This window comes from Equus asinus, chromosome 15 (genome assembly GCF_041296235.1).
Source record: "Equus asinus isolate D_3611 breed Donkey chromosome 15, EquAss-T2T_v2, whole genome shotgun sequence".
In the NCBI taxonomy this organism is placed as follows: domain Eukaryota; kingdom Metazoa; phylum Chordata; class Mammalia; order Perissodactyla; family Equidae; genus Equus; species Equus asinus.
In genome coordinates this window covers 44,017,099-44,089,187 of record NC_091804.1, presented here as the reverse complement: position 1 = coordinate 44,089,187, position 72,089 = coordinate 44,017,099, and the positions used below count along the sequence as shown (strand labels likewise).

General features: G+C 43.0%; 1 protein-coding gene across 1 annotated transcript; it reads left to right on the top strand.

Moving 5' to 3' along the window:
• Window positions 1-44,837: 44,837 nt before the first annotated feature.
• On the top strand, window positions 44,838-51,966 carry CBLN4 (cerebellin 4 precursor). Its single transcript, XM_014832157.3, has 3 exons — window positions 44,838-46,438; window positions 49,429-49,545; window positions 50,628-51,966. The coding sequence occupies exons 1-3, from the start codon at window positions 46,148-46,150 to the stop codon at window positions 50,823-50,825; spliced, it is 606 nt and encodes a 201-aa protein (XP_014687643.1). The 5' UTR covers window positions 44,838-46,147; the 3' UTR covers window positions 50,826-51,966.
• Window positions 51,967-72,089: the final 20,123 nt, after the last annotated feature.

Here is a 72,089-nt window from a genome sequence, read left to right as displayed (position 1 = left end):
TTTCTATTTTATGTATTCAAGTCTGCATTGTATAAACTGTTAATTCCACCCAGTGTATATTTCATTTCAGATATTGTAATTTTTGTATATAGACATTCCATTTGTGTCTTTTTTATATCTTCCATTGCTTTTATTTCTTTTATGATCATGCTTTCCTTTACTTCCTTGAACATATGGAACATATTTATAATAGCTGCTTTAACTGCATCTTCTGCTAGTTCCATCATCTCTTTCATTTCTGATTCTATTTCTGTTGGTCGACATTTTTCATAGTTTTAGGTCTTATTTTCCTGCTTCCTTTCCTGCCTTGTAATTATTTATTGGATGCTAGACATTGTGAATTTTATATGGTTGGTTGCTGGAGTTGATTATACTCCTTTAAATAGTGTTGGATTGTTGTTCTGGAATGCTGTTAAGTCACTTGGAATCAGTGGAATCTCTTTGAGACTTGCTTTTAGGCTTTCTTAAGTCAGAACTAGAGTATCCGTTAGTCCAGGGCTAATTTAGTTTCGTTACTAAGGTGACATCCTTTAGAGGATTCCACGCAACACCCTCTGTACTGTGAAATCTTTTCTCTGTGTTTATTGGGAACACAAACTCTTCCCAGCCCTGCATAATCCCTGGAAATACTTCTTCCTTCATCTTCCCAGTGGTTCTTTCTTTGGCCTTGGATAGTGTCTTCTCATGCTCGTGCATCTCAGGATTCAGTTGAAGAGCCTTCTGTAAATCTCTGGAGCTGTCTTTCTGTGCAGCTCCCTCCATTCTGATAGGCTGCTATCCAAATTCTAGCCACCTACACATCTACAGACTTCAGTTTTCCTTTCCTCATTTCTGTGGGATCACCACGCTCTGTTTGGGTTCTTTCTCCCCGTACTGTAGCCTGGAAATTGTTTTTAGGCAGTAAGGTGATGCAATTGCAGGGCTTAACTTGTTTGTTTCTCTTCTTAGTCCTGTGCTGCCTTCTGTTGAATGTCTGTAAACCATTTTTTTCATACAGTTTGCCAGTTTTCTAGATTTTTGGTGTTGGAGGGTAAATCTGTTCCTTTTTCACTCCATCTTACCTGGAGACAGAAGTCCTTACTATTGTTTCTTTTCCTAATTAAAAAGAAGAAAATGCATGTTCTTTTGGCCTGTAGGTTTTTAAGTGATCATTTCCTTGTTTGCTAACACATAAGCGAAGACCACACCTAAAACCCAGGACTGGGAACTAACGTTTCTCAGAGGTTTCAAACTGATGGCCAAGTCCTGCCATGTTTGAAGATGGGCCTTGTTTAGAAATTAGGAAATTTTGTTTTCTGGGCTTTTTCACTTTTCCTTTTGCCAAAGTCCCCACTACTCCCTGTAGTGCTACCCAGCCTACTCTTCCCTTTTATCTTACCGTGCTGTGCCTTGTAGACATCTGAGTGCTCTTTGTATCCTGGCCCATGTCATGGCATACAATAATTTCATTACCTGCCCTACCTCTGCAGCTGCAATTGCCCCATGCCTTACCTCAAACTTGTTTTCTCTCCTAGTTACATTAAACTCATTGAAGATTTTTCATGTGCATAATGTCACAGCCCCTACATGAGCACGTGCTATGCTCTGATCCAGATGTTAAATACCTAGGATACAAATGAATAATACAAACACATTTAAAAGAAATTACACCAAATGGGATAAATGCAGTGACTGAGATGTGCTTAGGACACTTGGAGATGACACAGCAGAGATGCCTACGCCTATTCCACTCTGAGCTACAGGAAATCAAGGAGGGCTTCCCAGATGGGAGGGCCCTTGGACTTCCTTGGAAGATGAATAGGAGTTTGCCGGAATAATTAAGGGAGAACTCCTTGTATGTGACACATTACAGATCCTCAATAAATGCTTGTTGAATTGTGTCTGACTCTGGTGTAATTTTTGTTCCTTGGACTCCCTGGCTGAATAAAGGCAAACCTCAAAGCTCTTGGGACTATTTTTCAGAGGTTTTTTTATAGTCTTGAAGTTGAAAAATATATTAGCAGAAGGAACTTAAGATTTATTTTGGTGAGTTTGAGAATTCAGCCTGGTGATGTCAGAAAAGGTGATGAAGAATAGAGATGCACCTGTAGGAGCTTGCTAGGATGAAATATCATTCCTAACACTTTAATAAATGGAAAATCCTTCTACTGCCCAACATCCAGCTCTTTTCAGATCTTTGCACATTACTGGAACGCATGCCCAAGCTCACTGTCTATTAATATTATTGCTTAATTATAAGCTTACTGCTGGGTTTTTGGTCATGTAATAAACCCGTCTCAAGTCAAGATTGTGCATTTATTACAGGATCTAATTTAGAAGCGTGAAGGAGACCTTTCTCAGCTGTCAAAAAGATGGGATGAAATGAAGAAATTCTATAGTGACATTCTAGTAAATGTTGTATTTAAAAAATAGTTCCAATCAATCTTACTTTAAGAAAATCTATAAAATCTTTAAACTTTCAAACTTCTGAAATTGTTTCATATGTTAGATTCATATTAAAAATGTGAATAGCTTTGGAGGATTTTAATGTAGTTGAGGAATTCCAGATCTCATTTTTGTTTAATATATGGGGAATGAAATGCTTTCAATTAGCACTTGGCTCCTTCTCATAAAGTATTATTTAGAACAAATGGAGTTCAGAGACCTTTTAAAAGAAGAAAGACCAAATCGTTTTCCCTGATTCAGAGCATGAAAATGGCTAGCTCTGAGAACCTGTATTTTTCTATGATGCAATTGAATTGACTGAGAATTTGATGAGGTTGGGGTGACCCCAGGTGACCTCTGTCAGAATGAAACCAGAAGATTAAAGGGGTCTGCAATCAGAGAAATTTAATAATCTTGGACTAAAAATATTCATGTGATAGAGAAAGAAGTACAAAGGTCTTCTGATGTCTCTAACTGATTAAAGAACAGATTTTCAGTCTAACACAACATGAACACTAATAACAATGACAACAACTGCTGTGTTAAGAGTTTCCACCAGTGCCAGGCACTGTGCTGTGAATGTTCTATGCGCTATTCCTTTTCATCCCCAGACTCTCTGGGGGGAACGTGTGACTTTGCAGATACCGACATCGTGAGGTAGTTAAGATGCTCCCCCAACGTCACTCAGCTCAGAAGCGGTGGAGCTGGGATTCAGACTCAAATGTATGATTCCCAAGCTATGCTGGTGACCATGCTCTGCCTTGCTCACAGCTCACATTTCACAGTGCCAGGCACTATCTAGTGCTTTACGTGTGTGAACACACTTAATGCTCACTACGACTGTGAGGTAGCGGCTCTTATTATTCCTGCTTTTAGATGAGGAAACCAAGCACAGAGAGGTTAAGTAATTTTCTTAAGTCACACAGCTAATGAGTAGTGGAATTGGGATCAGAACCCAGGCAGTCTGGTTCCAGAGTTAGCCCATGTGCTTTCTTCTACCCTGTGTGGCCTCAGAATCTAGAAGAGATTCACATGACCAGCATTCTATTATGTGTAAATGAAAATGACTAGATGGTACAACCATTGAAAGAAATGGTGGGGAATTCCATTAAGTAGCTAGTAACACAGACTGGAAATAATGGTGGCTTAAACAAAATAGATGGTTGTTGGGAGGTGGTTCTGCGTAGGTCTTTCTCATTTCTGCATGTTTTGTGAGCAGAGGCCCTGACAGCTTTTGTTCCGGAGTGTCTTCTCCAGGATATTTGTTGCCAACAGCTTTGGAAGATAGAGACAGTGGCTCCCTCTGGGGCAGAGGGAAGATTTGTTTGCTGTGCAGTATTATAAAGATAATGTCTCTTTTCAAAGTAAAGATTGGACAGGTTTGCTCACAGCCAGTAATAAAAAATCAGGTTTCCTAAGTTTGGGGTTTCTCAGCTGTCATGCAAAGCTACTGCGTGCCTGGAATCCACCTGGGCTGCTGCTCGTTGCCTCCGTGGGCTTTGAGGGGCAAGAGGAACTGATGGGACCATGAAGCTCATGCTGCCCGCTGTGCTGTGAGTAATAAATTCCTTTGTCTCTGATCTAGGAGTCTCATTTCTTCTGCCAGAATCTTGGAAACTGTGGCAGGCTAACTTGTTATCTTGCGAGTGGGGTGAAATATTGGATCCTTCACGGTTCTTGACAGTCTCTTTTTTTCTCTCACGTATGAAAGAGGGCTGGAGGTAGGCGGATGAGGCTTGGGGTAGCAGCTGCAGCCAGTCAGCAGGCACCCTCACTCCTTCAGCTTTTGGCTCTGCCATCTTTAACGTTGCCTAAGGCCACCAGCTGCCTGCTGGTGACCCAGGTAGGAAGCTGGAAAAGGTGGCACAAGAGCTTTCTCATATATCCTACAAAGTGACTTCTGCTTGCATCTCAGTAGCTACTCCAGATACAAGGAGGGGTGGGACGTGTGGTTACTTGGCTGAGCACCATTTCACTCGGAATATAATTGGCATTCTGTTTCAAAGAAGAAAGGAGAGTGGATCTGGGCAAACAGTAAGCCATCTCGACGGTGGCGACGCAGACCTTGTATTGGGTATAAGCAGAACAGGGTTGTTTTGTGTGAAGATTTCCAGCATGAATAAATATTTGATTCCAATGCTAAGCCCCTCTCTCCTTGCTTTGAAAAATGCAAAGTGGAGCATATGAAGGCGAATCTTGTTGTTGCATGCACATCCCACCTGCTAATGGAGACCCTTGTGTGCGCGAAGCATTTGGTAGTTGAAACTGTGGGCTAATAACCAGTCCAAAGGAAACAGTAGCCCCTGGAAGTGCCTTTGCACCCATAATGACCCTTGTGAGCCATTAATCTGCAAGCAATGCCGTATCTCTAGGTCACTGCTTTATAAACCGAATATCAATAAAGGCTGCCAGGGGCATGTTAATTATTTCTATGGATGGAGCCATTGCAGTTGGTCTGTGCAAGAGAATGTTTGATGAGAAAAGGCATTGGTTCAGTGAGTCTGTAAGAAGCAAACTTCCTTCCTTAAACTGGAAGGGATCTGTGTCTCCGATTCCAATAAGGGGCTCCAGACAGGTGGCCAGCACCAGTGGCCCTGGAGGTGTTGGACGGCTCTTCTCCATGGGTCTGGCTGGAGAGTTTTATCATTCTTTTCTCTGCTATATGTTAGTGGCTCAGGAGACTTTTTCTTATGATGATAAAATGATGCTAATGGTAATATTTTAAAGCACTTACCATTTTTGAGTGTCTAATTGATATGTGTCATTTTCAGTGCTTTGCATAAATTATGTTATTTAATTTTCATGATATTCCCAAAAGGTTGGTGCTGTTGTTGGCCCTATTTTATGTCTGTGTGGGATTAGATTTGAGAGAAGTTCTTACATAACTTGTCCAACTTGTCCAGGCAGGCAAATGTCAGGGGTGGGGACAGAGATTCAAATATAAGTCTAAGTGACCCTGAGGCCTCAGCTCTTAACATTAGGTTTTGGTGGCTTTCAATGTCACAAACAGGAGAGCCTTAAGCCCTTCCCTCCATCCTTCTTTCTTTCCCTCCTTCCTTCCTTCCTTTTACTCTCTTTGCTTCTTGCCTACCTTTCTTCTTTACTCCCTCCTTTTTGACTGCAGAAAAAACTCTTTAATACCATCATTACCATTTTAAATTTTTAGTACCTGACTTTCCAAGTCTGGTCCTATGTTTTTATAGTCCATTCAATACATATTCACCTAGTGCTTACTCTGTACTAGCTGCCAGCTATATAGTAGTGAATGAGACCAATATAGTCCCAATTATTGTGGAGCAGACATGTCATTTTGCATTCTGTTTCTCTTGGATAACATTGTACCGAAACCCATTTCCATGTCATATGCTGTTTTCATAATTATCATTTTTAATGTCTTTATAATATTCTATCATATTGATGTACCATAATTATCTTCAATATTACATTACTGTTGAGCAATTACGTTGTCTCCAGTTATTTGCTATTATAGATAACAAGCATCTTTAATCCTTTTCTAAAAGAATAAAATAAATGTAGATGATCCTGCAAAGGATATTTTTGTGCCTATAGTTTTGTTCTTTTAAAAATTTTTCTTAGGAAAAATTCCCTAGAGTTCAATTACTGGGCAAGAGGGAAAGTGTGTTTCTGTGACTTTGCAGAAGTGTTAATGATGAAGCATTACTATGTGCTACTTTACCCCCAGCAGCTCCTTTACACATATCATCTCATATAATCTTCACACCAAGCTTGAAAGGCAGGTGAGATCACCTTCAGTTTACACATGAAGAAACTGAGGCATGGAGAGGGAAAGAGATTATGCTACAGTCATGATCTGGTACATGGAAGAGGAATCTGAACCAAGTTCACAAGGGCTAAAGTCCACGTGCTTCATACAGTATCCAACCAGCTTCTACGTCTAAGGGCCACTCACTCATCCTTCATGAGCCAATGGTGGTGTTTCTTCAAAACTCCAAAGTTGAGAAGCAAGGTAGAACATCTGCCTTATAGATTTTTCTAACTATGTATTAACCAGCTCATGCCTTCAGTGGTTGAGCTAGTGCAAGGGTTATAGGAGTTAGTCCAGGAACTAACATTGTAAACATACGATAAGTCGTAATCATTTATCATCATCAGCATCATCAGCATCAGCATCAGCATCGTCATTGACATGCTGCAAAATTTAGGCTGAGGCTCTTCTACTCAGATTTCCATTTCTTACTTGGGTCTTTTCACTGAACATTGTGAACCGGATACTTTGGGAAAAGATTTGATGGAGTTATCAAGGGGTAATACATTTGCCAAGACTGATTTCCCTCCTTCCTACCCTCCTTCTCTCCCTCCTTCCTTCCTTCCTTTCCTTTTTCCCCTTCCTTCCTTTCCTCTCTCCTTCCCTCCTTTTCTTTTCTTTTCTTTCTTTCTTTCTTTCTTTCTTTCTTTCTTTCTTTCTTTCTTTCTTTCTTTCTTTCTTTCTTTCTTTTTTTTCTTTCTTTCTTTTTCTTTCTTTCTTTCCCTTTCTTTCTTTCTTTTTCTTTCTTTCTTTCCCTTTCTTTCTTTCTCTCTTTCTTTCTCTCTTTCTTTCTCCCTTTCCTTCTTTCTTTCCTTCTTTCTTTCCTTCCTTCTTTCTTTGTCTTTCTTTCTTTCTTTCTTTCTTTCTTTCTTTCTTTCTTTCTTTCTTTCTTTCTTTCCTTCCTTCCTTCCTTCCTTCTTTCTTTCCTTCTTTCCTTCCTTCTTTCCTTTCTTTCTTTTCTTATTGAATACTTTCTATAGTCAAACACTATTCTAAGACTTTTACATCTACTAAAATTAGTTATTCTTCAAAACAGCCCTGTGACGTAGGTACTATTGTTAATCCCCATTTTATAGATGAGAAAGCAAAGATACAGAGAGATTAGATCTAGGCAAAGGCAAATTTACCCAGAAGCTAATGAAGTTTAAGCGTCAAGGCCCCTCTCTTGCATGGGCCACTGTGATTCTGGGAGTTACTTTGAGTTTATAGAATGTTCTAGGGAGAAAGGGAGGTTGGGGTGAAATCAGGAAGCATTTCTATGTAGCATTTCTGATTGCTAAAGAGGTCTTAGAAGAAAGGGTCATGAATCTCTAAGTCTCCAGTAATCAGTTGTGATTTCTTTCTCAAACAAGGTAACTATTTACTTTTGTCACCAATTTTTTATTTACAATTTTGCCTTCTTTTTCATAAAAGTGTCCCCAATTGAATAAGTTTCAGGCTTCTATGAAGTTTGTATCCTCTCCTGGAGTCTGGTTATGCCTCATCAGTATAAGCGATTTCCTTTGCCTCACCTGCAAAATGGGGATAAACATAGGACCCGCCTCGCGGTCGCTGTGAACATGAAATAAGATGTATGTGGAAAGCCTTCAGAAGACAGTTGGCGTGGCCAAGTTGCTAGGAAGATCTTCTGGGGGTTTTGGACATTATCACTTTTAGCTAAAAAAAAAAAGCTTTACTTAATTAATTCGTATATTCAATCACTGATTCACTCAATGTGCTGGACACTCTGCAGTGTCTTAGGGATAAAGTCATAAGAAAAATGTCATAACAAACAGGAAGGTGCTCTGTTTTGGAGAAGTGTTATGGACGGCTTCCCTGTCCGGTCCTGTGGCTGGCTGCATGTTGTTGTTGGTGACTCCAGACAGCCCCAGGTGATTAACTTCAGGGACCACTTGGGGCCAGGAGGATGCTTTGAGTTTCCTTGGTAGTGAATGTCCAGAATATCTTGAATTGCCTCATAAGTTTTCTTTTGACCAGATTAATAAAACCTCCTTTTCCTTCAGTAAGCGTGAGTCTGATGTAATTACGGCACAAAATGTTTTCAATACTAACTCTTTGATGGTGAAAGCTGCCAGTATGCTAGGGTGGAAGAACCAAACCCATATCACCTCTGGTTCCTTGTGCCTGCCTGGCAATTCACTGTAGCTTACCATTCATTTGTATATTTATGGAATCTGGTTTTATTATAAATGAACTTTTGAACGGGTGCTAGATGATCATTCGGTAATGTTGTTCTTATCTACCTTGAATCAGGGAAGTGACCCCCCCTGGGGGTCAAGGGTCACTCTTTGGGGAGTACTTTGAGGAGTCTGGATAACACTGGATGTCAGGAAAAATAACTATACATGAGACTTTTCTAGGATCTGATTGGAAAAGTGGTTAAAAGGTCAGACTCCAGAATCCCACAGGCTAAGGCCCATGTCCTGGATCTGACATCTGCAGATGTGGCCATGTGGTATTACATATGTCCTGAGTCTTCGTTTCTCCTCTGTAAAGAGTTGTTGTAATGATCAGATCAGCTGGGAAGAACTTAAAACAGTGGGGGCACAGAGGAAGGCTTCAAAAATTTATTGTTAAGTGAATGAATGAGAAACTGAAGGAGAGAGGAATGAATGAAAACAGTCCCTGGATGCCTTTCACCAAATCCCATTGAGGAGACTGGAACCGAATTATATTGTTTGACTGGAACATTCTGTTTTGGCTGCATAATTGTGGGACCTGGTACAAAACGAAAATGTGGAGCTCCTTGTTCAAAAATTTTTAAGAATTTCAAGATGGCGACAGCTGAGCATTAAGCCCAGCATGGGGCTCTTCTGCATATGGGGCCGTGGGTGACTGCATGAGTCACATGTCAGTGAAGCCAGCCCGGCTTACATTTTAAACATTTTCATTCATTCATTGATCCACTTTACAAATGTTTCCTCAACTCCTTTGTAATCTGTATAAAGACCTCCAAAACAACAGGTGTAATTAAAATCTTTGAATTCCTGGTTTTCTGCTGTCATTGTAGGAGATCTCATGAAAAATAACTTTGCTTTTATCTACAATGATGACGTGGTTGGAGGATAAAAAAAAAATCTACAATGTTATGAATTCCTATGCTTTCTTTTCATTTTCCTATATTCTATAGTTTGGAAATGATTTCCAGTTTTCTTACTAAATAGTGTATTATCTGCCTTGAAGAGGAGATAACAGCAGCCTGTGTTTATTGAAGGTGTAGAACACTTCATATAGGTTTCATTATCCAAACCCCTGAAGTAGGAGAGCTAAGAATATCTAATGACGAGAGGTTAAATTGGGACAGACGCTAACTCTTCGTTCTCCTAATGATCGTTTTCCCAGTGTGAGTGGCTATCATTTCAAAAGAACAAGGACATTATTTTTTCCTGCTTTTCCAACAGCCTGATCTGTAGCAAGATGTTTCAGCTGGTTAAGGCTAGTGCTAATGAGGCCAAGGTCGTGAGCTTGATCCCTATCTAGGGCCATTAGTTAACCTTAAAAGAAAATCCAGACTAACCTTCCATCCTAGGCAGCCAGTTTACCATTCCTGACACAGGGGACATGTGGGGCATGTGGATAAAATAACAAACTGGTCAGCTTGCAGGAGTGGCAGACGGATAGCTTTTGTGCTGTAGCCCTTCTTTCCCAAGGCTTTGGCAGACATCACTGATTGATTTGACAATCTTTCCTACTGAGCTCAGGCAAAACCTCAGAACCCTTCTCAATACAGTGTTCGAGATCAGGGGTCAGCAAATTGTGGCCTGTGGGGCTAAATCCGGCCCACTTCCTGTTTTTATGAATAAAGTTTTATTGAAATACAGCCCATTCATTAGTTTATGTATTGTCTATGGCTGCTTTTGTACTGCAAAGGCAAAGTTGAGTAGTTGTGACAGAGACTGTGTGGCTCACAAAGACTAAAATATTTACTGTCTAGCTTTTCACAGAACAAGTTTGCTGACCCCTGCTCTAGGTGGTCACTGAATCAAGAAGAATGGGGACATATCGATTTTTTTTTTTTTTTGCTGAGGAAGATTTGCCCTGAGCTAACATCTATTGCCAATCTTTTTCTTCTTTTCTTTTCGCTTGAGGAAGGTTAGCCCTGAGTTAGCATCTGTGTTAATGTTACTCTATTTTGTATGTGGGTTGCTGCCACAGCATGGCTGATGAGTGGTGTAGGTCCATGTCTGGAATCCAAACCCATGAATCTGAGCCACTGAAACGGAGTGTGCCAAATTTAACTACTAGGCAATGGGGCTGGCTTGGCGCATATCTACTTTTTATCCCTGGACTTGGGAGTGATTATTCACATTAGAAAATGATTCTTATATTTTAAAGAAGGATGGTATCCCACAGAAGGAACCTCCCTTAGGACATTTCTTATTCATTTATAATTATGTATTCTTTGTTTTATATATTTATTTTTAGCATCAAGAGTGATGTGAAAAGTTGGGAAACTTCAGGCCAGTATTTGAAGAGCCGTGACTTGTAAAGTGCATGAAAGGTCTTTGAAGTTTCACTGTGAGTTCTATTAATAGTCCACTTGTTCACTAATAGTGAATTAAGGAAAGGGAATGTCCATTGAAAATATATGGAAGCATGTGTCCTACTGAAGAAAAATCAATTTCTCCATTTTGTATGTAAAAGGACAGCACCTCTTATTTATTTGGGTTTTCCTGTATCCTTCTCATGTTCCTTTCACATTCTCCCCATGAAACCTGAATTTCTCTGTGGCGGGAGATGCTCTGTTCATACTTTCTTCACTGTGCCTTCCAAAAGTCCTGTTTGTTCTAACACTGAGCATCCACAGAATTTCTAGTTAATTGAAATGGCCTCAAAGGAGTTGGTTTAGTTGCCCAGGACAGAGAGGAAAAATCATTTACAAAATACAGAATCATTTTTTTCTGAAGAAAAGAAGTCCATCTGCCCTGGATTGCAGAGTCTGTGGTTTGCTTTTCAGGTGAGCAGGAAGTGGGTCAGTTTGCAAGGGGGAAAATGACAAGAAAGGAGGAGAGTCAGGAAAAGTAAGAAAGCTGCTCGTTGTCCATCTATGAATAACAGTTTGCTCTTGATGGAAGCTTTAATTGCTCCCAAACCCTTTTTAATAGGTGTTATTTTCTTTGACTATGAACAAAGCCTTTTCTTACGGTAATAGCATCCTGCATTTCCTTGAAGGAACCAGCCCCTCCCACTAAAAGGAGCTCTGTTCTTTATTCCAAGTGTGGCTCTGGTGGGCCAGATCTAGCCAATCAGGGATTCAAACGCCCCTGGCCTTGGTGACTGGTCCGGGAGAGACACAGGATGCGTGTTGGCCTATTCTGAGAGAATCACAGGACTTGTGAGGGAAATACCAGCAAAAGGGTCTATTTCCTACCATCTTTACCCTAGGATGATGTAAGTCTGGAGTCACTAGGGATGACCATACAAAGCCTGAGGATGAAACCAATGCAATAGAAGGTAGAGCTGAAAGGGAGAGAGAAACAAAGCCCTGATGACATCATGTGAGTCCTTGACATAGCCATGCCTGCAGCCTCTTCTGGACTCTTCAGTTATATAACAAATTGTCTTTTCTACTTAAGCCAGTTTGAACTGAGGTTTCTGTTACTCACAATAAACAGCCATGCTGAATTCTCTAAGCAAAGAGGGCCAACTCTATAAAAGTCATGATCCTGGAAAATAATTTCAGTATCATTCACCTTAGATTTATACTTTCTGTTGAGTTTCCAGAGGACTTTTCCTAAGTTCATCAGTCCGTTGGTGTCCCTTGTGAAGAGATCAAACTGAAAAAAGTGAGGAAATTCAATACAGTAATCAACACTGTATAGTTTTTAACTTGCTGGCAATTTTCTGTGGATCATTAAATTCCCCAAATATGAAACTTCTTCATTGATATGTGGATCATGTAAAATAGCCTTGAATACAATTGCTATTTCCATGGTACCCAGGTCCCTGAGGCCCTGAACAGAATTTGTGTTGGCCATAATAAGTTTTCTGTTTCTACGATTGGCTTAACTCTTTAGCAATGTGCGTTCTACTGCATTTAACTAAATGATTTCTATAAAGCTGTGTGTGTATGCGCATGCAAACACGCAAATATTTTGTTTTCCTTTTTTCTCTTTCCAGACTGACTTGGTGGCAATCAGAAAGGTTTTGCCACAGTTGTCAGCACCTGCATTGATATGCTACTATGTTGCTCAGGAGGATACCTCATTTATACAAGTCATTGTTGTTTGGGGTCTTGAAAGAACCCTAAGAGATAAATGATAAAGATGAATTGCTTTTGTACTGACTTGGGAAATTTTATCATCTTACAACACCCAAAGAGCCACAGGGAAGATGGGTAGGACTGTGCCTTAAGTTGGCCTCAAAAATTGTACCATTTTAGACCAGGAGTTGTAGCAGTCCTAAGAAACCCTGTCCCCCAGCATAAGCCAAAATTCCTCCTCCATTTTAAGTCTCTGTTATGTTACCACAGTAGCATCTGTATTATGTGATTGGAAATGATCACAGAGAAAGATGGGATCCTCTTACCAATTCATCTCTAACTTCTTTACTCTGCGGCTCTCTCCAATCCTCTTGCAATTTCTTGGTATCTTGTGTGACCCTGTTCATAAGCACTGTGGTGGCTTTCTGATGTTTTCATCTGCCTAACATTTGTTTTCTCTTAATTTGGCAATGACGTCTTTGTAGGCCATCTCTTCTCACGCCCCTCTACCTGGTCATTGAATGACCCTGTCCTACCACTCCTTAGGGGCGATCACAGGATCAAGTCCTGGCCAATCAGCATATTTCATTCCCTTGGCCGTGGTGATTGGTTCAAGGGTAGACATGTGTCCCCAATCAGTCCATTAGAGTAAGTCCAGGACTTCTCCTGAAACCATCTGGAAGGAAATTTACATTTTGATAGGAGTGCAAGCATAGAGTTCCTGTAGGCCATCTTGCCACCCAGCAGAAGACACCTGGGAATCAAGCCAATGCAGAGGAAAGCAGACCTGAGAGAGAGACTAGGTCCTGATGACACTGTTTGAACCCCCAAGTCTAGCCATTCCCGAAGTCAGCCCATCATCCTGGATTTCTCAGGTGGGTGAGTCAATAAATAACTTTTTTTTTTTTTTTAAAAAACTAGTCTGAATTGGATTTCTGTCACTTGTGGCAAAAAGAGCCCTAAGTTATACAAACAATCAGAGAACCAAGCTTTATTTGCTAGGGTCTCTCACCTGTCTCCAGCATCAATAAGTCAGTAAATGAAATACTCGGGAATACATAGGCAGGAACTAGAGGAAATGTGAAAAGCAATTTACCACAAAAGGAGTGGAATGATTCCACAAAGGTGGCTCCGTTTAATAGGTAAGGAAGTGCAGGCAGAGTGCTGTGAATTGCTTTCTTCTAGAGCAAGTGGGATTCTACAGAATAATGGGAAAGCTCAGCATGCTCACAGGTTCTTCCCAAAGACACCCTAACACTCAGGCTTTCATTACAAATCTACATAAGAGGATGCTTCATTGATGGGGCTTCCCAGTTCTTTCGGAGTAATTGAAATGGTTTTGTCTGTTGGAGGTACAATTCAAGTTGTCCTCAACTAGCCTCCCACAGGGGGCTGGGAGCTCCTATAAGGTAGGGACCATACCTCACTCAACTTAGTCTACCAGCTGTATACTCAAGACCATTTATTAATGTTTAAGAACACAGCCTGAGAGCTATAAGAACTGAGTTCAAGTCCCTCCTTTGTTACTTGTGGGCCATAAAAGCTTGGATGAGTTACTTAACAAATCTGAGCCTCAGTTTCCTTCTCTGTGAGATGCAGGTGGTATCAGTACCTCCTTCGTGGGTCATGGTAACAATTAAATGAGACGATTTACTCTTTTAGTCATAGGGGTGATGCATATAAGTTCTCAAACATGACTGGCAGAGGAGAATGCTCAGTAAATGAACAGAAGAGCCTCATTTGATGGCTTTTAGGATTCCATTCACATCTTTGACTTTATCTCTAACATCTTTTCCCACTTTGGCTCGATCTTTTTAGATAATAACTAATATTAACATAATGATATACATTATTACTGGGATGGCTTCTATTTATTGAATTCCTACTCTTTTCCAGACACTGCATGACAGTCTTATGGATTCTGTCTTAGCTGGCAAATTTGACAAATGCAACAGAGGCTCAGGGAAGGTACAGCTTTGCTCAGGGTCATAGAACCAAGCAGTGGCAGAGATGGGGTTCACACCCAAGTCTATCTGATTTCAAAGCCTGTGACTAGTCCGTGATGTAAGCTTTATATTCAAGATGTGACCCATCACCTGGGAGACTGTTAGGAATATAAAATCGTAGACTCCAACCCAGACATCCTGGATTAGAATTTGCATTTACAGGGCCCCCCCGCCCCCCCGGGAGATTCCTGTGCACACCAATTTTGTGCAGCACTTTGCTATCAGAACTTTCAACTCTGTGTCAAAATACCTAAAAAAGGTAGACTATTTCAGAATTGCTTTTCACCATGACATGGGACTTTGTTGACGATTTCCAATTATTTTCAAATGGCAATGGGACTGTGCTTAAAAACATGTTTAAAGATGTGAGTTTGGTGGTTCATCCCCTGTGGTCAACATTTCTGGATCCCCAAAAGGCTGCTCTTCTAATTGTTTTCGCAAATAAGTTGAGTTACTCTGGGGGGCGCTTGTCAATTACCGTCTGGTTGATGAAGTGGATTGAAAAATGAGATTTTTGACCGTTCTGTGGCTGATCCAGTTCCAACATACAGACGTTGTTTATAGGTCAGAATTCTTGACAGGTTCAGAATTACTTTAATAATGTGAAATTTGAGGCTATTGATTGAATCTAAATCCCCCACAAACATAAAAACTTGTTGTTTGGAAAACTCTGCCAATTGGAAATGCTCAGACGAAGGGGGAAAAAAAAAACCACCCTTGATTTATGGGAACAGTTTCTGTTTCCTATTATTTTTTACTGTTGTGAGTTTTAAAGAGTATTCACGGCTTAAAGGCTTGCACAGGCTGTCCCTTGAGCTTTTGAGATGAAAAAAGGAAAAAAAGATAAATAAAAAGTCACCATGAAGTGTTACATCTTAACAAGAAGCTTCGGTCTATTAAGGATGAGGCAGAGAGTAAGGGGGTGCATTCTGGAGCAAGCTCCCCAGGTTTGACTCTTCATTCTGTTTCTTACTAGCTGGGCAAGCTTGGACAGATGACCTATCCTGTCCTTGCCTCAGTCTCCCTGGAAGTAGAATAAGCATAATACTAAAATGAGCCTAATAATACCACTTGCCCTTTAGGGTTGATGGGGAGATCAAAGACTGTATGAAATGTGTAGGCACCTAGAGAAAGACTAAATAAATATTAAACCTCAGGATGCATCTCATGTTGACCCACCGTGTACCCAGCTTCTAGGTTTGTCTGCTCAACTCTACCTACATTTATGGATTCCTAAAGGGTGACCATACTGAATCCAAGGGACAGAAAACTGATAGCAGCTCCCAAATGCACGAGTGATAGTTACAGAGCAGTTAAGAGCACTTATTTATTTTTTTAATTTTTATTATTCTTTAATATTTTAATTTTTATTTTTTTGGATGTACATCATATTTCGAATTCTGTATACATTACATCATGTTCACCACCCGAACACTAATTATAGTGCATCCCCTCACGTGTGTGCCTAATCACCCCTTTTGCCCTCCCCCCTTCCCCAAAGGTAACCACCAGTCCAATCTCCAATGCTATGTGTTTTTTTTTTTTTTGTCGTTTTTATCTTCTACTTATGAGTGAGATCATATGGTATTTGACTTTCTCCCTCTGACTTATTTCACTCAGCATAATACCCTCAAGGTCCATCCATGTTGTCACAAATGGCCGGATTTCGTCATTTCTTATGGCTGAGTAGTAGTCCATCGTGTATAAATACCACATCTTCTTTATCCATTCATCCCTTGATGGGCACCTAGGTTGCTTCCATGTCTTGGCTATTGTGTATAATGCCGCAATGAACATAGGGGTGCAAGTATCTTTATGCCTTTGTGTTTTCAAGTTCTTTGGATAAATAGTACCCAGCAGTGGAATTAAGAGCACTTTAGATCAGGCTGCCTGGGTTCAAATCCTGGCTCCACCACTTACTTATCAACAAGTTTTCCAACTCTTGGGCTTCAGCCTCTTCATCTGTACGTGGGAATAGCAGCACTTGTGTGACAGGGTTGCTGTAAGGGTTATATGAAAACACATGTGAAGCTCAGGTAACACTGCCTTGCATGTACTGTATACTCATTAAATGGCAGCTGTCCTGCTTATGGCTGCTTTCGTTGTTAATTACATCCCTTTATGAAATTTTGATCACAGCCAGACTCAAGCTCCTACACTCCATCAATTCTCATTGAATGCAAAGTTAAAACAAATGCCAAAAAACTTACTGGCAAGGACATAAAGATGATAAATGAAAACAAGGCTTAGGGACCACATCGCATTTTAATATTTGTGCAGATTAATTTTTAGTTAACTTTGTCTGGGGTGGAAAATGGTGCTGATAGCAATAAAAGGAGAAACAGAAAATAATAAATGTCCACCAATCAAAAAGAATGCAATAAAATGTTTCACAAGGGTGGCGATGCTGCTCACCCACCTTCAAATTGGCATCTTCTATTATCTGCTTAAACCATATCAACTGGTAAATGGAAAAATGTCACATACAAACACAAAACAAATGGGGGGAAAACCCAATAGCTACAAAATCAAGTCATCTGAAGCCAGTCAGCAAATGTCTTGAATCCTAAAATTTTAAGAAATAATTGAACTTAAGACATGTTGCATAATGTAGCATACTGACAGGTCGATGTAAATGCTAGGATGAAACATGAAACAAGGCAGAGGAATAGACAGTGCCCGGGGGGAGAGGGATTTTGGACAGAGTGGTCAGGAATAGCCTCTCTGAAGAAATGACACTGTGGATGACATGAGGAAGTGAGTATGTCACTGTTTTCCCCATCATGCTGGGGGACAGAGCCTTCTGGGCACAAAGAAGGAGTGCAAAGACCCTAAGTAGGATGATGCTTGCAGGGTCTGACGGACATTCAGGAGGCCAGGTTAGCAGCAACAGAGTAAGCGATGGAGTGAGTGTGGGATAGTGGGAAGAGCGTGAACTTGGCAGTCAGACAAGCCTTCTTGGACGCTGAGTAATCTGGGCAAGTTACTGAATTCCTCAAAGTCTCTGTTTTTTTCATCAGCAAAATGGGGACAATATCACCAGCATGATTCTCACGAGCAGTCAGTGAGACAGTTGGTGGAATATGCCTGATAAATTTCCTGCAGTGTAGCAGGCACCCCAAAAATTATAGCTGAAAAACAATGCAAACCTGAAAACCCACAGATTTAGCGAGGCCAAGCAGCCAAACCAATCTCACCATTCAGTTCCTTTGTGTTCATTTCATACTTTCTGTGTGCCGAGCGTGTGGTACAAAGATAGGTTCGTGGATGGTTTTATCCTCAAGAAGCACACTGTCTAGTGGAGGTGACAGATGGATAGGGCTTCCAAGGAAATAAGATTTGGGTTCCACATGGGGATTGTAAACTCACTGAGGCCTCTCTTTGTTTCATGGGATCCCTTCAGTTTCTGGACAGGTAAATCTTGCAGAAGTTGCTATTGTCATAGGAAATTGCATTTAGGTCTTAATAGAATTTGTGTTGATGGTTTGATGATTTGATAAATAACCTTTTCCTTTTCCTACTGGAAAAGTAGGGGAGGAGCATCCGCTGATACTTCCCATCCCCAGGTTTATCATGGAATTAGCTGGAAAATTCAGACGCATTGTAATATGACTCTGTGAATAAACAAAAGGATGTTTGAGTGACACCAGAGGAAGGAGCCAGTGAAAGACATTCTAGAGAGCAATGTTTAGTATTCATGGATTTCTCCGGTGATCTGCTGATGCTCTTAAAAAAAGCACGTGTTATTGAGACTAGGATGTCCATTCAGTTCTTTAAAATAGCACTGCCTGGGAACATGCAAAGGATGAGAAATGTGCTTTGAAAAGAGACATTCTCAGAAGGTTTAAGCATAGAAACCATATTGTTTCCAGTATTCTCAAATGTGTTGCCATTGTGGGAATAAGATGGGACTATGAAGAAATATGGCTAATGTTTAACAAACATTCCAAAATTCTTACATGAAAAAAAAGTTGTGCCTCTGAGGATAGCCTTTGGGTAGATGGAATGTCTTCCCTCTGCCTCCCTCGTGGTGTGGTGCCTGCATTTGGAGAACAGATGGGCTCAGGGATTAAATGGTTAGGTGCAAGTGCGTTTTCTGAGAGGAAAAGTCTCTAGGTTTCCTAAATTATCAAGAATAATTTAAAAATATAAGAATCACTAATTAGAAGCTGAATGCTGTCAATGGTGGAATTATTTTTTTCATTGAAAGTGGATTTGATGTTTGGAAGGATCTAGAAGCCATTTAGCATCTTGTCTGACGATCTGAATGCCTGGCAGGCATCCCAAACTCCCACATCCAAATGGAACTGTCACTGTCCTCTCCACACTTGTTCCTCATCTCCATAAAGGGGGTCTCTGTCCACCTCCTGGTTAAAGCTCAAAGCTGGGAGCAGGTAGATACAGGTTTTGAAGGATCTGAGGCTTACGTAATTTGAGGACACTCCGTTTGAAAAAGTATACACAAATACCTTACTTTTGCAAATATTAACAAGAACATGACCACAAGAACTTATTGCCAAGAACCTCCCTAAAGCCTCGGATGGGGTCTCTACAAGGAGGGACCTGAAGCTTAAGCTCCATAGCTTCCTGATGAGTCCACCTCTACTTGGCAGTTATCCTGGAGTCTCTCTTTTCTACTCCCACCTTCAACATCCAATTCTGCCTCTTCTATTTCAAAAATATCTCTCAAATGCATACACTTCTCTCTGTAGCTACTAGTAGGGTTTTGATTGTCCAAGCTGCCATCCTTTCTCGCCTGGGTATCTGTAAGAGGCTCCTTACTGGTTTCCTCATGCACTTTTGTGCTTAGTTCATTTGTCTACAGAGCAGCCTGAATGTCTGTTTGAAAATGTAAATCCAGATTTGTCACTCCCCGGCATAAAACTCTGCAGTCATTTCCTTACGCATTTAAGAGATTATTATTCACTGCAGTCTAAGTAGGAGCATCCCCTACAATTAGTCTCTATTACTGTGTCATGTTCATTTTCTTTGTAGCATTTGTCACAATGCATACTTATATATTTATCTATTTTACTTGGCTGACTCTTTGTTTATTGTTTCTCTCTCTTATGTTGTAACAGCCAAAATGTCAGGGACCATATCTATTTCATCTGAATACATACTTAGTTGGGCATAGCTCTTCACACATAGTAAGTGTTCAATTAAATATTGGTTGAATAAAGAAGGGATTTAAGAAGCTGAGTGTGGCCATATTGGTGAAAAACAAGGGGCCCCTGTAAAACAGTGAGAGGTTACCCTGGGTGGATGGTTTAACTGAACTGAAGGCAATTCCCAGAGTGAAGTTCCAAGAATGGTTTGACGAATGATCTCACCATATGGAGGAAGTGTGCAGCCTTCACATGTGAGTGCATGGAAGAAAAAATAATCCAGCACACATGCTGGTGGGTAAACAGATTTTGGTATGTGTTAAAAAGTCAGTTTCATATCTCTGCAGTCACAACATTCATCATTTGAAGGGTTTTGAAAAGGGGTGTTAAACAGGAAACCTGAGACCGGGCGTGTGTGGTGGAAGAGGAGAGTTTGTGAGGGATGACGAATTGCGTTACAATAGGAATATTACGTAGTGTTTTTGAATGCTACCTATATGGTGGGCACTGTATTAGATGCTTTATCTAATTTTTCCATCACTCCTGGGAAGTAAGTAGTAGTATTTTCTCCGTTTTATAGATGAAAATCTGAGGCTTAGGTAGCTTAAAGACGTTGTCTGAAGTCACAGAGCTGTGAAGAGATGGAGCCAGAATTTGACCTGCAGCCCTTCATAAACACTTCACTTCTTATAAAGAAATTTACATCAGTTAAGTTACAAAATCTGAACAAATGATAAGCATGGGTTATCTTGGCTCTTTTCAATTTTTTGAAATGTTCAGACAAATCTTTGTCCCCGGGGAGGTTAGGTACATGTGGCTGATGAACCTAATTCCTAAAGTCTGCAATTTCCCAGTTATCTTCTTGGCAACTTATTACTAATATCAGAATATCATGCACAGCAAAACACTGCTGCTCTCTTATTTCCAATGCTGTTAACAAGAAAAATTGCTGCTATTTTAGGAATTGTCTTATAATGTTGTCAAGAATTGCTGCCTTCCTGTTCAACATATAATTTTCTCATTTATAAACATCCTTTGATTTTTCTTCCTCTTTCAAACTTTCTCCTGTGCTTGAAATGACACTTCATTGATGCTGATGGTAATGATGACATAAGCAGACTGTGTCATTGCTTTCAAAAAAGTTCAAAAGAAGGCTAAAACTAAATCAGATATATCCAGTTATACGTTGGCTCATAAACTTTGTTAGAGAGCAGGGGTCATCTTAACTTAAGATTCTCCGAATGACCACATCTCTGTTCATGCCATTGGTCCAAGGAACCCCTGGGCTCTGAAGCATTTTGAGTTTCTTTTAAGGTTCTTTTATATGAGCGACAGCATTATGATTTGGATACAGCTTGGTTTCTCATTTGGCTATCTAAAATAAAAAACTCAAATGGTGACAAGAAAAAAGGCAACAGAACAAACGAGAGTTTCCTTCTCAAAAGAGAGAATGAATGTATCATTTTTGTTCAACTGCAGCAGCTCTCATAGTCAAGGAAGCCTCAACCCAATAGTTCGGTTTGTAGAGGAGGAATGTCAGGCCAATTAGCACCTCAAGAGGTTCTCTCAAGAGTCTTGTCTCTGTGTTTGTTTTACTAAGGGCAAGCGGCTAAAGATTGTGTTGAAGGCTATGGGTTGTGCCTAAGTACACACCATAACTTATGTAGTAAGACTGACCAGCCAACCTGTGTTTGCACTGCTACCTTAGTCACTTTAAGAATTGCCTTTGCTGCTTTATCAAACACTGATTGATTATATTTTGTGGGTCTATTTCTGGCTACTTTACTCTGTTTCATTGATCTATACATCTGTTCTTTAACCAATACCACACTGTCTTGATTACTGTAGCTTTATAGTAAGTCTTGAAATTGGGTAGCATGGTTCTTCTGAATTTGTTCTTCATCCTTGGTATTATGTTGGCTGGACTGTTGTCCTTCCATATAAACTTCACAATCGCTTTGTCCTTATCTATAAAATAGCTTGCTAAGATTTTGATTGGAATTACGTTGAGTCTGTAGATGAGGTTGCAGGGAATTAACATCTGACCAATATTGAATCTTGCAATCCATGAGCATGGAATAGGTCTTCATTTGTCTAGTTTTTCTTTGATTTCTTTCATCAGAGTTTTGTAGGTTTTTGCATTTAGATCCTGTTTATATTTAGTTATATTTATCCTTAAGTATTTCATTTATTTTGGGTGCTATTATAAATGGTATTATTTTTGTAGTTTTAAACCCAATTGTTTATTGCTGGCACATAAGAAAGAAATGGGCCTTTGTGTATTAGGCTTGTGTCCCGCAACCTTTCTGTTTCTATACTTACTTATTAGTTCCAGGAGTTTTATTTTTTTGCCACTCTTTTTAGATTTTCTACATAGATAATCATGTCCTTTATGCATAAAGAGAGTTTTGTTTATTTATTTCCAATCTATATACCTTTTATTTCCTCTTCTCATCGTATTGCATTTGCTAGGACCTGCAGTATGACATTGAATGGGAGGGGCCAGAGAGGACAGCTTGATTTGTTTTCAGTCTTAGGGAGAAAAGTCTACTTTTTGACCATTAAGTATGATGTTAGCAGTAGATTCTTTGTAGATATTCTTTAATTTGAATTGAGAAATTGAGACATTTCTTCTCTATCTAGTTTGCTGAGATTTTTTTTTATCATGAATGGGTGTTGGATTTTGTCAAGTGCTTTGTCTGTCATCATTTGACATGACTATGTGAATTTTCTTCTTTAGCCTGTTGATGTGATGGATTATACTGAATGATTTTCAAATGTGAGACCAGCTATATGTGGAGTAAATGTCACTCAGTTGTGGGATTCTTTTAGTACACTGTTGAATTTGGTTTGCTAATATTTGTTGAGGATTTTTGCATCTATGTGCACGAGTTATTGGTCTGTAGTTTTCTTTTCTTATAATCTCTGCATCTAGTTTTTGTGTTGGGGTCATTCTGCTATTATAGAATGAGTTAGGCAGTGTTCCCTCTGCTTCTATTTTCTTGAATAGATTGTGGAGACTTGATATCATTTCTTCCTTCAATGTTTGGTAGGATTCACCAGTGAAACCATCTGGGCCTGGTGCTTTCTTTCTTAGAAGGTTATTCGTTTTTGATTCAGTTAATAGATGTAGGCCTATTTAGTTTATCAGTTTCTCCTTGAGTAAGATTTGGTAGTTTCTACTTTTCAAAGATTTGGTCCATTTTATCTAAGATATCAAACTCGTGGGCAACTAGTTGTTCATCATAGGAAATCATATTTTTACTACACTTAATTTTAGGTTGATGTTCAAGTATATTTTCTAGTCTACATGCATACCTTTTGTTTTAAAATTTTTAACCATACTTCAACTATTCATCATGAAAAAGAATACAACTTGATTAATTGCTGATATAATGGTGGAGGACGAAGAAACTATTCAGCAAAGATATTCAAAGTCCAAAGGGGCATGAGTTTAACAAAGGAAATCTTTATTATGATAAAACTCTATATTTGGTAATTAGTCAATTTTTTTTAAAGATTTTATTTTTCCTTTTTCTCCCCAAAGCCCCCCAGTACATATTTGTATATTCTTCGTTGTGGGTCCTTCTAGTTGTGGCAAGTGGGATGCTGCCTCAGAGTGGTTTGATGAGCAGTGCCATGTCCGCACCCAGGATTTGAACCAACGAAACACTGGGCCACCTGCAGCGGAGTGCGCGAACTTAACCACTCGACCACGGGGCCAGCCCCAGGTAATTAGTCAATTTTTGCCCATAATCTTCTCTGACTGTGTTGTTCTCAATTAAGATAGAGGGATTTTTCTTCACTTAGAGTATTTTTGAACAGAAAGGCCATAGAAAACGTGCCCTTTTAATAACCTAGTTGTTCTACAAGCTGTAAATTAAGATTAGATTAGCTACTGTTCTGTACTAATACAGAATACCAATGAAAAATGCAAATAAAGCTAAATGCAAAAGCAGTGCATTTATTTTCAAATCCATCAGCTTTTGTTTTTGACATCTTTGTAGCTGCACTTTGAACTCTGTCTTACCCATCCTGTGTAACCATTTGTGAAGTTTTCATTTTGGCATAAAATAACTTATGAAATTATCTACTCATCAAGAAATAGCTCAGGCCAGATGGAATTTGGCTTGGTGAAATATAATGTAAAGGTATTTATTCCTCACTTCTGAGCACACTGTCATCTCTTCATCCTTGCCTACCCCCACTCATGAATCTATAAAGAGAGTTTTAACATATGCATGAGGAAGTTTATAAGTAATATCAATAAAAATAATAGCTAGTATTTGTTAATACATTCTAGGCATTATTATATGCACTTCATGTATTGCCTCATTTAACACTTACAACAACGTTGAGGTAGGTTTTATATTATTATCTATCTTATAAATTGAGAAAATGAGGGCCAGACAGGATAGTTAAGTTATTCCTGGTGACCAGCTAGCACATAGTTTAATAGAATGAATATTAGTCTCTATAGTTGTGATAGATTACAAAAGTGACTCCAAACACTCTCCTTTCTGTATCCATGGCCCTTGCATTGTGACTTTGAAGCTCCTCCCATCATGGAGAGAAGTCTGTTTTTCTGTTTTGAATCAGGGCTTGCTCTGTGACTTGCTTTGGCTAGTAGAATGTGATGTGACCATATGTCAGTTCAAGCTTAGGCTGCAAGAGGCATTGAACACTCCCAACTCAGTCTCTTGGACCCCTGCCGCTGCCATGAGAACAAGCCCAGAATAGCCTACTAGAAGATAAATGTCCATGTGGAGAAGAGTCCACTGGTCCCAGTTAAGGTCATCCTAGACTAGGCATGTTTGAGAGAGCCCAGCCAAGCAGTGCCGTCCACCTCAAGTTCAGCTGATCTCAGAAGTCTGAGTAAGCGCTGCAGAGACCACGCAAACTTCTCAGCTGACCCTTAGAGGCATGAGCAATAGTACATGCTTATTATATTAAGTCACTGACATTTAGGGTGGTTTGTTACACAGCAAAGCTAACTAATACAACAATATCAATAACAGTGTTGTTAATTAATGGGGAATAAAGGTAAAACATCTTGTTTCTCAAGATAAGTTCATAAATCTTCATAGATAGATGGTCCTATAGTGACCATATGACTGATTATGCTTTAAAAATTTTTTTTACCATCCACAACTCTTGCATTGTATGACCTTTAGGAAATAAATTGTGTGGATGCTATTAGACCCATGCTTTTGATGAAATAAAGCCCTTATTTGCTTGACTCACTTTTGAGCATTGTCTTCACGTTTAATGAGACCCTTAGGTTTCATATACCTTTTTCAGTTGCTACCTCATGTTAAACTGAAATAAAAGTAAAAGGACACTTTAAACGAGCAACGAATGCACTGTGATCTTTGAACTGCATTCCCAAGTCATGGAAGTTTGAATTCCTACTATTTCTTCCAAATTATTTATAGCCAACAGGTAGAAAGTCCTCCAGACATTCAGAGAATATTTAGTTGCAAGAAACAGAAACCTATCAGGTTAGTTTATGGAAAAATGAGTTAAAAATATAGGAGACACTTATAGAAACTGATTTTAGGGAAGAGCTGGGAAACAGGCAGTATGTCTGCCTCTCTGTTTCTCTCTCTCACTTGCCATGCCTGGGCTCCTGCCTTTGCCCTCCTCTAATTAATTCTGTCTCTGAAAACTTCTTGTAGGCCTTCTAAACAGATCCTATAGTGGATGTGGTGGTGTGTGACTCAGATCCCCCTTTCAAAAGGGCTGAAGCATTCTTCCTCCAGCAGCTGGGAGTATTGGTGGTTGATGGCTCTCAGTTGAGTTGCTCTCTGTGTTTCTTTTAGATGAAGAGAGCCTCTTTGCCCTCGGGGTAGCCTTTATACAACTGCTGTTGTCAAGGAGGTCTAAAGGCTTGGCTAGCTTCCAGCAGTGAGTAGGGCTCAGAGCGAGAAAAGGCTTTGCAGAGGTTCAGACTGCACTGCAATTGTCCTGCTGCTTGGGCCGTACAACCTGACAGCCCTTGTGGCCTTGGAAGAATCTGTTGTGAGAAAGATGCAAAGTGGAGTTTATGGCAAATCTAACAGGAAAATCACAAAGCAGAGCCCTAGGTTTCTGGAGTACAGCCATGTTATCTGCAGCAGAGAACTACACACCATTTATAAAACAGCTCCTGGCATGCTACTGACCCTGGTAGAGATGGAGTCCCTGACCATGGGATATCAAGTGACCATGTGGCCAACGTTAACTCCTCACGATCTGTGTTCTATCCAGCCCAGCAGCAATGCATTGTAAATGTCGTGGCATGTCTGGGATTGGGAAGGAGCAAGGCCAGAGGGCACAAGTAAACTCCATAAGTGGGAAGCCCAGTCCCCCATGTCATTCACCAGGGTTGTACCAATGCTTATCCATCAGTTCACACCTTTGGCCACATGAAGGTTTTCGTATGAGCAGCTGATAAAGGATGAAAGGGACGGAATCTGCTTCATGGATGAGTGGGCTCAGTTTTTGGAGCAAGCTGTTGCACGCTCATGGATGTCCCAGAAAATGGCAGTGAAGAGAAATCCTCCCAATGGCAGAGCTATGGACAGTGCACCCAGTTATCCACTGTGTGGAAAAAGATGTGCACTAAGGATATAATATGGGCTCTTGGGTGGTAGAGCTTGGCTTGGATGGTTGGTTGGGGGCCTGAAAGGAGAAAGATTGGAAGAATCGGATCAAGATGGTTTGGGGAGATGGCATGTGGATGAACTATGGGAGTAGGTGGCAAATTGTGAAAATCTTTGTATTGCATGTTGATGCTCATTGGAGAGAAGTCACAAGGAAGAAGAACTAAATGATAAGAGAGACACAAACTTGGCTAGTTGATATCAGCCAGTGTATGTCATTGGGCACAGGAAGTGCATGATGAAGTAGCTATGGTGGTAGGGATGGAAAATATGCATGGGCCCAATAGCAAGGACTCTTCAATCATCAAGGCTGACTTGGCTATTGCTACTACTGCTAGGTGTTTAATCTGCCATCAACAGAGTATGCACTGAGCCACTGATAGGGTACTATTCCGTGAGGAGTCCAACTTGCCACTTGTTGGTAAATTGGTCACATCAGTCCCCTTCCTCCATGGAAGGCACAATACTTCATCTTGACTGGCATTGACACCCACTCCAGGTATGGCTTTTCCTGTCCTGTTCACAGGGCCTCTGTCAGCACCATGTTCCAGGGTTTATAGTATTGATCCCTTAGCATGGAATCTTGCATAACATGGTGTTGGACCACTTTGCAATAAGGAAGTGTGGCTGTGCACACTTCTCTGCAGCCCCCAAAGCTAACAGTCTGATAGAGTAAGGAATAGTCCTTTGAAGAAGCAACTAAGGTATCAGCTTTGAGATGACAACCCAAGAGGATGGGGTGCTATCATCCAGGTTTCAACATACACCCTAAATCAAATCCTTCATATGATGCTGTGTCCCAGGATCTAGAACACATGGGTTTTGGAACCAAAGGGTAGAAGGATGAATGGCCCCACTTGCCACCATTCCCAGTGATCCACACAGAAAACTTCTAGTCCCATCCCAGCTACTTTCTTCCTGAGAGTGAGTGCCTCCTTGAATTTTGCACCCTAGGGACCTCATTTGCCTCATCCTAACCCCAGCCCTCACCTACATTATCACCCAGCTCATACTTTACTGTTAACTGACTTATAGTCTGTTTTCCAATTCTAAATTTCCAAGACAGTAGGACTGAAGGAGTGTATGTAGCAGCTATCAGGAGTTAGACACACCTGGGTTCCAATCAGCTTTCCTGCACGCAGGTTGTCTGATCTTGAACTTATTACTTAGTTCTCTGGATGGTAGTTAATTTTTTCCAAAATGACAGTGGTTACCGTTCTAATCTCATAGGCTTGCTCTGGGGGGTTAAAGGAGGTGATGTACTTAATGGACTTATCACAGTGCCAGGCCAAGGCGTACCCAGACATTGGTAGATGTTATTACTATTGTTAATTACCGCTACAACAGTTACAACTACTACGAGTACAACTGCTAGTTACTACTGTTACCATTACTAGTACAACTACTATTATTATTACTACTAGTACAACTACTACTTCTTCGTGGGTTACTAGGAAGATTTAATGAGTTTTTAATGATTTGATAAGTTAATGAGTATACCTGGTGCTCAGTGGGTGCTTGCCAAGTGGTAGTTATTGAATTAAACATAAATGCCACTAGAAAAGGTGGCACATTACGCTTATTGACAACATTGCCTGTTTTACAGGACCTTCACACCCAGAACTGTAGTATTTCTGCTTCTGCTCCTCTGTCATCATTGTCAGGATCGTTAACCTTCTTTGACTCAAGTAAAGTGTGTCAAGCCCTTCACACGGCTTACCTCAATTTAATCCTCATGCCAACTCTGGAGGTAGGTACTATGATTATTCTCATTTTACAGATGGGCAAACTGAGGTCAGGTTTGCAACGTGAGCCGTCTTCCTCCATTGCCTGTGCGCTTAGGCACTGTGCTTTGCTGTCTTTGTTGCACCATTATGAGCACCATGGATCATTTACTAAGCATTTCCCCCAGGCAAAGAGGAAGACAGGGGCTTAGCCTAGCTGAGGCAATATGGAAGAGGGATGGATTTTAAACCGGGTCCAGAGGATGACTATGATTTATCTAATTTCTGAATCTTAACAATAACAATTAACCTAGTATTGTATATAAGACTCTTGCCAAGTTTAAATTCATTATAAACTTTTCAATCTCAATGTAAACTCTCCATCATTTCACTTTTTCTATAATTTATTTGACACCTTGGCCAAATGAACCCTTCTGCGCTTTTGGTGTCGTCTACTTTGTTCTGAAAGAAGAGTGTGTGATGAGAAAGCCACAGAACTTATTACCAAAAGTAATAAGAAGTAAAAGATAATTATAAATTGATATTAAATCTCTCTGATCCATATTTTATTAGTTGCTAGGTTGCATAAATCAGAGGTGGAGTGATTACCAAGAGTGTCTCTCATATTTTGAGGCTCCAGATTTTAACTTTCAGTCTGAAAAGCTTTTCTATCCTGGCAAAATATAAATGGTCACCTCAGTGAGTTGTTTCAATAGTCAAATATGGATTGTATAGATTTGGTGTCTTAATGAAGTGGCAGAAATGTGCTCTGATACAATTTCATAGCATATTTGGTCTTTGAACTATAAATTACTGTCAGTTTCTGAAATGCTTTAGGGAAAGTCATTGTGGAGACAAAATGGTATCAGGTAATATCTGAAACTTTCTGCCTAGCTCCACATTTCTGTAATTTCCTGTTTAGAGGTGAAATCTACACAGTGCTTAAGCTTAAAGGGACCGAGTGACTTTGTAGATGAATAAATTGAGGCTTAGAAATGTGCCGTGATTTTCTGAAGTTGTATAGTCACGGAATCTCACTCATTCATTGATTCATTCGCTCCTTCACGAATATTATTGGCTACTCTATACCAGGCACTTGTATTAGGCCTTAGGGATAAATACGGAACAAAACAGACCGACTCTTTTCTCTTTCATAGAATTGCTGACTTGTGGGGGAAATTGAAGATCAACAAATAATCATAGTAGTGACATATGGAGTTTCTGTGATAAGTCCTATGATTAAAAAGTTTAGAGTTAACATGTATATCTTCCTAAAACTAGAGGGTGAGGAAAGCCATTTGAACTGAATTCTAGAGCTGCATTCTCCAATATGGTAGCCACTAGCCACATGTGGCTATTTAAATTTAAATTAATTAAAGTGAAATAAAATTTAAAATTCAGTTCCTCGGTTGTGTTAGCCGCATTTCAGGAGCTCAATAGCTACCTGTAGCTATTGGCTGCCATATTGGAGAACGCATATCTGGAACATTTCCATTATTGCAGAAACTTCTTTCTGTTGGACAGTGGTGCTTGGAAAAATGGATGCAATCTAATCAAGTGATGGGGGAGATGGTCATTTTAGGATTAGAGAGTGTTGCATGTGAAGTTCCTTACGTGAGAAGGGGTGTGGTCCACTTGGGGACCTTGAGGGAACGCTGTGGTGTTTCAGCATAAGGGTGGAGAGGTGGCTGAGAGTAAGAACCTGTGAAGCCTCACAGTGGTGGAGTCGAGGCTTGATCTTTCTTCTGCGAGCAATAGGAACCGTTGCATGATTCTCAGCTTGGGACGGGCATGAGAGTATTTGGTTTTTAAAATAACCACTTGTGTTTGCAGCAAGGAGAATGGATTGGAGGGAGGGAGAGTGTGGAGCACATGTGGTACCTGATAGCTGATAAATAAATATAGGGTGAATGTTGAGTAAATGTCATTGAATGAATGATGCTCTCAAATGAATTATGTGGGCCCCAAACCATTCACATCATTGTTTTAATCAGCACTATCAATCAGATTTAATTATGATCAGTATTAATTAAAGTAATTATTATCAGTATAGTTAGCATTATCAGTCAAGTTAAATTATTGAATCCCCGAACTCATCTTCTCTTTCACCACTTTGTTGAGAAACAATAGAAACAACCAACGTCATTATATTCCTTAATTTTCCAAAAATATTAGAAAGTATCGTATACAGAATCACTTAGCTCCTTGCTTCTTATATTTGGTTGATTAGGAGTATCCAGTGCAGGTATTTTGCACGTCTCTATTAACAGTTTATGCCATGGACTGTCAGTGCTCTCTTTACTACTGGAAATAGTCTTTAGATCTAATCACATTAGAGAGTCAATTCCAGAAATCCTAGAATCAATTCAGAAAACACATCTTTAAAATTCTTTTCCTCTAGAACCACTCCTGGTACCAAAATCTCTACTAGTCAGGGTTCTCCTGAGAAGCAGAACCAATAGAAATAATGTTTTACCAGCCATCTGGGCATCCCTTAGCCCAGTCAAGCTGACACATAAAATTAACCGTCACCATGTTCTAAAGTGGGAGAGATTGTGATTCCATTTTCCATGTGTCAAACACTGTGCTTCTCCTCTGATAGGGAGGAGATACAGATGCGAATAAGATGACCTCAGCACACTCCTGGGCTAGCCAGGACACCCAAGGGGCCACTCTCACCTGAGTCAGAATCTGCTGGGTGCAATGAAGGAGGTGAACACAGGTTGCTCTCTGTCTTTGGAGGAGGAGAGATGAAGGACTCAGGGAAACCACAGAGAATGAAGTCCAGCCCAACATGGCTCCTCTGAGCCAACATGTCTCTAAAGCAGGTTCTGTGAACACAGTGAGCACCGTGGCCCAGTTTGAATACTCTCCATTCCTGGATTCAATTCTGAATCACTTGCCACAATGCTCTTCTTCACTTGCTAACGGACTAAATGTGCGGCCCATTCTCCCACATTGTCCCTAACCTTGTACTGGAGTTGTGTCCTGTGACCCTTCTTCTATGACCTTGATTGCCTTTGCCAAGGTCAAATCTACTTTCTAACTCCAGGAGGATTCTTCAAGCTGTCTTGGCTAATGTCTTGCCCTTATGTGTCTTGATGCAGCATCTGGAGTCTTTCACTCTCCATTCTTAAGTTCGTCTCCAAAGATAACTTTTCCTCTTTGTCTATTCCCTGTGCTCACCCTTCCCTGCCCCCACCTTCAGGGCAGAGGTCTGGACAATATTTCAGTTGGGACTTAACAGACATTTACATTTTGGATGTAACAGACACTTACATTCTGGCTCAGGATATTTATTGTCATGCGGATTTAAACCTGTGCACCATGCTACATGATACAACAAGCTGAAGAACCAAGGTGTTATCCCTTAAGGGATCTATGGCCAGGGTGCCAATTTCCTGAAACTATCAATTAATTCACCTATTCATTCAACAAAAAATTATTGAATTCCTACTGTGTGCCAGGCCTTGTGTGGGACATAGGAATTACAATTCTGAACAAGACAGAGATGATCATAGGTCTCATGAAGTTTATAAAATGTAAGAAAATTAAATATGTGATTAATGAGAATTGTGACAATTAACAAGAAAACCAAACCTAGTGGGTGTTGGAGGTGAGGGCATTCTGGGACAGGGGGAGGGGTTCCATGAGGAAGTGGCATTTAAGCAGTTCTGAGAAAACGTAGCAGTGACCCAGTGAAGGGGCAGTGGTAGGCATGGGGGGGAATCAGTTCAGGCAGAGGGACCTGTGTGCATATAGGCAGGAGATGGGAATGGTTAAAGTGGGATGTGAAGGGCCATACTCAGCTTCTGTGGCTGGACGTGGAGAGTGGAGCCCAAAGAGGGGCGTGCTCTGTGCTGAGGCTGGGGGGTGAGTGGACATTGTAGGACAAGGGAGGACTTTGGATTTTATCTACGGGTAATGGGAAACTAATGAAACATTCTCTTCAGGGGAATGATATTGTCAAAGTTGAATTTTTAAAATCCCTCTGGCATCAGTGAGGGGAATGGAAGAGAAGAGGATCACCTTGGGTGAGCCGTTAGAAAGCTCTTCAGTACCCGGGTGGGACACGGTGGTGTCAACCAGAGTGATGGTGGTGAAGACGGAGTAGCAGTGGAGGCCCCCTCCTAGGATCAATTCCAGGGGACTGTTAGAGAAGTGCTGCTGCCCTTCTAGACAGGGCACATGCTCGGTTTCTGCTGACTTCTCATCCTAGATTAGACACTGTGTTGTGGGACTATAATACTGATGCCTTATTTATGCCCAAGAAAGATTTTCAGAACTTTCTGACTAAAAGAAAAATAAAGGAAAGGGGACTTCAAGCATTTGGGAGGAAGTGGGTACTCAAGGTAGGGAAGTGAGCATTGAAAACCCAGGAAGGAAGCTAGGAGGAAAGTCTGAATGAGGAGTGGGAGCTTTGAGACACTTTTCTCTCCTGTGTTTCGTCTATCAAACAGGACCCCCTCCCCACTAGACCAAAGCAAAGTGACTTCTCAGATCCTCTTTATGAAGGTATTTTTCAACCATTTCCCTTGGGAAAAAGCTACCTCGTGTTAATCTGCAGTCCAGAGATGAGCATCCACAGGCTTCTTCCAAGATGTGTGTGGTGTGTGTGTGGGGGTGTGTGTTTGTGCACATGTGCACACACATTCACACACATACAGATTCAACAGTTTGTATAGAACTTGAGAAGAGCTCCTGTGTGTTTTTTTTGTTTGTTGTTTGACACACAGTGTTTCCATAGCAAAGTGAACTTGAGTTTTTGAGAGGCTATTTTGGTGCGGCTTTGGCAAGCCCTGTAAAATCATTAACTGCACATGAGTCTGGTTTCTTTAGCACCAACTTGTTATAAAGCAAGCTCTAGGGGGACTGGACTGGTGGGCTTTGGAATGACATCTTTAGGTCCCACATACATCTGTGATGGAAACGACATTCATACTTCCCTTCAATATTGGGGCTCAGCTTCCTCTCTGTGCCTGCCAAGCTGGGCCACAGGACAACTGGAGGTTCAGTCTGCAAGCGTTTGCTTCTTTGGTCAAAGATTTGGGAAATAAAGGTTCTTGCTGGACTTGTTATTGATTACACCTCATCGTTTTAATTGTCTTCATTAAGGGTATTTTTCCCCCAGCTCATTTGGGCTGAAGTCCTCACTTACTTGCCCTCAGGGGTCACTTTGACCCCATACAGCCCTTTCTTGTCACTGCATCTAGCCAGATTGGCTTCTTTATTCACACTTTCTTATAAACTTAATCAAGGCTTCTTGGTTAGAGCTGAGAATACTAAAGAATTAGTAGGTAAATGTTCATTTCATGTTGATTATCAAAATGCAGAGAATCCATTTGCCCTTGTATCCTTCTACTATTTTCTATTAAAAGCAAAATACAACCCTTTCACTCCAGAGATTTTGGTTGCCAGGGGAAGAAATCCAACTTGATCCACTTTAAATATAAAAAGAATGTATGGGCTCTGTTGAGCAAGTGGCATCTGTTGCCTGTCACCAGGAGCAGAAGTCTGAACACTTGTGGCCGCTACATCTTGGTATCAGAGTCATCAAGGGGAAAGTAATGGAGTCAAGCACTGGACAGAATGAGCTTTCCTCACATGGGAAAGAGAGAAGATCAACTTCAGTGGGTATTGGTCCCCATGGCCCTTGGGTCCCTCCTAGCAGCTAACTCAGGGCCATTGACCTGCATGTACCCCTCTTGTGCTGCAGCAGAACAACTTTGTCTCTCCTACAGGGGACAGATATAGCTCTGGGATTGGCCAGCTTCCCTGTGACACACACTTAAGCAGACAAAGGAGCACATATTGAGTCTGAAATGGAAAGATATTCCCACATGAGGAGATAAGCCTGGCACAGGCTGTGATGAGTCTTTATGTCTTGAGAAGGAAGTGCTCCAGGCCCAAGCCATCCTTATGTGGTAGAGAGGAGGCTGAAAGACTGTGCACATGAGACTGCCTTTCCCAGCGGGCTCCATTTGGCCAAATCCTGATACGGAGGGGGTGCCTCGTGTATGAGTGGTCAAAGACATTATAAGAAAAACTTCATCTCCTTATCTCTATTTCTTGTCTAAGCCTCCTTATCTTGGCATAATTCTGTAACACTGCTGTCAAAGAAAACTGCCATCAGGTGGCCTCAACTGCTGCCCTTCCAGATGCCTGACTCTGAAGGCTAAGGCAGGATCCTTTCTCTTCTGCTTCGAAATATAAAATCCTCACGGAACGACTCTGTTTGGGTTTGCTTAGGTGATATACTCATCTCTGGATCAACCACCGTGGCCATGAGCATGGGGTAGTGTGATTGGCTAGTCTGGGGTCACAAGGCCATTGCTGGGAACAGAGGGAGGGTATTATGATCAGCATTGCCCCTGTCAGCCATGACATTGAAGTGGAGTGGGAGCAACTTACCATGGAAAGGCATGTGCTTGCATGTAAAAACAAGACACCCACCATGCTAAGCAACCTCAATTTAATCCAAGGGTACCACCCCCATCTTCACAATTCAAAGATATCCACACCAGACTGAATATTAAAATTGCCACGGAAACTTTAAAATACAGATTCCCAGGACCCTATCCTTAGAGTATTTAATTCAGTAGGTCTGGGCCTGCCCTCTGGATCTAAAAATTTTTAATGCTTTCTTGGTTATCCTGATAAAGATCCTACTTTGGGAAACACTAGTGAGTACAATTCTAGTAGGGTGATAAAGTGTAGAATCTTAAAAGAAAGATTGAGCCAAGTGTACTTTCGTAATGCAATATTTAATTTGCACTTAAATTATTCAGAAATCATAGTCTATTTTTGGTAAGTATTGTCTAATTCTGCCTATGCTGATGGAGAGGCAGGAGGGGAATCAGGCTTGAAGATGGAAACCAGAACCCTGTCTGAAGAAGGATACTGTGAAGAAGAGCCACAGAAGTGCAATGTAAGGGAGGGTAATGAAGATGTGCCATACGTTTGGCCACCAGCATCTGAACCCCTTTCTATGTCTGGGGAATTAGACATCTCATGAGTCTTGGTGAGAGGAAGGATGACCTCCCACTTTAGAAGCTGAAAATGCCAAGAATATGCTTGTCCAGCCTCCCTTGCAGCTACAGTCTCAATGGAGGTCTCACCAACAAGATGCACCACTCTAAGACTTTGGTGTGACACTGAACAGCAATGCCTGTGGTTAAGGTGAGAGCGTGTGATCCTTGTCAGAGGCGGGACATCAGGAGATGGTTTGGATGTTTCTGTGAGACAGAGGGCATTATCAGACGCTGGAGATTTTGCATGACTCAAACATTTTGATTGTCTGGATGGGTTTGATCAGGACGATGTGGGCTGTGGTGGTAGTTTAGAATGAACATATGTTATTTCCTATTCAGACCATCCTAATCCCCAGCAGTTTTCTCCTTAAGTCTAAGTTACCTGAGTTCCTGTAAAATGTAGAGCTCAAACAGGAAATAGGAAAGTTACTACAACGAAGCCACTCAATACAGATATTCTGAAATGCTTCTTAAAAGGAAAAAGGAAAAAAAAGGAAGGTGAAGAGGCTGCAAATTGGCAATCCTGGAGCTATGTGTAGTCTATAATCATGTGTTGGTTAACCCACAAACATCTTTGAACTAGTTGTTAACGTCTAAGAGTGGGGGTTTCACCAAAAAATCTGAATTTATCTTTCTATTAAAAAACCAAATAGCTGGCATTACTAGGTTCACCTTGTGCAAAGTTTACTAGCAGCTGCCTGCTGGAGATGAGGCATAAGCACTCCACTTTTTCACAGTTAAGTCTTGTTGATGTCACCCATTTATGGCCCCTGATTGGCCTCAGTCTCCATCTGGACTCTTAGCTGCAACAGCGAAAGCTGACTGACTAATTTCAGTAGAAGAGGAATTTATTAAAATATATTTAGTGGTTCACAGAATATCTTAGAGGACTGGAGGACCAGGTTGGAGGTGATGCAGCCAGGAATGACACCCCAGCTCAGTTTGTGCTAAAGAACTGGGACCACCAAGACAGGATAAGTGTGGCTGCTGAGTGTAGACCCTCCAGCCTGCTCCACATGTATCACCTGCTCTGGATAGGGGATGCTGGTTACAGCCCCAGAACCACTGCACCTGCTGCCATGTTCCCTAGAAGGGGTTCTGTGAGGTCTTCTAATTCAGTGTCTGGGGTGGGTGAGTCTGATTTGCAGAGCTTGGGGCACATGCTTGCACCCCAGCTGCGAGGGAAGCTGGAAAATGAGTATCTGTTGCTTTCAGCTTCTATGGTGGGAGGCGGGCTCTGCTTCAGAAGGAGGAAGAGTCCCCAGACATAGGAGGGGGTTTCTGATATTGAGCAACCGAAAGGAACAGCAAGTGTCCACCACAGCCCCCGAAGGCACTGGAATTTGCTGCCCTTGCCTAGTACACGCTAAGCCCTAATTAAATATTGGTTGAATGGACTATAAGACTAGGAACTTTAGGAAAAAATTATAGGAAGAGGGTTAGAAAAGAAGAAAAGCAGAGGAAACATGGAAAGGCCAAAGGGAGAGAGAATGAAATACAGCCACAAAGGGGAAAAATTCAGTGACTCATGCTTTAAAAAGCTTTGCTCTAAAGCACAGCCCATCCATTTCCTCATTCACTTTGCTTTTCTTATCTATTTTTCTGTATAATGACTCTACAAAGCCCATGCAAAGCCCTGTGAAATTCTTTTTTTTTTTTTTTTTTGTGGTCGGGAAATATGGGACCCAGCCCGGAAGTCGTGCAGCTCAGTCAATCACCAAAACACCAGCTGCCTAAGTGATGAGTCGTTCTTTCCAAGAGGTAGTTATTTAGCCAACAGACAGATGGCCAAGAAAGTCAAGCTAGTTGGTGTATTGTTTGTCATTCGGGAGGCTCACAGCCAGCTGAAATAGCCAGAAGCCAGTGGATTCAGAAGCCATAGCCAGTCACCTTGGACTTGTTCCTAGAATCCTGCAGGTACCCAATTAGCAGGCGAAGGACAGAGCAGGGCGGATTTTGCTTCACTGAGCCCACCACCTAGGGAAGAAGACACGTTCTCATAACCCCAGTGGTAGATGAGAAAGTGGCTGAGCTGATAGCATGGCCTAAAGATGCTCCTAACCCAGAATGAAGAATGGAAAACAAGGAACAGCTGTGAAAATGGGTGTCCAGGGCAAGAAAGGCTACTTACAGCACTTTTCCAAGAAACGTATTCAATTTCCACGTACAGAAGGATGGCTTATGACACGTCATAAATAATTAGTGAGCAGTAGAGAAAACATAAGTCAATTTTTGAAACTATCTATCTAGTGCTATAATTAGAATACACACGGAGAAGGTAGCCAAAGTTAAAATCTGTGTTACACCACTTTATTCATTACTTCAACAAATATCTAAACGGCTCTACCATGTGCCAGGAACTATTCCGGGGAATCGATTATGGTGGGCAAGAATCAGCCCACCTCTGCCCTTGGAGCTGACAGTATAGTCGGGAAGTAACATTGCACCTCTGGAAAATGCTATAGATGAAAAGCACATAAAGCTATGAGGTCATAAGATGAGCTAACTCTAATTGTCTAATTAAATGTATATTTAATAGCTATATTTAATGTAGTATATATTTCAATATATATGCATATGCGTGTAGATATGTGTGTGTATATACATATAAATATATTCCCCTACCTCGGGTTTATGGTCAACAGCTTTTATTAAAAATTCTGTGATTTGATGCCTGTCTTCCTCTGCGATAAGTTTCATTTCCACTTGCTCTCTACTGATGTTAGTAATTCTAGAAATACAGTCAGTTTCTCTTCTGAAGTTGGTGTCACTAACTGAGAAAAAATGGTGCTGAATATACTAAAAGCCCCTTGCATTTTTTTTCTAATATTTTATTTTTCCTTTTCTTCCCAAAGCGCCCCGGTACATAGCTGTGTATTTTTAGTTGTGGGTCCTTCCAGTTGTGGCATGTGGGATGCCGCCCCAGTGTGGCCTGACAAACGGTGCCATGTCTGCACCCAGGATCTGAACCGGCGAAATCCTGGGCCACCGAAGTGCAGTGGGCGAACTTAACGCCTCGGCCACAGGGCCGGCCCAGGCCCTTGCGTTTTGTTTCAATCTTTCTCTTGTGGTCTGAGGGGAAAGATCTTTGGCCGTGAAGACAGGTGCCCTGCAGTCAAATCTAACCCTGTCACTTACGAGTGGAGTACCTCTGGCAGCAGCCTCTCAGACGCTCCATTTCCTCAATATGAAATGGGGGTAGTAAGATCTGTCTCTCAGATGAGGGGTGGCAAACAAATGGGAGACGTTATCAGCAACTGAGTTTCCCTAAAGAAAAAAACAATGAAGTTGCATTGTATTCGAGGGTTAGATTCTCAGGTTAGTGCACAAGGGAAAAACTGCTCAGTCAAACTTACCCTTGAAAATCCTTCGAAATCCTCACCGTGGTATCTGACACGCCAGCTCTCAAGGAGCCCTCCACAGCCAGTTTTTCCTTCAGAGGCGAAACAGATTGCTGCTTCTTCAGCTGAGCACCAGATAAAGTGGTTGGCTTGCTTTTAGTGGCCATGTTGTAGGAAAATACCTCTCTTTAGACACCAGAAGCACACACAATGATGCAAGACGCTCATGTCAGAGAGGCAGCAGGAGCTGAGCCGAGCGGCTGCCTCAGCAGATTCAGGCTGCCCTCTCGCGCTCCCTCCGGGCAGGGGCAAGTGGAGTGCAGTGGCGGGGAGAGCTACCTTTGGATGGAAGCTATTTCTCTCTCTTCCCTCAAAAACACTCCTGTTAAACTTGGGAAAGTTAAAAGTGTCTAGGACCTTCCAGCTGCCCAATAAATAGTTGCACTGCCAGGTCCTTAATATACCTCTGCTGGCCCTAAGTACCCTCAGGTACTTAACGACTGTGGTATTTTCCTCCCCTCTCTGCATGGCTCCCTGATTCCTTTGTTGCTTTGTGATGACTGTTTCTGGCCAGCTGTTCTCGACTTTCGGTGTAATTTTCACTTTGGAGAGTCTCTCTCTTTCTGCTAAATGCTTCCTTCAGACACTCTGAGTGATGAGGCCCAGTGATTAAGAGAATAGGGAAGAAAGAAATAAAAAGAAAATTAAACTCTTCCTCCATCCTTGCAGGGGGCTCACAGCCTGCCTGATGCCTTACCTTCACTGGAGAGTTTCAGCCATGGGGAGTTATTGGCAAGGAACTCACTCAGCCTCATGGCTCTAGAATGTGGGCACTCATCCAATGGCTTGCCCCACGAACTTGGCTTTGATTATCATCTCTGCACTGGGTATCTGAACCTTGAGTCTCTTCCACACCTGGGCACGCCACGTTCTCCCCCGTGATAATGTCTGTGAGGTCGAGTTGTGGCCAGTGCTCTTCAGTGGTTAATGGGCCTTGGTCAAGGGAACTGCAGAGCACCGCTCACCTGTAGTCATTCAGAGATTCCATAAATTAATGATAATAATCGCTACCTTTAGTTAAGCACCTCTAGTATGCCTGATACTGTGCTAAGGGCCCTGCTTACATTTCCCTCTTCAATCCCCACAATGAGCTATGGACTGGGTATTATTTTTATGATTGCAATTTTCCTGGCTGAAGGAAGGTTTTTAAACTTGCCCTGTGGTCATAAAGCTAGTACGAGATGAAGACTAATCTAAATACCCTGTTTTCAACACAAGGGGTAGACAGTCTGACGGCAGATGGACCCCTGGTGGATGCACCCCACCAGCAGCATCTACAAAGTCAGAGCACCATCTGCTTTGGATTCACCTGGGTGCTAATTAATAAACATATTCCCAGTTCATGGGCAGAACCATTATCTCAGAGTAGGGACAGAGAGTCTGCCTTGATAGTAACCCTCCCAGCAGATTCTCACAAGTAGGAGCCGTTGGTGAGGACCCTATGTTCAGACCCTCCTACTGTGTGCAACAGAAACTAACAATGGCTGGGCACGGAGCATGTGCCGACATCGAGCTAGGCTTTCCCCAGTGCTCACACGTTCTATAAAGAGCTGAGCTGAATCTAAAATGTAATCAGAAATTTTGATACTATGTGTGAGCTTTACCAGTTGCAGTGTAATTTTTTTCTTAAATGTGCACTGTGAGGTTTTATATGTCTGGGCATCTTCCTAGACTTTGAGTGAATGATTTTTTAGAGTTCGATCAATATAACAAAAGAAAGAGAACTGCTGTTCAACCTGTGCCACTTAGGAGAAACAATTTTACTTCCTTTTCGCTCCGAACTTTGTTTAAATTATGAAGAAAAAATTAATGTTGTAAATACTTGCTGGATAGTCTGCCCAGCATCTATCCCCTAAAAACATTATTATTATTATTATTATTTTGAGGAAGACTAGCCCTGAGCTAACATGTGCTGCCAATCCTCCTTTTTGCTGAGGAAGACTGGCCCTGAGGTAACATCTATGCCCATCTTCCTCTACTTTATATGTGAGATGCCTGCCGCAGCATGGCTTGCCAAGCGGTGCCATGTCCACACCCGGGATCTGAACTGGCGAACCCCAGGCTGCCAAAGCGGAACGTGTGCACTTAACTGCTGCACCACCAGGCTGGCCCCAAAAACATTATTTTAAATGTGAATCACAATGTAATATATGATTTCTGTGACCATTCAAACAATAAGCATCTGAAGTCAAATTAACGGGGTTTCCTTTCCCTCTATTCCATCCTCTAAAGTTGATGGTTCGCTGTCTAACATTTCATAGTTTTTCCTCCGCTTATTCAAACGTACCTGTATCTTCAAAGACTTACAGACTACGAACACAGAGTCACACCATACAAATGAATGTCCACTTTTCTCTTTTCACTTCACCACATATTGCTTATACCACTTTTCTAGGAATTCTCCTCTCCCCTTGATCCTGTTCCTGTGACATTCCTGGTTTCTGGGAGTCAGTTGTGTGTGCACAGAAATCTGTGCCAGGGGGTGGGCATTTGATACAGATGGGGCAATGAGTCTTTTCTTTGGTATTTTGGGGTGTCCTCTGGGTGCATGGATCTAATATGTGTAAAATTGAGAGTGTCAATTGCCACTGCCCATCATGTAGGCTTCAGAGAAAGCTAGGATGCAGTGAGCAAAAGAATAACACAGATGTGCCAAGGGAAGAGAGATAAAGATGGAGACAGAGCGTTAGGGAGAAAGAAAGAGAGATGGAGGTGGAGATAGAGTTGGGGGGGGAGGGAGAGGAAGATGGGGAGAGGGAGAGAGAGAGAGAAGAGGGAGACGGGGAGACGGGGAGGAGGGAGGAGCAGATGGGGAGCGGGGAGAGGGAGCGCAGAGGCAATGTTTTGGGTTACCCATAGGGCTTCCTTCCTTTCCCAAGGCTCAGTTCTGCCGTTGCACTCTGTGAGATAGGGTCCTTCCAATAAATTCTCTTTGTGCCTCATTGGCCTTCTATTCTTAGTAACTAAGGATGGATTAAACATTTCAAGCCCCTAAACTTTTTTGAAAGAATTTTATTTTTCCTATCACACTTATATCATAGTGAGTAAATGGTACATTATTTCCCTTATGAGAAATAAGGGCAATGCTAAGTTACTTTATTCGGTAAACTTTCTTTTTGCTTATTGACTCTCTGCTCAATCCTGTGCTCTCAAGGGGTTGATAATTCATGGAGAACACAACAAATAAATCAACGAGTTCAGAAATTGGGATAAATATAATGACTGGGACAAGCATAGGGTATTATGGGAAGGCCAAAAAGAGGCATCAAAACCTGTCTGCAGCCCTAACCAAGAAGTCCGACTGCTTGCTGACATCTTAGACATGTACTGTGTTGGCCAGTGTGGTGATGGGAGGAGACGTTGTAGATGAACTATCTCAAGCAATTTTTAAATTATAAACTCAATTAAAATGATTTTTAAATCATCCAGCTACTTTCCCCCACCAATACCATCTCCCTACAAAACAAGTCAGTGATTTGGCTATCTCCAGAGGGAGTCCTCAGGATTTACTCAACACTACTCTGAAACTTGCCAGTAGTCACATATTGGTTACTCACAGAGCCTTTTTCTCCTTAAACTACTTATTCTCCCTTGAGGAATAGCATTTGCTTGGATTGATAACTATCAGTGTAGAGAGCGAAGGGTAATTAAGTGACCCTGTGGTCCTTCGTTTGGGTATGATATGAGCCTTGCTTCTCACTCTCTCTCTCTCGATTTTCCACCTTCTGCATGACTGACCCAAGGTTCTGCCCGCTACATCCTGTGTGGGTCTTCTTTCATTCAACAACAGGGTTATTTTCCAGGCGAGACCCTTGGAGCTGAATACCTTGTGTGTCTGTCTTTGCCTTCTTTGAGACCTTTTCTTCAGAAACAGAAAATTGCTCGTGGATCCTTATTGTCTTGGGTTTGCTTGAAACTTGGTTTCTCTAAGTGGTGGTCAGACCAGCAGTCTTGGAATTTACTTACCACAGGAATATCACTTCCCTGTGCAAGACCAGTGCAGATTCTAACTTACTTTACTAACTTACTAATTTACTCTAAGTTGAGCCCAAGTGCAGAGAAGGGAAATCACTATAGGTCTAGCAACAAAATTCCTGGGCATCAATCTGGGAATCTCAGAAAAGGGGAACATTTGGGTCACAACTAGGTTTCCTAACAGTACATTTGAAACTGGAAAGAAAAGGAAAGAAAAGAAAGAAAGAAGCAGATCTGTGCTGTGGCTGGAATGAGACTCGGACTTGGTTCCGTTTCTTTTCTCCTGGGGATGCTGGGGCTGGAGTGGAGGGTGTGGGGAGCAGGTGATTCTTCCTTTCTCAAAGTGTGAGGGAAACATTTCCCACAGGCAAGGGATTGGATTTGTTCATGTCTTTTGGCAGGAGATGCATGGGCTTATGTGGTCTGCTTTCTGGGATGTTGTTCCAATGAGGACTCTAGGTGGCAAGGATGGTAAAGCCAGCTCAAGTGCTGTGAGATTTATTGCAAGGATACAGGAGGCTCATAAGAAACCCAAGGTTAGAAGGAAGTGCTGCTGGACCTCTTGGGAGCAGGCATTATGAACTGGAGATTCCCTGTTCACTCCCTCCATCTCTCAGAAGTGCACAGTGTCCAGAATCGGCTTCTGTCTACAAGTGTGGGCCGTCCTCCTATTTCTCCCAACACACTCCTCCTTGCAGGTGGCTAGTCGAGGAGACTACAGACCTCTCCTCTGCAGGACCCAGTGCTCACTGGAAGCCGTCCCAGTGTCTCATTCAGATCCTAGAGAGACAAAATCGAGCAGCCCTGACTCCTCTGGCTGCATCAGGACATGCAAGTCATGGACTTCTGGCGTCAGATGGATTGACAGTCCTAGAACCCAGGAGCTGTCTCTGTTCAATCAGCTGTGGCAGGAAAGGGAGACAGGACCCTGACATTCACGATATCAGATAGCTTCTCTTAGTAGGAGTTGACAGAAGATGTGGTGTTTAAACATTTTTTTAGTAAGGAACCAAGACTTTTGTTTCCAATTACCTGGAAAGCCTTGAATTTAAATTTATTGAGAGAGATTCATTTAAACCAGTTGATACTATAAGGTGACTGACTGATAATTACATTCTGTCTGGAAGCATCCAGTCATTTCACAATCAATTATTGAGTCCCTAAGATGGTCACTCTGCTGAATTTTGGGGCAACAAAATGAGTGTTTTTGGTGAGGGTAAGAGGAGGGAAGGAAGGTTTCTTTAAACCTCAGTTCTTGCAGGAAGAATGATACTTAGAGAAGAAAAGGATGCAGAGAGAATATATTGGGGTTGCTGGGGAAACATAGCTTATTGACTATTTAACAATTCTGTAGTCAACAGGGCTTTTTTCTCATACTCCTTCCAGCCTGAAATTGAACAGCCCAGGTCTTAGTTACTAAACAGCTGTCCTGGACAAGGAAAGCAGAGCGCTCACCCCTATGGAGAGAAAGAGGAACCTGCCTTTCAAAGACAGCATCACATGAGAGGAAATTGCAGCTGCTCTCCAGGCTGACTATGGGAAGAGCTGGAGGAGAGTAACAAAGGCAGCAAAGGCCATCTTCAGAAGGCACCAGGTCACCCTCTTTAGTTGTAGTTTAGAGTAGTGACATTCAGCATTGTAACAAATAGCACAGCAGGAGCACCTGCCAATCAGAACTGGTACTGGCCCCATTGTAGCAGAATCTGGAGGCCCGATGGCTCCAGGCACCAACTCTTCAGTTGCAACATTATAAGGAGGTGGAGGCAGGGAAATACCAACCAGTAGGAGTAGCTCTGATTTTAACAATTGGAACTGCAGTGTGATGCTTATAGCCCAATACCCTGCCCTCCTGAAGGGCCTTATGGGGACAAGATTGGAGATGCAGGCCTGGCTTCTGTCGTGGAGGGGCTTGAATCCATGCTAATGAGGATGTCCTTCATTCAGGAAGGACTAGGGAGCTGTCCATCTGGGGGACATTGCTCGACAAACATCCCATCAATTAATAATTAGTCAATACATTTCCAGGCGCTCCGAATGACTGATGGGAATGCTGTTGGCAGCTGGAAGTCTGAAAGGAAGTTGGAAAGGGAGGGACATGTCCCCAAAACATCACAGAACTGGAGGGCTGAGCGACCTTAGTTAGCAGGGTCCCGCCCTCTCAGGAGGGTAAGTGCCTTGGCCAAGTTTAGGTAGCCGACCACAGAGACAAGCCCTTTGCTCCCAGTGGTGGCTGCAGAAGAGGAAGATTCATCTTGCCAATCAGAGGCCAAGATGTCAGTGGGGTGGCACAGAGGGGAGGGCAGCACACCACGGGAGAAAAGGTGCTGTATCCTCAGGAGGGGGGTTGACTTTTTTTAGGGGTTCGGTTTCGGAGGACTTCTTCTTGCTGAGTGAACTCTCTCTCACTCTTTTTCTGGCCTTGCCTAGGGTGGATTCGCGGTGTGGGTGGCAAGGCGCGGCCCCGTGGCTTCTAAGGCTCATCTTCCTGGAGCGGAAAGCGTAAGGCACCTCCTCCCAGCGGCCCCCGTCGGCTTTGGTCCGCCCCGAGGCTTCCCAGAGCTCGCCAAGCCCCAGGGCTCTGTGGGGCAGGCTCTGGGCCCGGCGCGGTCAGGACGCCAGCCGGTCCCCAGGTCCCGGGCAGCGCGCCACGCGGGGCCGCAGCCGCCCATCTAGCTCCGCAGCCGGGGCTGGCAGCAACGCGCTCCGCTGGGAGGGCGCTCGGCTGGGGAGGGGCGAGGAGAGCCGCAGCCCCCTCCGCCGGCCCAGACCGAGCAGCAGGCGAGCAGGCGCGGGGCTGGGGCAAGCGGAGGGCTGTGGGCGCCTCTCTCTGGGCACACACTCTCCGCACCGCGCTCCCCGGGGCTGAGTGGCCTCGGACCTTGGCAGCCAGCAGCGCCGTGCGCCCCTCTTGCTCCGGGGTGCGTTAAACGCCAGGCGGGAGCTGCCCAGCTGGGGTCACCGGACTCCTTTTCCCCCTTTTCGGGGAGCCCGCGGGTTGAGCTAGAAGCCAACCCGGCCGGAAGCTGCGCTCCTATAAATAGCGCGCGTGCGCCCGCCTCGCGCTCTCCCGGCTGCGCGAGGACAGAGAAAGTTGTGCGCAGGGACTCCGGGCGTGCGGCAGAGGCAGGAGAGGACCCCGCCGGCCGAGCCGCCCTGCGCCCTGGAACTGATCCCGTGAATTTGTGCTTTCCGTGCTGGGGACTCTGCTAGCCGCTGCCTACCTGCCGACGTCCGAGAGACACCAAGCTTTGGGGAATTTTTGACCAAGCGAAAGCGGGAGTCGCTAGAGTCCTGGCCATGAACACAGCCTCGCGTTCTTCTCAGTCTGGGAAACACCTTCTGCCTCTGTAATTCAACCCTGCCGCAAGCCAGACGCGTACTGGACCGACATCGGCAAGGCTCGGCGCTCACCAGCCCCTGGCTTCTCTGAGTCCCCTTGGTTTTCCTGCTCCGTGGTTCACCTGAGAGTGCTTGGGTTTGGAGAGAGAATTTATCATTTTCCTCTTCGAGGTGTGAATGTGAGGGTTTGGTGACTTTTAGATGTCTAGGAGTAAGGGTGGGTGCAGGGGCCCCAGACAGAGCTGATTCTTGGGCGGAGGAGGGTGGGGTAGGGGGTTCTGCATGAGCTCCTTAAAGGACAAAGGTAGCAGAGCCAGCGAGAGAGCGCTAGAGGAGACTTTGACTTCAAACCACAGAATTGGTGGAAGTGTGCGCGCCGCCGCCGCCGTTCCTGCAGCGCTGTCGGTCTAGCCACTGGCATCTTCCCGACCTCCGGGGTCCCGGGGTAGGAGGCGACGCGGGCGAGCGGAAGCGCCAGACCGCTGCGGCTGCCCACGCGGCTCACCATGGGCTCAGGGCGCCGGGCGCTGTCCGTGGTGCCGGCCGTGTTGCTGGCCCTCACTCTGCCGGGGCTGCCCGTCTGGGCGCAGAACGACACGGAGCCCATCGTGCTGGAGGGCAAGTGTCTGGTGGTGTGCGACTCGAACCCCGCCACGGACTCCAAGGGCTCCTCTTCCTCCCCTCTGGGGATCTCGGTCCGGGCGGCCAACTCCAAGGTCGCCTTCTCGGCGGTGCGGAGCACCAACCACGAGCCGTCTGAGATGAGCAACAAGACGCGCATCATTTACTTTGATCAGGTCAGACCCCAGGGATGCGGGACCCCGGGGGTTGGGGGTGGGGGCGATCTCCAGGCAGCTCAGACTGGGGCTGCCTTAAGCTGGTCTGATTGCGATGTCGGAAATCATTTCAACACTCGCCTCCCCAAATATGTCTGGGTCTGCAACTTCTAATGTCTCTCCCACCACCATCCCGCCCCCTTGCCCTCCTGGCCTCGGAAAGAGGCTGCTGGGGGCGGTGGGAGAGAGGCTGGGAGTGCAGAGCCGGGTAGCAAGAGCTCAGGACAAGTTTAACAGCAACAGGTCCGCAGGAGCTGGCGGGAATCTGGTCCCTGGACCTCTCAATCTTTTGGCCAGAGCTTGGTCCCCAGGCTCAGACTCCTCTGCAGATGCCGCCGAGGCCATTCCCGCGGTACTCTCGCGGACGCTGGATAAATGATTTGTGTCTCCCGGGTGGAGAAGCTTCTCCCCAAAGAGAGCTCCGGGGATCCACACACATTTCATAGGTCTCGCAGGTGGCCAGAGAGGGTGGGCAGCCGTGGCTGGGGTCAGACCTCTCCCACCTTTCTGCTGCCAGTGTCTCCATACACGTTGCAGGCGCCACTGCAGCCGACAGACCTTCTCCGGTACTTGGAGAAAAGTTGCAGAGGTGGAGAGAGAAAGAAATTGGACAACTGCGCTGAGCTCCCGTAGGGCTCTCCCTTCCCCTGCTCCTCTCCTTTCAGAGAACTGCAAATTACTGAGGAAAGACAGACTTTTGGGTTGAGGGTAGGGGATGGGAGAGGAACTGATGAAATCTGTGGCTTCTTTTTAGCGACCTGGAGCTCTGGGGTTTGGCTAATAAGAAACCCCAGGACATCAACTTAGCTTTAACAAGGAGTCTTAAAACTGAAAACTGACTCTGGGGTTTTAATTCAACCCTAACAGGACCTGAAATCTTAATTGCAAAGTCACAGGTGTAGTTCACAGTTGTATGCAAAGCCACCTGTGTAGGAGCACAGGTTAAATGGTACTGCAGGATGTGCCAGCGAAGGGATGAGGTGACATTTCTATTCTTTACTTAATTGTCCCTAAGTAATGCACTCTCCAGCTGGCCAAAGACAGAGAATGCCTCTCTGAAGCTTACTATCAGACAGCTGTAATTTTTAAAGACTTAAGCAGCCCCTTTGGGGTTTTGGTGCAGTATTTTCCATCTTGATGGAAATAAAGTCTAGCACCACCCCTGGTTTGTATTTCAATGCATTAGTTAGATGTTGGAATACTGTGGACACTGCACTATCTTCTGTACAGTACATCCTTTTCAATGACCTTTCTGTCAATTAGAAGAAGAGAAAGGTTTGTTCTTCTGTTCGGGGAGCCATGCATCTTAGAGACAACAAGACACATTTAGTTATAAATCTCAATGCGCCTGGATGCTCTAATTACAATGTAGAGTCAACATCAGCCTTATGTGTAGTCAACACTAATCAGGCATTTCCATTACGGCTAATGAATTATGCTACTTGTATCTGATTCAGGAAGTCCCTGCTAAGTACCTCAAATTATTTTAACTGTGCTTGAAAAAGATCTTTGTAAAGCCTTTTCTGGGGATTATTGCATAGTTGGTGACTTGCTGAAAAGTCATCAATGCTCAAGTCAGAGAAAGGAATCAATGCTTATTTGGAAGAAGGTAAAATCTCAGAATAAAACTATACATATACATGTATTTTAAGTCAGGGGTTGAGCCTGGAGCATCTTCCTGACCGTCACTATATCCTGGTGCATTGTTCAGAGGTAACAGTATGTCTTTAGCAAATTATGCAAAAAAAATCTTGAAAATGTATTAATATTGGCAAGAAGGCAATGTTTAAAAGAGATAGTAGCAGATTGCCATGGATATAGGGGAAATGCATCTTTATAGGACATCTCATTTTTTTGAATAACACTTATAGATTTATTTCTTGGAGAGAAATGGAAACAACCCTAGTTATTTTACAACTGCACCCCCCCCCATACATTCTCTCTTTCTCAAAGGAAGGGACTTACCTATGTGACATTTACAAATTTAGTTTAAGAGGTCACGTATTGAAATCCAGAGTTAATTTCATAACCAGTAGAACCAGGCTGAACATCCTGGAATACAAAATATATTGTTGCTTTCTTGGAAGCAGTGCCTTATTTCACTTTTTATTTTTGACCCTTGAACTTTAAATAAAGAGCAAGTGATTGATAAGTATCTACTGGATAACACTGGGAGGATCAGGAGAAGGCGACCAATTTCACAGTCTGTCCTTATTCATGCTCTACTGTTTGGCAGCCTACAAAGGCTGAGTCATTGCCAAAATATTATAATTAAGGCCTAGATGGCGTAAAAATGAAAAAAAAAATGGCCATGGATCTTAGGAGAGGTCTGGCTGAGGCTCAGAGGAGGGCCGGGCATTCAGATCGCTCTGCGCACCAACTGTTGTCACAGTGTCGTGGATTATGTCACACGGTGGCGGGAGTGCCCAGGCCTCTGTGTGATGTGTCCAGGAATGACTGCAGAGAGCCCATGGATGTCATTGGCTGGCTTGGAAACGTCACCTCTGGACATTGTGAAGACTTGCAGAGGGTGAGGATGTAAATACATGGCAGATGCCTTTTATCTGACTATCAAGGTAAAGCTTATGCTTATAAGCCCTCACGTTACCTAGATGTTTCCTGAGCCATCAGGCCTTGCTGGAAATTGAGGCATGAATGCAAAGCAGTTACTGAATTTTTTCCTATACTATTTAAAAGACAGAAGAACCTTCCAGTATACAAATCCATTTACCAAGTCACTAAAGAGGAAAGGAACATAACTCAATATTTTATTCTCTATGGTTTCTTAAGCTAGTTAGTGAGAAAGAAAGAAAGAAAGGAGGGAAGGGAGGGAAGGAGGGAAGGAAGGAAAGAGAAGGGAGGAAGGAAGGAAGAATAGAAAGAAGGAAACATTTCACTTACTGAAGAAAATATTGTAATAATTTACTGTTATATATTATTTTTATTTGTAGATCCTAGTAAACGTGGGTAATTTTTTCACGCTGGAGTCTGTTTTTGTAGCACCAAGAAAAGGAATTTACAGTTTCAGTTTTCATGTCATTAAAGTCTACCAGAGCCAGACAATCCAGGTATGTGTTTGACCTGTTCCCTCTCTGCCCCCGAACAACAGTGTTCATTGGTAGTGGGTTATGTATTTAAGTATTTATCCAAAGATGTGTTTTCACTGTAAAAATAAACGTCTTTATAGTTTCTTTTTAAAATACTTAATTTCCAATTTTCTTTTTTATAACATCCATTAAGATTAAGATGCATACATTATATGCATCCAACAAGAAGCATATAGAAAAATAAGCAATTGAACTTATTATCTTGATAACAGCCAACCATTTAAAAAACACGGCTTAGTAAAAACTCAGGGACACAAATCTCTCTATAAGATGTTGATTTCATTTAATGCACGTGAAAAAATTATTTGAACTTGTGAGGAAAAACTTGTAAGACTATCAGACCTTTACAAGTGCATACTAAACAGATGAAACAAATTTTCTTTATTGTTAAAAATTATGAGATACTGCTAATCATTAAGAAGAAATTTGTAAAGGAGCAATTATTCAACGTACTTTTTTTTAAAAAAAGCATACGATATGCTAATGCTTTAAATAGTTTATCCTCAGTCATTCTGATGCTAGCGAATTCTTGACAACTGCAATTCCGTAGTTAACAATATCTTTTGTATTGTGCTTTCCAAGGTAGTGGGCTTGACCTTACGCTGAAAGGCAGCAGTGGGGCTAGTTCCTGTAATATTCAAATATGCCAACAAGCAATAGCACCAATACATGTCTGTGGGATTCTAGGAGAATTTTTTAATCTTATGCTCGATGTTTGTGCTGTATACTATGTCCGTGTGAATGACAGATTACATACTCATCTACCACTGTGACATATCCTAGTGAATCGATAAATCGATCAGCCTCAGATTTAGTTTATTCAGTATTATTTTTAAGATAAAAGGGATAAATATCTAGTAAACAGATTTACTACCATGGAAAAGCTTTCAGTCTAGCCATGCAATTGGCTGATTTGAAAGGAAGGGGCTATATTTACTGAACAGCAGATATTTTAGCAGGTTGTTCATCTTAGACATTATTCATTATCCCTGGTAGATGTTTTGACTTTAAAGAGAACTTTTCAGTGGTTTTCTTTCTTGTAGGTTAACCTGATGTTAAACGGAAAACCGGTAATATCTGCCTTCGCTGGGGACAAAGACGTTACTCGTGAAGCTGCCACTAATGGCGTCCTACTCTACCTAGATAAAGAGGATAAGGTTTACCTAAAACTGGAGAAAGGTAACTTGGTCGGAGGCTGGCAGTATTCCACGTTCTCTGGCTTTCTGGTGTTCCCCCTATAGAATTTCATTTCTCCGAGATGTTTATCCAGGTGAGGGGCGGCCCACCCCTGAGTTATTGGAAGATCATTTCCTCATCATCGGATTAGTGTCTTTTATTGGTTTCTCATGGGTGAATATGGATTCTCTTTAAGGATTCTAGGCCTGTCCGAACCAATACAGCGTTTCACAGATTATTTTTGTGCGTGTGTGTGTTTTAGTATATTTGGATCGGGGCCCACAGCAGACACCACCTATCTATGCTTAAATCTAACAGTTCAAAGCTGTCTGCGAGGTTCATTCTGAATTTAACTTCCTGGAATTACTGAATTCGTTGCAGATGTGGAATTTTATTTATTTTTAAGAGACTGGAAACTGGTCTGAAAATTAGAACACTCGAAAGTTCTGGCTTCAATCAACGGTCGGTGTGACACTGCCAAAGAACTGTGTGCTGTGTTGACATCTTGGTTACACTTGTTTTTACTCCTTTGGAATTAGTTTGTTTCGTTCTCTTAGGGTAACTGGGGACTGTTTTTCAGTGACTGGCTTTGTGTCTTCTTTACAAATAGGGTAATGAATGGCTTGCCTGCAAATTTACCCCGACTACGAGATCACCAACATGACTTCCCTTGAAAACAAAAACAGAATGCTTCATAGTTGTATTTTAATTATATATGTGAAAGAGTCATATTTTCCAAATTATATTTTCTAATAGGAAGAATAGATCATAAATCTGACAAAGAAAAAGTTGCTTATCTGAGTTCTAAGTGCTCAATCCCCAAACCTCGGCGAAACAGCTCCCCTCCGCGGGAAATCTCCTACTTTATTGCTCAACTTTAATTTCCATGATTGATAATAACCACTTTATTAAAAACCTGGGGGATTTTCGTTTTCCTTAGACATGACTACTTTATTAACTGGAGATGGGATGCCCTTGTTTTTAATTATACCTATTTTTCAAACCTTCTGTTGTGTTTGAAGTATCATCTGGTTTTGCCTTAACTCCTTAAATTGTATATATTTATCTGTTTAGCTCATATTAAATCCAAGTATCTCATATCTGAACTTAGTGCAATATCTTCTTTTGTCTTTTGTACAGGTCATATGAATTCAGAAAATTATTTATGTCTCTGTTATAGAATAAAGGCTCATATATGTTAGTTGGATTGTTTTGTCCTTTTGGTTTTGGAAATACGTCTTCTACATGATTTATTTCCTCTCTCTCAGCAATCCATCCTTCCTGTGTTCCTTCCTTCCTTCCTTTATCCTGGAGTTTAAGAGAAGCTTTCTGAATTTTCAGGGAATGCCCTCTGAATTGGTATAGGAAATCTTTACTGTGTTTAATCTGTCCAAATCCAGGAGTTTTGAGCTTGCCAAAAGAGAATCGATGAACTGAAGTAAACTCTTCTTTCAGAAGGACTTATTGTTAGGAAGTTAAGTTAAAAGAGATCCCCTAAAATATCCTGAGGATGCTCAGTGAGTGAATGAGTGGTGGTGAGTATAAAGACCATTATTTTCAAGCTGAAGACTTTGGGAAAAAGTTCTGCCCTTTTCTCAACACTAAAAGACAAACAGGATTGCAGGCTTCTTTTTAGGAGGAACTGTTATTACAGATGTCTCATCTGGAGATTTGGCTCAATTTCCTGCTCTGTAGTCGATTAAAACAATTTTGAGGGGACCCCTTGTATAGCCAGTGGCAGCGAGGAAGGTGTTACAGGATTCTGTGGGAGGTAACATGCAGGCAGGTCTTCAGTATAATTGTGATTAATCGCCAAGTCAAAACAGTCATTCATCACTGGAAGTCTTCCCTCCTTCCCCAAGAAGAATTATCTAGAGATGTTGGCAGTGGATCCTCCATGTTTTGCTTGGCAAGTTATCCCCCAGCTGGCTTTTAGTCAAACATCTTTCCTCCTTTGTAATTGTGTAGTGTGAAAAACAATACTGCACAGGGGACTTTCATCTAAATATGAGTAGCATCCTCTGCAAATGTACCTGCTCTTATGTAACCTTTTCCATAGTTCTCTATATTCAGAGTTTGTGTCTATACATTGCAACAGAGTGAATCATACTTGAATAAATATAGTGTTAGTCATTGTTTTGGAAGAATGGCTCAAGAGTATTGGAATTACCAAGAGACACCTATGATGGGACAGAGCAAGTTTGGTGCTTAACAAAATAGCCCAAGGTAGAAGAGTCTTTTATAAACATGCTTGTGGCCATCCTTTGGGACTTGTGCTTATTTTTCTCGATTTTTCTAAACATAAAAGAACATTGGCAAAGGGCTTGACTTTAATTCCTAAGCTCCAGTGTTTATATATTGGAATTCAAAACCTTCAAGAGAAAATCTATGTGAAAAGGCACAGAAGCTGTGGCTCTGGGATGTGAGAGGGGCCCTGCAACAGGGAAGGGGCCCCAGTGCAGAGATGAGCTATCTGATTAATGAGGTCGGAATGAAAGCCTTGGGTACTTATTCCAAACTGGTTCTAGGAAGTATGAGCTACCCAGAACATGGTGGCTGGAAAGATAAGATTGAATTGAGGGAACAAAAGCTACAAGGGACAGAATGGTTGAGCCAGAGGAGCATGGATTTTGGACAGACAAAGAATGGAATTCTACAACCTTCTCTTCCCAGCTCTGTGACCTTGGGCAGGTTTCTTCACCTCTCTGAGCTTCCGTTATTTCATTTCCAAACAAGAAATACTTGGTTGTGAGGATTAAATAAGATATGTGAAGTACCTGGTACACAGGAAGGAAGCTCAACTAAGGGCTTACCTTTATTACTAAAATGTAAAATCCTAATGTAGGCGAAGAAGTAAGATGGAAGGATGTTGAGATTGGTGTGACAAAGGGAAGAACATTTGAGTTTGAGTGGGACACTCAAGAGTTGAAGAGCAGGAGGCAGTGGTGTCAGAAGTATTTCCAGAAATGGAGCCAGAGGTTCCCTGTGTCCTCTATGACTTGAAAATAGTTTTCAGAAATTGCTGAGTCCACAAAAATGCTAATTGAACACAGTATTTGCGTTGGCCCTATCCACGTTCATCAATGCCGGCGCCTCCCCTTCACAGATGTTTCCTGTCTGCTTTGACTCTTCCTTCATCTGTTGATCAGCAAATGCAAGCAACTGTCTGTAGCAAGCATTTTCCCCTGACAGAATCCCAAGGAAACAAAACTGAAAGGAATAAAGAGCTTGTACATAGGATCTCACTGATTCCAGCTGCTTTTGTGGGGGCTCTCCATAATCCCCCGATTCTGTTAGACCTTGATTATCTAACTAACATTTTGTTTTAATTCTTTCTTTCTTTTTTTTCCACTTAAGGCTATTTCCCCCTTTCTTTTTTGGTTTCTGGAAGCCTGAAGAGCTGCGTGTCTTCTTTTGGCCTCTGCTTTTTAGCAAGTCACTGCTTTAAATCTGGAAATGAACCTCTTCAACCAGCGTTGGTTAAATTATCCTTAGAATGTGTCATATGCTTTCCTGGGTACCCAGTTTATAGAATTGCTGACATCTGCCCTTTTCAGATCTCTCTGAACAAGAAACACAGTAGAATCTTTGCAGGGAGTAACAGGGGTCTAAAAGAATGGATCCACCTCACCTTCTGGCTGAGGGTTATAGGCTTTATTGATCCCTCATTCCTATAACCCCATCCTCAGAATGGGGATAATCCACTGGTCCCCAAATTGGTTAACCTAGTGACCATAGAGAAGTAATGAAAACAGAGAAAGGTGACAGCATATGAGAGTGGTTCACATTCAGAGCTGTGAAGCTAAAGCTGGACTCTTGTCCTGAGTGATTACCTTTGGTCGGGAAGGGGGTGGGACTTTATTTTTTTAAGGATTGGCACCTGCGCTAACAACTGTTGGCAATCTTCTTTTTTTTTTCCCCTGCTTTTTCTTCCCAAAGACCCCCAGTACCTAGTTGTATGTTGCAGTTGTGGGTCCTTCTAGTTGTGCTATGTGGGACGCCGCCTCAGCGTGGCCTGACGAGCGGTGCCATGTCTGCACCCAGGATCCAAACCGGCGAAACCCTGGTGCATGAAGCAGAGTGCACGACCTCAACCACTCGGCTACGGGGCCGGCCGGCGGGTGGGATTTAAGAAGTTGGTTTCTAAGTAGATTACTCTGTCTCCTCTAATCCAGGCCTACCTTTAACATGGGTTTCAAAAGTCTTGGATTCAAAAAGCTGTGCTTTTTCTTTTGCCCCCTCTGACCTTTCTGCAGAGAACAACTTCTTTGTGAATTTGATCCTGAAGTCCTCCTATGTCATCTTCTCAAACTGACGTGCGTAAGAATGATCTGGGAATATTGATGAAATGTAGATTCTACTGCAGTAGGTCTGGGGTGGGACCTGAGATTCTGTCCTTCTAACCATCTCCCTGATAATGTTGATGGTGCCCGCCCAGGTACCACACAGTGAACAGCAAGACCTTCCATCACAGTTTCTTAAAGCCTTGTTTCTCAAAGTGTGGTCTGTGGACCTGTAGTGTTCCCATCATGGGGGCTTGTTGGAGACGCCAGAGGGGGTTAGACTCACGCTAGACCTGCTGAGCGAGAATCTGCATTTCAACAAGATCTTTCTGCTCCCCCTGCCATAGTTCTTAGGCACACTAAAGTGTACAGAGCTCTGTCTTTAAGTAAAACCCAAAGACCACCTGCGTCAGAGTCACCTGTGCTGGGCTTCAGGCAGGTGCAGTTTAACAAAATCCCTGGATGGTTCTTACAGCCTCGACCCATCCAGGTGCAGCGCATTTTCCTTTCAGTGGCCCAGGATTAGAAGTGCCCCTGTTATCATTCCCGTTTTAAACTCAGCGAGCCAAAGACAGCTAGCCCGAGGGTTTAACGCAGGTGATCACGAGACTCTTGTTCTGTGACGGGAAAAGGCTCAGGGTCTGTTGCCAGTTTGTGCAGAGAAAGGACCACGGGAAGACTTGACCTAGAGAAGAATGTGGGGAACCCTGGCGTGAAAACGAAGGTAAGTCACCCACAGGAGGTGGCTCTCTTGTGGGGAAGAAAACCCTTAGTGGCCTTCCACATTTTGTCAGCATTTGTTGTGAAAAAGATGTAGTTACGTCTTGCTTTTCTTCGTAATTGAAGTGATTCTTCTCCGGGGATGCAATGCCTCTGTCTAAGTACACTTGGCATTTGCCTTCGGAAGACATTGCTCAATTGAGTAAAGTGTGTGTGTGTGTGAGAGAGAGAGAGAGAATTTATTCAGAAGGATCGATGACACCAGCAATTTCTATTAGGCTGGTCAGTACGTTTAAAATTCATCCAACAGCAGGAGCCTTTCGTAACAATTTGTAGGTCCAATTGGTGATATTTACAATGAGGAAATACATTGTCACAGGTACTGAGCTAAGGAAGTCTTTGTTTCTCATGGGGTTACCTTGAGAAATTTTGACCCTCTGACTTTCCAGGAACTGGAATTTTTGACGAGACCCTAGAGGGCATCAGTCTGGCTGTTTTCCAGGGAAGTTGAGGGACTCTGGCAAATAACAGCTCTGTGCTCACAGTGAGGCGTACAGAAATGGGCTCTCCCTCTCCCTCTGTCTCTGTCTGCTGTTTTTTTGTTTTGTTTTTTGGCATGTTTCAGCTTTGATGTCAAGGTACAATCAATAAGATGAAGAAAATGCGGGGAAATTAATGCAGGCTGAGTAGCTATTTTCACCTTACTTTTTTTTTCTTCAGGACAAGAGGAAACCATGGCCTAAAATGACTGTCCATCCAGTGGTTTTCTTGCGTAGCCTTCCAGGGAGAAGGAAAATGGAAAACCAAGAACAGGCCTGGGGCTCATTTCTGGGTGGGAGTATGGTAATCTTTGCACTCAATGAGGCTAAAGGTCGTTAAGTTGGAAGGAAGTTCTGGCGGGTGTGGAAATGACGTCCAGCATCAAAGCTATATCGTCTTGGTTAGGGTGTCACCATACAGGAAATAAGGCCGTTACCATTGGCCAAGGAATTTAAGGAACACATCTACACTGCATACTCAGGTCAGAAAATGTCTCTAGGCCCTGAGTTATGTAAGAAAATCTCTTTATTTTATGGTCTGTAGCCCCCTGCTTTGACTGGACAGTTATCCTGTTTAACCAATCAGGATGCCCAATCTGCCTGGTTCAGCTCTCAGGGTGGGGCTAGGGGACTACATCGTTCTCTTTGTTTACGCAAATGGAACGAACTCTCTTTTGTAAGTTGTGTGGGGCTATTTTCTTCTAAGTTCCTTAGCTATTTAGAAACAAACAGTCTTGAATTTCTTTTAAAATAGCTTAGCTTTTACTTTGACTGTTAGCATTTTTAACACTACCGTGAAAAAGTCTCATGACTTTTTTTCCCCAGTGTAAAAAGTGGAGCAACTGCTCGCATAAGAAGCATTCAAAGAAGTAATGTACAAGGATAAAAACAAATTCAGCAAAACCTAGGAAAAATTGAATGCTGAAACTCCATTGCCATCTGACATGACAATTAAATGGGAAAGAGGAAAACTGATTCTGGTTTCTGTTCGTGTTTTTTCCCTTCCTTCTCTGTGAGTGTTAAGGTCAGTTCTCAGCAGGTAAAAGGCTGCTATTTCCCAAGCAAAGATTTCAACTCCTCTTTATTAGGGTGACTTTTTGAACCATGGGCAGTGTCAGAAAGTGTGCTAGATTCTGCCCTTCCGTTTCTTGGCTAGCCTGATTGTAAGGAAAAATGCTGCTAAAAGACTCTGGTAACTTCTCTCCAGGGAGAGGAACGCCCCACATTTCAGTAATTCAAGGAGGCTGTTTCTGAGCTTGGAAGGAAGCCACATCCAGCTCTGTCTGCCTGAGGAGAGATCCTCAGAACATGAGAGGCCTTGGAGCCTTCGAGATTTAGGACCAGCATTAGAACCTCCTGGGCTGGTCTCCGGGGAGGCAGGGCTTTGCCCTTCTTCCTTCTCAGAAGATAAGAGAATTTTATAAGTATCCATAAAGGGAACTATGGAGCCCATAACAGCCATTAAAAATTCCTATTTTGCAAGATTTCCTTTTCTTTGACTGAACTGGTTGTTAAAAATTAAAGAAAAAATACCAAGTCCTCCTTGACTGCTAGAAATTGGTGCGACGCCGTGAGTTGAAGTTGGCAAGAATCACAAAGTCATCCATGGTTTTCTGGGAGTTAGAGGCCAAGTCCATTAGGAAGGTAATAAGGCAAGAAACTTCTTTTTGGGGTTTCAGCATGTCCAGTTTTTACTAGTAGACAATCACACACTTATTGTGCACCTACTGTGTGTCCCACATTCTGTATACTTTGAATCTGCTCCTTCACCATTCCTACAAGTTCCAATCCTCTTTGCAATGCTTCTTGATGGGTGGAAACCCTGCGATCTGGAAAGCAGAGCGTGATGTTAGTGTTGATTGAGCCCAACAATCTGGGAGTTTTGAAACAGCAACCTGCTGTAAGTGACCCTCTTGTTGCTTTCACCGTAACGTTCTTTCAGGGTCAAGTCTTGTTAAAATGACTAAGAATGATACAGGGCTGCCACGTACAATTGTGGGAATTAGCCACTGCATTGTCCCTGGGGTGTCCTACTTCTATCATAGACATCACAGAACTACTTGTATATTTGTTCCTACGGTTCTCTAGCACAAGGCGGTAAGTAAAGTGTCACATTCTAGCAAACAAGCATAGTATGATGATTTTCTGATAGATGGAAGTATCTTTAGTGAGGAATTCCTTTTCCTAATTTGCATAAAAGTGCCTCAAAGGTTAGTGGTAGCCTGGAGAGAAGGGAGAGGCTTACTTTCTTCACTCCTGTCCATCACGTCTGTTGCTGGAGGATGGCTTTGGTTATGGGAAATTGGGGGCATCAGGTCTATATCCCACTGGGTCTGTTAGACGATTCGGTACCCGTCAAAGCTTCTCTGAGTCAGCCTGGAGTTGAGGTCTCCGGCCTGATCCCCTCCATGGGAAGTCCCCATTGACACCTGGAGATGGAAGGTGACGGGAACTCTTTCTCCGTGAGCGTCAGCCTTCTTCTTGTGCACCAATAAACACTGCCTCCTTGCAAGTCTGGCAGGTTAAATATGAATCTATACATTTAGATTTAGGGAAAACAATGCTTCGAAAAATATTCTGTGACTTCTGCCTCTGACCCCCACGTCCACACCCACATTTGGATTGGCTGGTAGAAAAGTTCTCCTCACTTTTTTTGCCCCCAGCCCCTTCTACCATGGATTTGGACAACAGTTCAGGGGGCTTATGAATTGTGAGTGGGGAGAGCCTACTTGGTCCTGGGTCTGAGTAGATTATGGCCGAGGTGGGGAAAGTCTTACAGGCTATTTGTTTTCTGAGGAGATGAGTAAAAAATGAGGCACCTGCTTGAAAGATGGGAGAGAAGAGGAGAGAAGCAGCGTGTTCACTGGTCACAATATTCTCCCTCCACACTGGCTTGGGGCCAACCCACAGAGCTGGCATGGTGCGTGCAGGTGGTCCCAGCCATGTTTCACGTAACTATGGACCCATTTCCCTGACTTCCCAACCCATTTCTAAGCCTTGGGCCTCGACGCCATGCTTCCTACTATGTGCGTGTCTATCTCTTCTTACCGCTAGAGTCTGAGCTCACAGAACTGAAATGATGAGGGGTTGTCGCCTTGGACAACCCACCTTTCAGAAAACAGTTCCTGTGGTGTAGCTGAAAGGACTTCCCTCATAATCCAAGAGAACATGGCTTCTAGAAGAAGCTGGCTCAGGCTGAGTTAGAGAGGATTAGCTTCCTTATCATCTCGCTCAGGAGGAGGTCTTCTGGGACTTAGATGAAACTTGTTTTGTTTCGGAGACAAAAGTTATGCTCAGAGACTGAGACTTTCTTTGCCAATATTTCATTTAACGCAGATTCACTGTGAGGTTTATAATAGTTTCATAAGGCAATAGTGCACAGGATAATGTCTCTTAATAAGCCAATAAAGTAATAACATACTCCAAACCAATGGTAGATTAATCACAGTATTGTTCCAGGCAAGGGAGGTGAAAGGAATAAAATCCAAATTTAGTTGAGGTGTAGCTTTTTGTAGAAGGAGGCACTTGGGAGAGACAGCTTGACCAACCAAGACCTGACATCCAGCTACCAGTGCAAAGTGGACGTGAAAAGTCCCCTCTTGCTAGGGAATGACGGCGCTGGTTTTGGTGTGCAGGCTGATCTCCTTCACGGGCTGCTGTAGGGTTCGTCACCACTACCAGTAAGAGGCTCGCCCTTACCACCGTAGGAGCTAATGCCCCAAGGTCATCAGAGAGTTGATTTAGGTCAGCAAAGAGTGCCCTGTCCAGACCAAAACTCTCAAATAGTCCTCACAACCTGCTGTATTTGTAGTCAAAATATCCCCTTGCCATAGCTGCTGCTCCACATGGTCTTATCACTCAGCCCCGAGAAGTGTTGGTGGTCAGCTGAGCACCTGAGTGCTTGTCAATGACAACGGATGAGATAAACAAGTGGATTCAAACAACTTTACTTAAAGTCATAAACAAGTGGGTTTGAAATCATATCAACCAACACATGGCGAACTGTAGGGAGGGCTAGGGAGCTTTTCTGGGACCTGCTTCCAGCATGTTCACGAGGAATTGCTCTGCTCTGTGGCTTTGTGGGTTGTTGGAAAGCGGAGTGAAGGATCCCCAGTCCACTCCTCAGTGACCTTGGGCGTGTGAACTGTCCTGTCTGCTTTGCCTGCCTGAGAGGGTTACCCCGGGATGCTTAAAAAAATGTTGTAATGTCTTCCCCTATCCCCAGAATTTCTGATTCCTTAAACCCGGGGTGGTGCCCAGGGAATCTGCATTTTTGGCCAGCACCACAGGGGTGTCTGAAGCTAGTTGTTTCTATACTACCTATCTTTAGAGTATTATCATTTAAATAAAAATAGTGCTGGGGCTTTCCAAAGCATAAAGCGCCATGCTAATGTGAGGGAGATTGTTCCTGATACTGTAATTGGGAATGACTGGCTGTCATTGTCCATTGTCTTTTTAATGCAGCCACTAAGTTCGAGTGAAATGGGTGAGTCTCCAAGTATGAGGTAGCTCTTTAAATTCCCCACCCAAAAGGTCACATCTGTTTGAATCATTTTCGCGGTGGTTTCTTTTTTTCTCCTTACGTTTTCTGAATTACTGAATTAATGTGTGTTTGCTTAAAAACATTGCAAATGCTGCTGCCCTGCGTAGGGTAAAAATGGAAAGATCATTCTTGCTCTCCCTGTTGACTCCACTAGCATCTCTGATTTATTGGGGTCCATAGGGTGGGGGTCAGAGCCCACAACTCTGTCCTCTGTTGCAGTTTCTCCAGGTGACTCCAATGATCAGCTGGCTGTTAGAGACGCTCTGGAGTGACTTTTCAAATATTGTCGTCATTCAGTCCCAAACAAGAATTTGAACTTAACCCATCTTTTTATTTAAAATCCATAAAAATGTCTGCCCCAATTCCAAATAGCAATAGCTAAAAACTTGCCACGGTGCTCTCAACAGAAGCCTCTTGGTGCTGATGGAGTTCCTGATGTGTGGGAACTGGAGTGCCTGCTTGGTACGGCATCTTTGGGAGGGCAGCCAGATGTCTTTCTCCCCAGCCCACTCCGGGTGTGAGTGACAGGACAAGAGGGGACTTGTTAACTCTGGGTGTGAGTGACAGGACAAGAGGGCTTGTTAACAGTTTCCAGCCCTCCATCCTGGAGAACAGACTGAATGGAGGCCCTGAGAGAGCACCCAACCCCTTGGCGTCCTACGCACTGGAAATTCTTGTTGAATATGTACAAGCCTTACATTGCTCTGAGGATGGCCAAGAGAGTCGCTCTGGGCTGCTGGTGATTCCTGCTGGCAATACACGCAGCAGCTTGCTCACTGTGAAGTTAAGTGTGACAGGGGCCTCTCCTGGGGGATTCTGGAGATACCTTCTGTGTAACAGGCAAAATTAGGCAAACCTTTGGATTGCCTCTGGAGCTGGGTCACACTCTTTCCTGTAGGTATTCTTTCCTAATCTTGCTGCCTTTGTGAAGCTGTGAGCTCTGCAGGGCTGAGGCTGAAGAACCAAGATGCTGAGAGAACCCAAAAGCACTGGACCCGGCCCATCAATTCTTTTTGCAGGACTTTCTCATCACAAAAGGAATACCTGTTCATGGTCGTGAATTTTAGATGATTCAGAGAAGCAATGACACCTCAAATTCTACAGCTAATCTTACCACGCAGAAATGATCACCATCAATGCAGCAGACGTGTAGGTGCGTGTGTGTGTGTTCCTTTTTTAAAAACAAAGTTGGAGACATACCAATAAGCTCTGTAAATTTCTTGTACTCTTAATATATCACTAATATCTTTTCATTCTTTTTAGTATAACTTTGCATCTTTTTTGTCATTTGGAAGAAATAAAAATGTTTAAAAGTTGCACATACGGTGCTGAGTTCTTTTTCCTGAATCTTTTGAGGGTAAATGTGTCCCCTCGCCACCAAATACTTAGTATGTATTTCTTACAAACAAGGAAATTCTTCTACATAGCTACTATAAAACCATAAAAATCAGAAAATTCACAGTGATGCCTTATTACCATCTAATTCTGTGCAAGCTTCACCGATTGTTCCAATAATGTCCTTTATAGCAAAATGTTCCAGGTGAATGTCGCATATAGCGTTCCGTTGTTATATCTTGGCAGACTCCTTTGTCCGGAGCTTTCCTCAGTCTGTGGTGACTCTTGTGACCTGCACACTGTTGAGGATGACAGGTCCATGTTTTATTTTGTACATGTCCCTCACTTTGGGTTTGTCTGTCTCCTCGTGATTGGACTCAGGTGGCACGTCTTCACCAGGGTTATCACAGAAGTAGCTCTGCCTTGCATCCCAGCTGGTGGCACCTGGTTTCACTTTGTCCCATCACTGATAATGCCCCCTGATTGTTAGATTATGGTGGTGTCTCCCAGGCTTATGCACTGTCGTTACTCTTTTCCCCTTTGGTATTAAGAGGTATTTTACAGGGAGGAGACTGTGTAAATAATCCCACTTATCACCTAACCATTTGTCTGTCGGTATGTCTGTTTGTACCTGTATGAACTTCTGATTTCCTTTTTCATTTATTCATTGGGTTAAAATCTGTTACTATCATCATTTACTTAAGTGCTCAAATTGTCCTCAATTTGGTTAGAGGGAGCCCCTTCAGTTTGGTTTTATTTTTTAAAAAACATGTTTCTATTATTCTTTGAGGACTTTCTTACACAAAAACAAGTTCCAGGCTCATTTTATACTTTTTCTTCCCCATCACAGAGAACAGCTCTTTCTCCAGGGCTCTGGTTCCTTTTAGTGAATATTGGTACTTAGAAACCAAGATCTGGGAGCCAGTGTGCTCATTGCTGATATTTCTGCTTCTAAGCATTCTCAGTGGACAAGCCAGAGAATGTAAATATGTATAACACACACACACACACAAATCTATCTATCTGTCTATCAAAACTATGAGTTTATCTCGATAACCTCTAATTCCCATCCAACAACGCAGGTTTCATTTTTCATTTTCTTCTTTCCCATATTGCTACTGTACTTCTCTGAAAGTGAAAAACCAAGCTCCCATGGTTCTTAGTTTTCTTATTGATCAGTCCCTCTGTATCTAATCACCCTCTGGTTTCTACCACTGCCCGTTCCCTCGCATGGATGCCCTCCTTACCTCACTCAGGATCCAACATTGCGTGCTGGGCTGCCCCTCACCTACCCACACCAATGTGGAAGCTCTCCTCACCCCACCTGGACTCCACACTTGGCAGGGGATTGCTTCCCACTTTTTAATTCTCTCCTCACCCGCGTGGGCTTCAACATCTCAGGGCAGGCCGCCCATCCATGTGGGCAACAGTAATGCACTGGCACATCACACACACCTCCACACCCACCTTGTATATACGCTTCATAACACTTTCATTGTAAGGCTCATTTCTCTACTGACTTGTTTTTTCTTTTACCTGTGTCTGCCTTTTAAATATAACCACCATCATGGAGTGGCTTTGTTCTCTTGCCACTGCAAGTCTTGACATAGTAATGGCTCAATAAATATTCACTGATTGACAGTGTGGTAAAGCCATTTGCCCACTTTCACAAGATCGTGTTCTTATCAGTTGTCTTTGAGAATGACGTTGACCATTTGGCATTTGAGGTAGATTTCTTGCTGTGGAAGTCATTCTTGTTGCCCACAAAATGTTTGTGGTTCTTGTCCCTTTCAGGCACATGGTAGGCCATCTGGTAAGTATATGGCTAAGCGACATGCCAATAAAATGAAAGCACAAGTGATATGTGTCACTTCCATGATGACACTGTCAAAGCCCATGTGCAATTTGTTCCCATCTCTGTCCCCTGGTGACCATGGGAGAACACGCTGAAACATCTTCATCAGTCTGGGATCTGATACCAGTAGTCCCCTTGCCGTGCTGTGGTGTGAATAAGAAATAAATACTCGATGTATTAAGCTTTGAGATTTATATTTTTTGTTGCTGTTCTATGCCCTGGACTATTCCGACAAACATTTCTTAAACAAACAAAAAAATGACATCTTACTTCATAGTAACACTTCACTTCTGCTTGCAAGAAATAGTTTACAGATGAGAAGAGCAGAATTTGGACTATGACCTTCGTAAAAGGGAGAAGAAAAAGAAAGTGTGAACTGACCCCAAATTTTCTCTAGACATGCAAATAATTTCCAACAGCAGTGCCATAAAACCCTACAAAATATACACCCGTTCAGTGCAGACAGGTGATGACAGTGACCTGCCAAGACTTTCGTTTCCTCCTCTAATTTCTCTGATTATCAGAATGATGAGGTACGGCCAGTTCATTACAGTCCCTCTTTGAAGGCTGACCTGAGGCTCCTTGTCCGTCTCTGTCTCTATGCTGTGTCTAAGTGAGAAATGCCAAAGTCGTCGTTCACATGACTTGGCTCAGAGACCACACGGTCACTCCTCATGCCGGTGGCTTATTTGACCAGTTCGCTAGCTTTGAATCTCATCTTCTTTCATTTATTCACTTATATATGTTCCAGGCATTTAAACAACCTGTGGGAGACAGGTGAACACAAAGCCTGTCTTGGTATTAGGGATGTCCAGTTTAGTGATGGGGGGTGGGCAGGAAAGTTGTGGTTGAATGAGAAACTGCTCCAGGACTGCTCCCTTCACAGCTGGGTGGCGCTGTCATCACCCTTCTTTGAGTATCATGCCTTTTCTCCAAAACGAAAGATTCCCATTTCTAATTAGTAGGGTTAGAACCCAGAGGCTCCGGTTCTCTTCCTGAAGCTTTCTTATCCCGCACCTAAGGTAAACTCACTCAGTCTTCAGGAATAGGTCTTTACCCTTCCCATATGCTCAGGCCTGGACTAGTGGTTGTGGGTAGGCACCAATTAATAGAACAGTGCTTATCAACTTTGATGTGGTCTTGCTAAAATTCAGATTCTTTTCTTTTTTTTGAGGAACATTAGCCCTGAGCTAACTACTGCCAATCCTCCTCTTTTTGCTGAGGAAGACTGGCCCTGAGCTAACATCCATGCCCATCTTCCTCTACTTTATACGTGGGATGCCTACCACAGCATGGCTTTTGCCAAGCAGTACCATGTCTGCACCCAGGATCTGAACCGGCGAACCCCGGGCCACCGAGAAGCAGAATGTGTGAACTTAACTGCTGCGCCACCGGGCCAACCCCTAAAATTCAGGTTCTTATCCACTGGTCTAGAGTTCCACTTTACTAATAAGATCCACTAACTGACACTAATGTTGATGCCCAGACTACCCTTCGAGTACAGCAAATTAGAGGAGATAGTCCCTACTCTCATGGAAATCACCATCTTGAGGAGGAGACAAAGCCAGAAAATTGGAGGTAGAACCACATATGTGTAAACAGAAATGGAAGTAAACACTGTGCTGGGCATTTGTACATACTGTCCTCAGGAATCAAATTTTAAGTAGGGCCTCTCTATCAGTGATATCGCAGCTTGGGTTCTCAGGAAGTGGATGCTGAGACAGAGTTTGGCGTATAAAATATTTATGAGAAATCAACATATGGAAAGGAAAGGAGAGGAAGCAGGGATGGGCAGAAGGAAAAGGCAAACTGAGATGCAGGCCAACAAAGCTTCGGTCACCCCAGTGGGGAGCTCTGGAGCTAATGTTACCCATCATGCGTCCTGCTTTGGGCCAAATGGCCAGGCCCCCTACAAACCTACACCACCTTGCCCAGCTAAGGGAGGGCGTGTCCGCGGGCAAGGCTGAGCTCCACAGTGGAGGCAGACCCTGAAGGAGCTGGCAGCCAGAGTCAGATGCTGATGCATTCTTTGCAGCTGAGCATCAAGCCCTTCCCTAGAGGAGGGGTCTGGATGGTGCATTTCTGTATCCTGCACTGTGGAATTGGAAGAGCTCAGGGAGAACTCCTCTCCCATAATTAGAAACTGAAATATCTAAGGGTTAGCTTTGTATGACTGCTTTACAGCTGATCAATATAGTGATTGATCAGTGAGTAACCAAAGTGGGATTTTCCCACAACACGTGGCTCCTCAAAACCTCGGTCATGTAGACTTCCTGGGGATGAAGTCTTCCATTTATTTGTAGTGAGTAAAGGAGGGATCCAGGCAGGCAGACCAGTTGGAGAATGAAACCCCCACCTGTGGGTGATTAATCTGGCAGAAGAGGCAGTGGCCATCATAATGGCTGTAACACCTTAGCCAGGAAAGACTAGCAGCTTAAATAAAATCTGGAAAAATAAGAGTGTACATAAGGTCTTCACAGAAAGGTAATTCAGAGATTATTGAGCTTGGTTGTTTGGGGTTTCTTAGAACTTCAGTAAGATGGTATAGGCCCAGTGATTCATTTTGTGGGATTCAACTTCCATATGTCTGTTGTTCGGAATCACTCAGTGAGATGAGGAGGAAAAGGAGTTTCTTTTGGGCTTTTAATCTTGATTGATAGAAGCATCAACAGCATAGAGGTCAGACATCTAATGTTAGGCTAGTTATGAGCCAGACATCGGCATGATGAATCCTTTAGAAAGATTTTAATTTCCAGGTATATTAGTCACCTAGTGCTGCATGACAAATTACCCTAAAACTTAGTGGCTTAAAACAACACACATTTTTTATTCAGTAGTTTCTGCAGGTCAGGAGTCTGGGTACAGCTTAGTTGGGCTTCTCTGCCTCAAAGTCTCTGACAAGGCTGTAGTCAAGGTGTCAGCTGAGTCCATGGTCTCATCTGAAGGCTCCGCTGGGGAGAAACCCACTTCTAAGCTCACTCATGTGGTTGTTGGAGGATTCATTTCCTCATGGGCTGGTGGACTGAGAGCCTCAGTTCTTTCCTGTGGTTGGCTGAAGGCTGTCTTTAGTTCTCTGCCACATGGGCCTTGCCAACATGGCAGCTTGCTCCATCGAAGTGTGCAACCTGAGATGGCAATACAGAGACTGTCTAGCAAGCTGAAGGTCACATGTTTTGCAATCTGATCTCAGACGTGGCGTCTTATCATCTTTGTCATATTTTGTTCATTGAAAGCAAGTCATAGACCCAGCCTTCACTCAAAGGATGGGACTACACAAGAGAGTACCACTAGGTGGGAATTACTGTGGGACATTAATAAAGAAAAAATAGTTGATTCATAAAGGAAATAAACTAATAAAAGCAGAGATTTTAGGAGACTGTCTACATTCAAGGTAAACCATTCCAAAGAGGAATCTGATGAATTCAAGGGTGGTGGTAACTGGCGTGATAAAGTTGGCCCTCAGGGTTCTGAGGCTCCAGCTCAACAAAGGTAATCAAAGGCGTCCTTACACTTTGGAGGTGCTGAGTTTGAACATTAAAACTTAAAGGTTACCAAGGGATAAAATTTCATTTCACAGAACCTCACTCAGGGACAGAACTCTGGATGTTTGGAAGAAATATCTGGATGAGCCATCGGCCTGAGGGGTTAGACTCACGGGGTGGTCAGTGGTTCATAGGCTGCTGTTGGGTCCTTGCGTCTGCAGCTTGTTTTGTTTTGATGAAAGCTAGAATGCAAGTTTGGGTGCAGAGTGGAGTTGCTCAGTATAACAGAGAGGAGGGAAGTAGGTGTGGTTGCTTGCTGAGAGGGAGGACCGTCTGCAGACGGGACTGTGGTGAAGGGAGATCCATTTCAAACATCTCTTCCCTTCATAAGACCATCAGGGAAATTCTCCGTGGATGGCTAATGCTTTGTGGAAGAGGAATCTTACAGGGAACGTAAAGAGGAGGATGAGAGGGAAGCTTCTGAATAATGTTAGATGTCCCTAAGATGGAAAGAAGTAGAAACAGAGAGTTTTGCCTCCTATTTATTCATCTACCCTTTCATTCAGCAAATATAATACTATTCACCAACTCACTGAGTGTTGGGAATACGCAGATGAGCAAGACTGATACATTTGCTGCCCAGAGTTAATAAAAGCATGACTAGGAGCTGAAGGGAATCCTCCAGACACTCTGATATGTCGTGATCAGGGGCAAGAAGAGTATCATTGGGGAAGATAGCATTAAGAAGCTGTGTGTGCATGCGTGTGCATGTATGCATGTGTGTTTGCATGCATGTGTGTGCATGCGTGTTTGTATGCATGTGTGTGTGTATGTAAGTAACTGAAAGAGTTATTTGGGCTGGAAGATGGTTTATCAAGCATCTGAAGTGGCCTACTCTGAAAGCGTAGTTTGGGGGCCCAAGATGAAACCACGTGAATGGGTGAGGGTGGAAGGTGACTTTGGATCTGCTGCCCCCTCTTCTCCGAGTTGGTGGGTGCTCTTTCCCAGACTGTGGTTGGTGAGCGAGGTACTGAGATTCCTCAGTTCGCTTCTGCTGCCTCAAGTATTTGTACGACCAGTGTTGACTTTTTGCCCCTCCTCTCCAGAAGACCCGAGTCATGCATTTTTAATTGGAGTTTTTCAGCCAGAGAGCAAACTGGCTTGCTGCCCAACTTATGGGTGAAGATGTCGAGAGAGAAACCCTCACCTTCTGTCCTGCTGGCAGCAAATGAAAACAAACCACTTCTCTCCCTCCCCCGGCTGCTTTCTCTCCTCCACAGGCGGACTCTATTTAAAGTGCTGACTCCTTCCCAGGTTTTAAGCCAAGGGGTAGAAATCTACTGGCTTAACCCTTGTCTTCCTTTGGCAAATTGGGGCTGGGAATGCTTGTGTAACCGACTGTTTTTCCCCTGCCATTTCCCTCCTCCTGTCTGCAGCAAATTCAGACTAAAAGTTTATTTTTGTTGTTGGTGGGGGCTGTGTGTGTGTGTTGGGAGTCAGAGGAGTGTTAAGGTTCCCCCAAAGCAATAAGTCAGCATCATTTAAAACCCCAGTTGATAACATTTATTTCTAATTCTTTAAAGTCATCTTTAAAAGAAAAGGAAGGCTGCAACCTACACAGCACCCCCATAGGGACAATCTTTCTTTAGCTCAGTTTGGTAATTCAATTGTGATAGGTAAAGTTGTGCAGTCATAGCAAAAGACAGAGGAGGGAAAAAAGCAAAAAGGAGGGAGAGAAAAGCCTGCCAGCAGCTGTCATCTATCTTGTGAAAAGTAAAAAGTGCTTACCTGCTCCCAGATAGTAAATCCTACCTGCTTTATTAAATAAATGTAGTATTTCACTCAGGGAAGGAGACCTTTGGAATATCTGGAAAATCTTGCAGGCTTTGAAATGGAATAAAGATTGATTTACGTGGAGGTTCTCTTGTATGTGTGTTTTTCTTCTCCCTAACACAAAGAATGGTAACCGAGACACAAGATTCATTTTAAAAGGCCAAGGGAAACAGTGAGTATTGGGGATTTGGATTATCTTGCTTAAAAAAAAGAAGGATCATAGGGTTTATTGGATAGCCAGAAGTTTCTATGGTGTGCACATTGCAGAGCTATTTCAAGGAATAATGCCAATGTATGTCAAGGGTCTGGCCTGCTGCCTGTCACTTAGTAGGTGTTCAAAAATGGTAGCTATTTTGTGTAATTAAAGATTTCATCCATGGTTTGACTTTGTTTTGTACTCTACCTTGAGCCAAAGATAATTTAAGACTGCCTTTTAGTCAGGATCATATCAATTGCAGATGATAGAAACCCAAACCAAACTGGCATAATTAAAAAATGTTGGCTCAAAAAACTGAAAAGTTCATAGGGTAATTGGCTTCAGGTATGGCTGGATCCAGGTTCTTAAATAATAGCACCAGGGTTCTTTCTCCATCTCTTGGCTCTAATTGCATATTGTTGGCTTTATTCTAGTAAGTCTCCCTCTTGTGGTGGCTCTAAGCAATTTCAGGCTCCATCCCCTACCTTTACTCCTTCTCTGGTTCATCACCAGAAGAGAAAGAGACTTTCTCTTCTAAAGAGCACCTGTAAGTTTCAGGGATCCACTTTAGCTGGATCAGCCGAGCTCACGAACACAGCCTGAACAAATTGTTATGGCCAGTGGGCTGGGCTTATTGTTGATCAGCACAATTGCCCCTCCTCCCAGCTGTAGATGGAGTCTGCCCTGCCAAATGTCTGGGACTCAGAGTCGGGGAGGTGGGACTCCCCAAGGAAAAGAGGGGTGTGACCACCCAAAAAGGGGAACAGAAACAACGGCCATCAACTTGGTGGCTGAAATAAATTCTGGGAACTTAACTTCATCCATCTCCCTCTTTCGTCACCTTTCACCTTTTCTTCTCCATTTCTCTTTCTTCCTTTATTCAACAACTATTTGAAAGCTTTCCGTACGTCAGTTCCCATGTTTGTACTAAAAATACAACGATTTCCAAAGCTGACGTTTTTATTCCCTCCATTATTTGATAACTGGATACACACTTAGTGAATACTTACAGATGGGGGAGAGGAAGGAGGAAAAGAATGACTCAAACGTTGCCTCTCACAAAGGAAATAGTGCTCAGGTAATAAGTAACACGGATGTGCTTACTGTGTTTCAGGTTTGTGCTGAGCGCTTTGAGTGTATTCCCTTGAATTATCACACAGCCCCATGGGGTGGTCGCTACTCTTATGGCCACTCCTCAGATGAGGAGGCTGAGGCTCGCAGAGTGTAGGTAACTTGCCCGAATTTACCCAGCTGGTAAGTAACAGAGCTGGGATTCCACCCACTCTGAACCACCACTCTACTATCTGACAAGTAGGTCTCAGTTTCTCTGCATCCATAATTTTTGTTGAATGAGCAAGAATTTATTAATTCAACATATATTTATTAAGTTGTGCTATAGACCAAAATCTGTGCTGGGGGTGGGAATGCAACAGTGAAAAAGACAGCTATGATCTAGTCCGCTCATTGGCCATCACTTATGTGTGAGCCCTGAGCCAACCACTCAGGAGTCCGTGGAAGGGGGCAGGGAGATGCAAGAGACAGGACGGGAGGAGCCGGAAGCCCTCAGGCCTGCTCTGGAGAGAGATGGTTGCACATGGAAGGACGGACTGGTCTTTGCGAAATGCTGGGCCTGCATGTAAGTCAAGGAAGGGGAGGTCATTCCTAAGGGACCTCATTTAGGGAACTGCTTTCCCAGCACTGCCTTGGAGCAGGGGTCCTGCAAATGGGGTGCACTGTCTCTGGCTCCATTTACTCTGCTCTGGGGGCTGCAGGGCGGAGGTGGAGCAGAGCACGTGGACAGTGTGACTTCTGAGAATGAGAGTGGCGGGAGGGGGTCACATCCTGGAAATGTGAAGAGGCGCAGGTTGCCAAGAAGCCCAAGCTCATCTGATAGGTTTCCTCATGACGTAGCGTCTGAGTGTGTTCCTGAGGAAGGATGCTGTCCTCGTTTGTCAGGGCCGCCATAACAGAATATCACACACTAGGGGCTTAAACAACAGACATTTACTTTCTCACAGTTCTGAAGGCTGCAAGGCCAAGATCAAGCTGCCATCAGGGTTGTTTTCTCCTGAGGCCTCTCTCCTTGGCTTACAGATGGCCGCCTTCTTGCTGTGTCCTCATGTGGCCCTTTCTCTGTGCGTGCATATCCCTGCTGTCTCTTCCTTTCCTTATAAGGACACCAGTATTTTTGGCTCAGAACCCCATCCTATTACCTCATTTGACCTCAGTTACCTCTTTAAAGGCTGTATCTCCAAATACACTTTGGGGGTTACGGCTTCAACATATAAACGGGAGGGGGTACATAATTCAGTCCATGACATGGCATGCTTGAGAGAGACCCTTTGATCATTTCAGTGGAGATATGTTAAAATGTTGGGGTCACATTATGTGGCTTTGCTCTTACAGCACTGAGCAATGCATCCCTTCCAAAGTGTGGCCCCCGTAGCACTGATGCCACCAGAGCAGACCAAGACCCACGTGGGTCAGGCGGGTAACATGTAGACAGCAGGAAAAGGCTGGACACGAGAAAAGCAGACATCTCT

Excerpts from the sequence above, each read along its gene's own strand:
- CBLN4 (XM_014832157.3), top strand. The coding sequence starts at position 46,148 with ATGGGCTCAGGGCGCCGGGCGCTGTCCGTGGTGCCGGCCGTGTTGCTG. Across the intron at positions 46,439-49,428 it reads GCATCATTTACTTTGATCAG|ATCCTAGTAAACGTGGGTAA; the intron begins GTCAGACCCCAG and ends TTTTATTTGTAG. Across the intron at positions 49,546-50,627 it reads ACCAGAGCCAGACAATCCAG|GTTAACCTGATGTTAAACGG; the intron begins GTATGTGTTTGA and ends TCTTTCTTGTAG.